This window comes from Larus michahellis, chromosome 3 (genome assembly GCF_964199755.1).
Source record: "Larus michahellis chromosome 3, bLarMic1.1, whole genome shotgun sequence".
NCBI lineage: Eukaryota > Metazoa > Chordata > Aves > Charadriiformes > Laridae > Larus > Larus michahellis.
Window position 1 is genome coordinate 67,610,916 of NC_133898.1, and position 71,438 is coordinate 67,682,353.

The 71,438-nt window shown below is 44.0% G+C and overlaps 2 protein-coding genes across 2 annotated transcripts; both read left to right on the forward strand.

Moving 5' to 3' along the window:
- Nucleotides 1-657: 657 nt before the first annotated feature.
- On the forward strand, nucleotides 658-11,826 carry PERP (p53 apoptosis effector related to PMP22). Its single transcript, XM_074580612.1, has 3 exons — nucleotides 658-1,010; nucleotides 8,575-8,718; nucleotides 9,375-11,826. Exons 1-3 carry the CDS (start codon nucleotides 800-802, stop codon nucleotides 9,608-9,610), a joined length of 591 nt encoding a protein of 196 aa, XP_074436713.1. The 5' UTR covers nucleotides 658-799; the 3' UTR covers nucleotides 9,611-11,826.
- A 7,522-nt stretch (nucleotides 11,827-19,348) lies between these two features.
- LOC141740077 (p53 apoptosis effector related to PMP-22-like) lies at nucleotides 19,349-35,959 on the forward strand. The gene is made up of 3 exons (XM_074578282.1): nucleotides 19,349-19,722; nucleotides 33,535-33,678; nucleotides 33,940-35,959. Exons 1-3 carry the CDS (start codon nucleotides 19,512-19,514, stop codon nucleotides 34,152-34,154), a joined length of 570 nt encoding a protein of 189 aa, XP_074434383.1. The 5' UTR covers nucleotides 19,349-19,511; the 3' UTR covers nucleotides 34,155-35,959.
- Nucleotides 35,960-71,438: the final 35,479 nt, after the last annotated feature.

Here is a 71,438-nt window from a genome sequence, read left to right on the forward strand (position 1 = left end):
GCACAATTGCAATCAAGCACTCATTAGCTGGCCATTAGGAAACGTGCATTTGCTTAATGCTGAGCTTGATGCCAGACAAGTGATGGCTTCCTTGTTAATAAAGTCACATTCCCATCCTCATATAACACCTTTCTTCTCACTTGCGTTAAAAATTGTCCAAAAACCGTGCAAGAAATTGACCGTTTCAGCTGCCAAGCAACTTGTTACAAGCTTTTGGTGCCTGAAGTGGCGAACACCGTTAGGATTATGAATGTTGGGTCAAGATGATCTGTCTCTATCGAACGCACAGAGAGGAGACAGATGAGCTCCAGCGCTCGGGAGAAGGCAGGGCTTGCGAAACCAAGCCAGACCCGAAAGTTCTTTGCCGTGGTCACATTTTGGCGGCGGCGGGGCCACGCTGGAGAAGCGGGTCGGGAGGCGGGAGGGTGGCAGCCAGCATGGGGTTAACCGAGCCCGGGTAGGACGAGTGAAGGGACGGGGGGTCCGCGGGGCTGGCGGGGGGCCGGGGCAGAGCCCGTTCCCTCCTCTCGCCTCCTCTCCGCCGCTCCCACCGGTTGCGGCCGCCGCCAGGCTTAGTCAGAGGAATGTGGGTGGGACTCTCCCTCCTCCCCCGGCGCCTTAAAAGCCCGCTCGGAGCGGCCGGCACGCAGTCGCGCGTCCCAGCGGAGCGTCCCCGCCGCGCCGCACCCGCCACTCTCGAGCTCGCCGGGTGTCCCGTCCCGTCCCGTCCCGTCCCGTCCCGTCCCGTCCCGTCCCGTCCCGTCCCGTCCCGTCCCCAACGCCTGGCCGGCCGGGCAGGATGGTGGTGTGCGGCCTCGCCTGCTGGAGGTGCAGGTGGCTCCTGCCCCTGCTGCTGGGGCTGGCCATCATCATGGGCATCATCGCCCTGGCGGGCAGGGGCTGGCTGGAGTCCGAGTCCGAGCCCTACGTGCACCAAGCGTCGCTGTGGGAGAGCTGCACCCGGACCCCGGACGCCCTCAACTGGAATTGCGAATCCCTCATGGACTACGGTAAGCACGGGGACACCGCCGGTGCTCCATGGGACTGCGGCCCCTGCCACCCGCTGCACCCAGGGTCGGCAGCTGTAAAGCAGCAGGTTCGCTGGTGGGGAGCAGTGGCTTTCTGGGATGAGGTTTCCCTTGCAGAACCAGGACTAATGCTGTTTCAGGGCTTAAACCAGCCAAGAATTACAGGTCTGGACTGCTTCAGAGCAATCTTCTCTTATTGATACAACACTGAGAAGTCAGGGCGTTTTGTGTTGTGTTTTTGTTTTTTTTTTTTAAAGTTATTTTACAATGAAACTAAGAGAGCCAACTGACCACAAGTCCCTTCAGCTCTCCAGTTTACTTCCTTGCAGTGACCTGCGGGCTGTTGTCCCAGCAGCCTGGCCCGGCACTTGCCAGCACTGGCGGCCTTACTGGTCGTATGGTGAACGTGGAAACCTTCATGAAGGGCCTCCTACACAGAGCCCCACCTGGATGGTAGCAAAGCTGCCTTCCCCCAGCCCTCTGGAGGGAGAGAGCGCCTTAATTTAATCCCTGCCTGGCCAAGGGAATTTAGATATTCAGTTCCCTCCCGACCTGTAGTTTAAAATGGCCTGATGTGGGTTTGCAGATGGAAAAAATGCTGTTTCCTGAATATACCTCTCTGTTGCACTGGGGCCTAAATCAGGGGATAATTTGGCTTCTGTTTTAACTTGCTGAACTGCTTCTGTATCTGGCATCACGAGCATAATATTCCTACTGCACACTCCCTGTTTCTGGGCTTTTGGGGGACTTTTTGGTGGTGTTTTTTTTTTTTTTTTTGCTAAAACATGTGGGTCTGCTTACATCTGCATTTCCCTCAAACAAAATACTTTTGGACAAATAAGGAGACCCGCCTTAAGATCCTGGACAAGGGTACTTTGGGGACTGGGAAGCTGGAAGGGCGTGTTTCAGCTGGGAGAGCTGGGACTGCTGCCCCAGGCAGATCCCTTGTCACTCAAGCGACTGATTTCCAGAAGTTTTCCATTGCAACACTTGTGTGTAAGCTAAACCTTCAATGCATTGCAAGAGCAGTGGCTTCATTTCTGAGCCAGGTGAGACTGCAGGTCTTACTGTAGGTGGAAGAAGTCTGGCTAGTGTGACAAAAATCTACATCTCCCCCATGAGACAAAGAAGAAAAGTTAATGCAGAGTTGCTGAAATTTGCATTGCACAGGGAAGAAGCGCTAATGTAGTAGAGCTGCTACAATTTGGTTTCTCCTGTAATGACACCGCTTCTCATGTCCCTGAGTACTGATGGGTGTGTGCTTTGTGTCAGCCTTGTGGGGCAACTTTCTGCTGTTTTTTCTAGTTAACAAGCTGTCAAAGAGGAACAGTATCCTTGACTTCGCTTACTTAAGCCTTGGTTTACTTAAACCAAAATTTATTTAAATCCTTGGCTTATTTAGACCAACTTGACTTTGTCTCTTCTCTAATTTTCATTACATCAATGCCAGTGTCTACTCAAGTACTATTTACATCTGCAGACAGGATGTAACATAGGGGTTCAGGTTTGATTTACTTTGTTTCCTTTTTCTATGCTAATGCAATTAGGCTCTGAATAAGTGAGGGCATTTACAAAAGAAAAAATGCCTAGCAGGCACTTACAGCACTGCTGCAGGAAAATAAAAGTTAATTAATTGAGATGCATAACTTGTGTTTTGCATACAATAACTACCATGCATTAACCATCCTGCCCCTCTCCTGATGAAATGAAAACTTCAGAGTGGAACCCCATTAATAGAAAGCCCCATTAGACAGCTTCTTAATTGAGCTGCGGCATATGTACTGAGAAGAGGAAGAGAAAAAGCAGCCGAGTCACTTATTTTAAATGGGGAGAAAGGGGCAGGAACAGACAAACAAAGATTTGCAAATAGGAGTGTCTCCTAAACTGCACTGCTTCTTAATGCACCCTTGCAAATGCCACATGAGAGGGAAGAAGTGGAAAGGGAAAAAGAAGAGAGGGATGTCATTTGGTAGGGAGGCGGGGAAGGGATTTTGTTTAGAGCTCTATACTGGTTTGCGTCTGGGAAGTACCTGGCTGGCAGCGTCTGTGTATTATCAAAATGTTGCAACATGGAGCTGCTGTACTGCGCTGTAACATGACTCAAGATGACTTAGTCTGGACCATTGCAAGATTAAACTGTTGACCGTGTGTTTAAAACATATCAGTAAACCATCAGATATGACAAGGATTGTTTGCAATGTGGTTACTTGGAGACGGTGGTTGTCTTTATAGTGATGAGGCTGTACGTTTAGGAGCAAGATTTGCGGGTGACTGTGTCCTCTCAGTTCTGAATGGCTCCTTCAAATTACCACTGTAAAAGATGGGCGTGTAGGTGTGAGGTAAAGGTGATCCCATGGAGGTTAACTCTTTCTTATATTCCTAACAGCCAGTTGGTATTCATTAAGAATACGACAGACAGCCGACCTAGAAAAAAGGAAGCATTCATCTGTATCCTTAGTAGGTGCCAAAGAAAAAAAAAAAGAAGGTGGAACCTGGGAGCCCAGCCTTTGTGAATCATGTTTCACTCTGGCGGTGCCACTGTACCTGTGTCCCCAGAGGCATGGACTTTGATACCACAGGCTATTGGTGAAGCTGAGTGCTTGTGCCGACTTCACTGAGGGGCCAGGTAAATAAAGGAGGAATGTTACAGGTACGCTTATCTTCTCAGTATGCCTCTCTTCAGGCATGCTTCCATCTGATTTATGATGCCAGGCTGTATTCGAGACAAACTAACTTAGCGTCGTCTGAGTGCAGGCACTTGGAAAATGCTAATGGCAGAGGTGTAGCCGTTGGTGTCCCTGTCTACACCTGGAAAACACTTACTGCTTCTCCCCAGTAAAAGATCCCAGTGAGCAGGTGAGGCTGGTGTCCCTGCCGGTGGGCTTTGCTGCCCCCCAGTCAGGCACGCTTCCACTGACAGCAACCCAGAGATGCTAAAAATTGGGAACTTATAGGTTTGTGCCTCTCCTGAACTCCTGGCAGAGCCAAGTGACTGAAGCCAAGTTTGTACTAGTGGGCTTTTATTTAATAGTTTGTTAATATAGCAGTTGATTTTCCTGCACTCCTAAAGCCAAAACAGAGCTGTGATTCCCAGTATTAAATCCCAACCAGCCCTCCCTGCAAAGCTTTGATTCTGGGCTGTCCTGTGCTTGTGGTGGGTATGCAGTCATGCTACCACGGAAGTTTGCGCATTATGGGAGTGAGAAAATATTACCGACAGTGCTCTCTTAAGAGTCCACTACTCCTTTGTTTCCTCCACAAAAGCAGATATTTTGGGGCATTCTATGTAATGGGCTCTCAAGGCCAAACAAGAATTGCTACTGCCATTTATATATAGAAAAATGTTATAACTACAGTGTAAAAATGTGCCTCATCTGTGCACGTCACGGTAAAAACTTCTACCTTAAGATTCCAGTTATTCACATGCTAACAAACTAGCTTCTGCTTTTGTAAGTAAGTGAACAAAGATGGGAAAGGTTTGTTACTTCAAATCCTGTAGCAGTTCTTTTTCCTGCTAGACTATTTTCCCAGTCCTTTTATTCATTTCTAAAGGGAAATCTAGATTTAAATATCCTACCCTGTAGAGCTTCCATCTCCTCCCTGCTGAGGATGAGGCATGGCCAAGTACAATCAGGAAATACACCTAACACTAAGGCTCTGTTGCCTTTTTTTTTTTAATTTCATCGTATTACTGGTGCTCATGATTAACTTCAAATAATCCCAACCCCTCCTAGTTATTTGCATGATAACATTTGCAGCTTAGTTCCTTTCCATAGACATCATTAATCAAGCTATGTAATAAAACTCTTAGTCCTTCCTAATAATTATAGACCTTCAGCCCCCAAACAGTTTGGTTTTTTTAATGTTCTTTCAACACCACCTAATTGATAAATACTTTCCTGCTGATTAGATGCAAAGAACTCTTCTTTGAGGCAAAAGAGACCTGCGGAATGCTAATACTTCCAATTGTTCTTCTGCTTTTCTGCTGTCTTATTTATGCAGCCCCAAATTACTGTGGCGTTATTGTTTGATTTCGTAAACAGACATCATATTTATGCCCATTTTGAGTAAGAAGTACTCTGTCTGCCAAATGAAGGGACCTGAGAATTTTCTGTTTTTATGGAAAATCTAAATTCTGGCTAAATGTCTTGTGATTACAAAGAACTTCTGAGCACAAACCAGCTAGAAACTGGGGCTAATCCGTCTTTCTCTGAGTGTGAGCTGGTCTTTCCAGCTGTTAAGGCAGCAAAGAGTGAGAGTGTAAACCCCCACCTCTTCCCTTCTGGCAGTCTGGAGCCGTAGGCAGAAGATCTTGCAGATGGAGACAGGAGAGCTGGGTGCCTGCGGGGGCTCAGTCAGCTTTCCAGAGTCTCTGAGCGGAAAAGGAGCTGGGAAAGCCTGACTTGATAGGTATGGGGATGAGGAGCATCCTGCATGGAGAAACATCCATTTCATCCCCGCTGCTGAAAGCTCTCCCTGTTGGCGGGGGTTGCGATGGTTTTTGTGGGAAAGGAGTGTGCCAGGGCTGCACCCTGTGCTTGGTGAGCGTGCAGCCTCCCACCCCAGCCTCTTCCATGAGTCACTTATTAAAAGGCTTGCGGTTAATTTTTTTGAGATTTGTCTCACATTGTGTATATATACACAAGTCCAGAGCTTTTTGATGCTCTTCCCATGACTCTCACCAGTGCTCCTGTGGCAGGCTGGCCACTCGATGACTGTTGTATAGTCCAGCCCAGAGTAAGAGCCATCCAGCGCTGTGGAGAGCAGCTATGATTCAGTCTTATCAGTATCAACCAACTGATAACTGCTGCTGGAGAAGATAATCCAGCAGGAGAAAAAGAGGAAGGTATGGGGTCACCAGCACTGATCTCTGTCACACATGAGCACAAACCCCACTGAATTTCATAATGGCGGTGCCTACTACTGCCCTGTTTCTGAAGACCTGAAACAAAGCTTGGCTTGATTATTAATCTTCCTGACAAAACATCTTACGGCTATATGTGTTGTCGTTTTCATGTTGCCTGAGACAAGAAAATAAATCACTGTGAGCAGAGCTGGGGCTGACCTGTATCCAAAAGCTTGTTACACTTTTGAAGTAGGCACAGAGGATATGGAAATAGCAGAGAGAGCACTGGGGGCTTTCCAACTCGTATCTCCTCCAGTCATGTTTGTGTTGCACCAAACCTCAGGGTGTCTAACCTGCAGGTGTATTTGAGTTTGCAACCTAAATTTTATCAGGCAGAGGCCAGACTTGGCTTCTTACACTGTGCCAGCATATGTGATGCATCTGAAAAGGAAGGTTCTTTGATAACTAAGTGTTTTTTCTTGTTGTTGTGCTTATTTTCTTAATAGGACAAATATCAATAAATAGCGTTCTTAAGTCATTTAGTCTGAATCACTTTTCCTGGGCTGGCTGTGTGTAATGGTTAAATAGCCCTTTATATGAGTTATCCCTAAATAAATCCTATTGTGGAGACAACATCCAGTACCCGCATTAGGGACGCAGATTTTATCAGACCACTGACGTAGCTTTAATCTCCAGACGCTCATCGTGTGTCCTCCCTCCCTCCTCACCCTGCAGCGCTCTCTTAGGGAAGGGGTACGAAACATGCCCAACTGGCTGAAGGAGAACTAGTTTGAAAAGTTTTTGCTGTCTTGAGTATCTCCAAGAAGGGAGAGGGGAAAGAAAACCCTTTTCTCTACCCTGTCTATGCCAGCATGACTGTCTTCAGGTGGTTGTGGTTGGGGATTTCAGGTTGCACAGGGAAGCTGTCAATGCCCCATCCCTGGAGGTGTTCAAGGCCAGGCTGGATGGGGCTTTGAGCAGCCTGGTCTAGTGGGAGGTGTCCCTGCCCATGGCAGGGGGGTTGGAACTAGATGATCTTTAAGGTCCCTTCCAGCCTGAACCATTCTGTGATTTTGGGCTGAGATCTGGCTGACAGATGGCTGCTGGACTTCACTTTTGCTATTGGAATACAGGGAGAAGAAACCAGTTCAGGTAGATCTAATGAAAATAGCTGTAAATCAGTGCTTTGCTTTCAGAGAGTAAATTGATGTACGTAGTAGAAGTGTCTGAGATAGTTTTACTGCCTTCTCTGTTTCAAATTACTAATTTTTCCCCATTTATGCAACTAGTAGAGTAGGTGGGTTAAGGTGGAGGATTTTAACTCTTTAGGAAAAGGTTCTCTGTCTCATCATCTTTTTCCTCTTAGTTTTTGTACAGAAAGAACAGAGGCTACTTTGAAAGGAGGGTGTCTCCAGGGTTGCTTCAGCTGTGTTGGAACAGACAGCTCTGATGAAAGTGAGACTTTTTGGGAAAATATTCTGACATAGATCTTGCCACTCCCTTTATTCCTACATTAGAGGGAGCTCGGGATCTGGCCCTACCTCTGTCTGAATGTGTGAAAGTGGAGACCCACGTTATGCAGACGTGGAAAGTGAGCTGTGATGACAGCTGACTGGAAAACAAAGCAGTAGCCGGTATGGTTTATCCCATGTGGGCAGGTATCCTGCCTTCAGGGCAGGAACGCCTTTGCTTGTTGTTGTTTGCATTGGGCTCACCTGAACTGCTTGCTTGGTCTCTAAAGAGGACAGGGTCTGGCCGTAATGAGGGCCTTTCCACGAGCCTGTGTTACTGTGAAAGCAGGATTGCCAGCTGTTTTTCTGGGAGGTTTCCTTACCTTTGTCACTCTGGGCCTGTCCTGTGGTGGGTGAGTTCTGTGCTCATGCTGCTGTGCTGGGATAAGGCCACTTGCTTCGTGCCTGAGCCTCTCTAGCCTGCAGTTGCTTGATGATGTTGCTTGAACCTAAGAGTCTGCACTACCCCGTCCCATCAAATGTCAAAGTAATGATTCAAAGAGGACTCTTCCACTCTACCTCTGACTCTGCTCTCTCTCCTCTACCTGCCACATTTTAGCTGTTTCTAAAATCTTTTCAGCTGTGAACAGATATTTATCTTCAACAGCTTTCTTTTTGTCATCTCTTGCTTCAGCTGTTCCAACTCTGTTTCTTTGTGGTCATGCTAATTTTGCTCCACATACTTTATTCTTGTCATAAACAAACAGGCAAGAAGCTGAATGCTGAGAGCACTATTACTTCCCAGCAGTTATCTCCTGTGGTGGGTACCCTCTTGTCTGCTCTCATACTTCCCCGTGCGTGGAAGTGGTTTTGCAAACTGGCATGTCAGACAGGAACGATAATGATAAAGTAGATTCTCAGAGGCTGTGTGCTCTATCTGCTTAGATGTCTGTGGGTCTCTTACAGATAAGGAGTTTGGAGGTGTTACCTCCATTACCATGCTGCGCTGTATCCCTCTCTTCAGCCGGAGAAGTTAGCAGGCAGGGAGTTCTGTGCTGCTCTGCCAACGACGGTGCCTCTCCGCTCTGCAGCTGTGCGCTTTGGAGACACCCAGTATTGCTTTGACATAGGGCATACTTCTTGCAGTAAAGGATTTCAACAAAAAATGATTCAAGGAACCCAAAGACCTGCAATGACCTATGGTTCGGTGCACTGCTGTGTGTAACATCTTTCTTGTTTTCTCTTCAAGGATGGGGGAGAGCAGCAGCTGCCACATACCTCGTTGGCTTTGTGATCCTGGTCATCTGTTTCGCCCTCGCAGTCATCGCGTTCTCGATTGAGATACTCCGCTTCAACTTTGTGCGAGGAATTGGAGGCTTGCTCTTTGTTGTTGGTAAGGCTGGGCACAAAGACAAGGTTATTTTAGATGTAAAACAAGCATCAGCAGGAAAACATGCTAGATGGAGCCTCCCTTATGAAATAATCTCTCTTTTGTCTGGTTTATGACTCATTCTCATGGGGAACAAGGGAAGGTTCATTTACTCTCTGAGAGGATAATGGTTAGGGAAGCTCCAGTGGCCTTTGTCAGTTAGCACTTCCCAAAAGCAAAGTACAGGGGCAACCAACACCTTTGGATGTGCATGTCACATACTGAGGCTCAGGAGCTGAGAGCCCCAGGTGCTTCCCACCTTCCCGAGGGCAGGAGGAGCGGTGGGGCTATGATACAAGCGGGAGGTAACCGGCTCCGCAGGGATCACAGTGCCTGGCGGTAGGACAGGACTGGTCACGGCATGCAGGTATGTGCCTTAGCAGCCTGGCAATGTCAGCTGTACCTGCCGTAGCCAGATAGGCGTGGGAATCTGCCTTGGCCAGAAGTCATGTACCTCTGTAAGAATGCACATTTGATTGTAGGACTGAAACTAATCTTTACATATCTTAAAAGGATATGCAGTTAACTCCAGGTATTTTTTTTTTTTTTTTGGTGGGAAATGTAATACATTAATGGTCATTTACTCCTGGTTTTCTTTTTTTCTGTCTTTCCCTCTCTAGCTGCATTCCAGATCATAGGCTTGGTCATCTACCCAGTCAAATTCACGGAAGACATTCTACTGATGGGAGATAACATGTTCAGCTGGGCCTATGGCTTTGGTTGGGCCAGCACTGTTGTTGTCATAGGTTGTGCTTTCTTCTTCTGCTGCCTCCCCAACTGGGAAGATGAAGTCCTGGGAAATATCAAGCCTACCTATTACTACTCCTCCCCAGAGAGAGCACCATACTTAAATTGAAAGATTGAATCCAAGTACAGTCAACTGTCAAAACAACAGAGGAGCACCTCTGATGTAAATTCGGTGCAATTATAGGAGACTGAAAAAAACCACCTTATTTCTCCAGACTATTTCTTACTAACCCTGGTGATAAATTAGTAAAAACATTGGCATCTTTAAGCAAATAGCTTTTACCTAAAGTATTATTTACATATTCTCATGTCGATTCTCTTTAGGTGGTTTACTTGCTCGTTCCCCTCCCAACTAATTGAGTCATCCTTATTTTATTCAAACATTTGCTTATGAATAAAGATGTAGTGTTTCAAGTGTAGAAAGGAAGAGGATAGATTTTAAACAACCCATTAGAGGGACCTGCAAGTTATTTTGTTTTCACCTCTGACAAAAGTGCCTTAAATGGACCTAGAAAAAACCCGACCTTCCAAAGAATGCTTTGTCTTCCACCAAAGTCAGTCCCAAGGAAGGAGCTTCCCTGAGACTATTGCAGTCACCTGCTGCCTAAGAATCTCTTCTCATTCCTGTTACTGGACTATTGTTGACTATTAGCTATTTGAATTAAGAGGAAAATAAAACTTTATTTTCCACCAATTGTTGCTGTTGGACGGAGATTTCCTCTAAAGCATGGAGCTGCTGTGTGTAACAGTGGCTAATGTAACGCTTACTGGTGTTTTTGTGTCCACTGCAGGACTTGCGATGGAGCCCCATGTAATTTAATATCCATTGTCACAGAGAGAATCAATAAACTTTCAGATGTTAAACTACATACACTTTTACATGGTGTTTGAGGGATGCTGATTTAGAAAATACCTTTGAGTAGAAACATACACCGTTCTTTATGTCTACCTTTTTAAAACTGCAGTGTTTTAATTAACAGCTGTGCTTTGGAGGGAAATCTTAGCATAAGGTGTTGAAAACCTCCAAAAGTTTCTAAAGCACACTGTAGGTACTCCAAAGTTTAGTAAACTTGGTGATGCTTTGTGAGTCACTGGAATAACAGGTAAAAATAGAAAAGCAGTTCTGTGAGCAATTTATGTATGCAAACTTCATACAGACACCTGTCTCAGGGAGTCATCTGGCCGGCTCCTTGCTTGTGTTTCTGGAGCCAGCAATTCCAAATAAGTATTCCAGTGAGGCAGAGCCTGTCTCTTTTGGTCATGGACCTGCAGCAGCTTACAGCAGATTTAATTATGGTCTATAAACTTTGTCAGAGCTTTCTTCAGCTGGGGAAGAAGGAGGAAGAGGCTCATTTGAGGAGCTCCTCTTCCAGGTGTAGGGGAAGTAGCTCTAGTGACTTTTTAGCTTCAGATTTCTGGGCAGGGTACAGGCAGGGTGGAAAGCAAATGCTATGCATTACTCTATATAACGAGCAGCTGGGGACTTATTTCTCACTATTGTGAGCCCAGTACTTGGGAAAGTGTAAGTGTGTGAGTATATGTATTCATGCACATGTACAAAACAGAATATATAAAGCATTAACCAGCGTACTGTAAAGCTAAACTCCTTCAGAACTAAGCTTTTCCAATGCCCGCTATTTCTTGTGTTGTATATTGTATAGCTTTCTGTTTTGTAACACCTTTTTAAATTTGATAATTCTGTATATTGCATGTGATCCTGTTTTGGAATGGCCAGGTGACTTCTGAAGGTCCCCTCCGGGCCTCTATTTTATACACCTGCAGACTTCAGAACTGTGTTACAAGCTCAGTCGTGGCACATACAATCAACTGTATTTATGATTCTTGCTGAAGAAGAGAATTTTTTTTTCTTCTTCTTTTCTGTACAGTACCGTCTGGTGGGGAATACTGTGTAGACTTATCTGTATCATGAGTAATGATAGTACCTAACTTTCTAGTGAATTCAAAACACGGCGGAGAATCCCAAGTCTGAGAAATCCTTGCACAGCTAAAGCTGAGGAGAGAAGATGTAAGAAAATGGACACCCTTCCTAATGAAAGGAAGGATGGTTTGGTAATAGTTTACCATAACTTAAGTCTTTTGTATGGTTTTTTTATAAGCATTGTCATAACTTGTCAAAAAAGCACAAATGTAAAATAAACTTGGCTCTGAATATACTGGGAGGGGTGGAAGCAAACCCAGCATGTTACACAATTAAGATGTTCGGGAGAAAGCTATTGCAAATAGTCATCAATTACTCTCAAGTGATACTAATGTATGTGGCACTCCTTTCAAATGTGGTGGCTTAATTAAAACTGTTTTAACTGACGGTTGTAGAAACTTGGTGGTGTTTGTGGTTCGCTGATTCATTTCATAAACTCAAGCAAATAGCCATTCTTTACTTCTCTTAACGTGAACGTCACTATCCATGAAGTGCTGGGTTAATAAAATGAAGTTAAAGACCTCATCTGTCCAGGAGGCAACAGCTTCATTTTCCAGTCAAATCAGGCTGGGTATACACTGCAAAACACGGCTGTGTGCTTTCATCAGAAGTGCCAGACATAGAAAGGTCTTTACTAAGCCAAAACCTCTTAAATGCATGACAACTTGAGGGGGAACCCTAAACATTTTAAGGCCATTATAGTCTACAGGAGGTCTCAGAGGCGAGAAGCCTGTTCTTTCTTTATCAAAACTGTGCCAGGTAGCTTTCATATACTGATCATGAACTTTAAATATAGAGAAAAGGATGAAGTACTCATCTGCTATTTTCAGTTGAAGACTGCACTTCTCCTGTGATTAGAAACCTTCCCATTTCTAACCTCAGGTTATGGATGGCCCGCATACAGCTAGTGGCATCCTCTATCCTGAACAACCCTTTCTCCCTCCGAGAGAGCAAATCTGTCAGCCACCACTGTCTTAAACCAGCCTGTGGCTTCTGATTTATGGAAAGACAGGTTCACCATTCTCCTGATTTTTTAGCTGTCCCCTTCCTTAGATGTCTTACTTTTAAAACACATTTACCACCCTGGATTCTGGCAGCTTGCTTTTTTTTCTTTTTCTTTTTTTTTTTTTTGCTTGTTTTTCACTCTCCCCCCTTTAATTACTCTTATTTTTATATACACAGGCAGGGAATATATTTTTGTTCTTTTTAGATTTTCCTAAGTGCTTTGAAGATAATTGGAGGGTTTGTATAATGCCCGTTTTTTTGACACAAAGAGCATTTTTACTCTTGTTTACCTACCAGTCTGTATTCAGCTGCCGCCTAATTCTGTGCTCGCTAAAATCCCCTGAACAACTCTTGTGAGCTTCAGGCTGCAGGGGAGCTCCTTCCAACCCAGGAGGTCGGGAGAGAGAGGAGGTCGGGAGAATCCGAGCACACTTGGCTCTCATCTCAGGGGGAGTTATGAGCAATCAAAACCATGTATGGCTGGGTGATAGGGAAGGCCAAATGACCTGAATGGGATGATTAATGGTTAAATCTCATGGATATGGGAAACAACTGACACGCCCCACTGGGATTTCGTATTTTTAGTTGATGTAACAAGTGACTCATTTTTTAGACAATTCCTTGACAAGGTAGAATTCTTAAGAGGTGTTCACCTGACCTTTGCATCTAAGGACTTTTGGACCTAGAATACATACATAAATCAAGACAAGTCTAGTAAGAGATCATTCAAGCCAATTTTTTTAGGGGGAGTAGGGTTGGTATGGGGATAAGGACTATAGAAACAAAACCACCAATGTACTAAAAGAAAAGGTTACACACACACAAAAAGAGTTGCTGAGATCATTGAGCCCTTTTGAATTAACGATGAACCAAGCACATAATCAATGAAAAACAAAATGCTTCAGGAGATTCACAACAGCCAAGAAAGCTGAGGTACTGGTCCCACAACGCAAAGCAGCGGACGTTACTGGCAATATGGAACAGCACCCTGAAAAAACAGGGAGTTGTCAGAATAATCCAAAGGGTATTTTTTGCTGTGATTTTTGAGTACCAAAATTTAATAAGGCTTTATTTATAATAAAGACTGTAGTGGCAATCATGCAGGCATATCTAGAACTTTGTAATATAAATAATACAACTATAAATAATAAGCAATGTGCATTGTATAATAAAATAATAAATATACATGTTTCCATGAATTATATTCCTTATGGGTTCATCTTTGCAGGATTGGATAACACTTACTAGAAGAATTGGTATGACTTGCTTTTTATTTATTTATAGGACTTTGGGGACACATACTATTTCCCACAGAGATCTTTACGAATACAGAATATTTTATAGGTATTAAAAATTGGTAAGCATCAAAGGGACATATTGAAAATCAGGATTCACTGGGTTTGAGTGGGCCCAGAAAGGTTTGGAGTGGGCACTCACATGAAACTGTGAACCTAAGAGCCTGCTAACTCCTGTCCTCCAGTGTGCTGCCCCGGGAAATTATCACGGATTAAAGTACCTTAGTCGACTGTCACAGTCTTGAGGACACATGGAGGCATATAATTGGGGCAGGAGCTGATGTGTGGCCGCTACAGTCCCTTTTCATTAAATAGCCTATTTTTAAGCTCTCTGTGTGTTGGCAATCCCATAGGACAAGAAATAAGCAAAACTTATTGTGAAAAAGGAATTTAGATGAATCATAATACTTGAACATTAATTTCTGTTCTGATTTGCAATAGAAAGACAAAACAACTTGCAAAGAAAAACTTGGGAAAATCGTAATAGGGATTTTGTATTAAGACAATAGGAAAAGTTGACAATGTTGATAGGAGACCACGATTTTCATTTCAGCACACTTCCCAAACCAATTCCATATCCAACATTTAAAACTGAAGAGATCATTTCAATATGACATTTTCAGCGTAACAGGTTTCAACAAAACCCTGCGTTTGGCTGGAGAATCTCAAAGTGAAAATTCATGGCTGAAACTCTTAAAGATATGCTTGGTATGCATGTCTTTTATCTGTAAATCTCAAAGTGCTTAAAGAAGTAGCTGCTGCTGTTCCCAACTGACCCATAAGGCACAATAAATGAAAGCCATTTCTCTGACAGAAAAATGTAACTAGCAGAGGTGTGGCACCTGGGAATTACCTACATAAGGCTGATTTTATTCCTCTCCTAAGGCAGTTGAGCTATATGTTTTACAAGCAGTTACTGCTGTGATCCACCGCGATAGGACAACTATCAAGTTAGCCTAGCTATGCCACAGAGAAGTCGCAGGGACCAAAGCAAGCAGTTTAAGTAAAATTATCCCGTATGTAGAGCAGGGCTGCGCTGCACTACTCTAACTGCTTACACAGAATTTCATAAAAACCCTGTATGCAACATGCTTCATGCATGCCCACCACAGAGCTTGTGCTCCTGGCAGCCACTCGGGGAAGATGCAGACCCCCACAATGGTTACAAATGGCCAGAAGCCATCTCAGCTGGTAACTGTGTAGTGGGTCCACAGGACACCCTTGATTTCAGCTGTTTGCCTGAAGGGAGAGGGGTTGACTGAAGTCATCAAACTTCTACAGGGCATCTGTAAGAAATAACTGGGGATTAAACCTTGTTACAGTATAGACCCTACCCTGAAGAAACCATGTCCTTTATCAAAAATCAGGTGAAAATGAAACCCATGCTCAGTGACACGGACACTTCTGTGTTTTCCTAATTTTCTGTTTCCCTAATTTGTGTTTTCCTAATACAGTCTTGAATTGCTCACATAAATAACAATCCTGGATGCAGCCTTGTGTTTGCAAGTCTGCTGTTAAAACTTGCCCTTGTGACAATTTTCTGGTTTTGCACATGTAGCCTGGCTAAAGAGAGGAAGAAAGTGCCTTTTAAGCTGAAGCGTTTGTCTTGTCAAGGCAGGTCTGCTTTACTGACAAGAGTGAGGGAGTGCTGTGCATGGGGCAGGCTTTGGAGGCCTGACAGCAAGCCAGTCCTGGATGGCTCTTGCTAAAAGTCTTAACAAGACCCTGTGGAAATTTTCCTCCATGATCAACAGCCAGGTCTCAAACTTCTGCAGAGCTTTCCTGCACTGTGCGACGCAGCTAGAGGAAGGCTTTCCCAGATGCATGGCAGTAGGACCGAGCACCAACCACTCCTGGGTCACCACAACACCGCGGATGAGCCTCGGCATCCAGCCACCATGGGAGAGTCCCTCAGAAACGCTCGGTGTGTGGGAAACTACAAGATCTCAACTGGGTTCATTTTTTTAGGAGGGAGTTCTTATTTTGCAATGAAGTAAAGTCAGGTCCGGTTCAAAACGCATTTCCAGTATCCTTCTAATTAACGTAAAGGAATTGCACCTTGGATTACCCTGGGGACGCTTTTGGTGTCTAAAGGTATTTTTCTACACGTGCTTACTATGGATGAAATATTAGTCATACTGAGAACGCTATTGCCTGGTGCCCAGGTGATGCAGGGTGCAGAGAGTGACCAGAAGGTACAATTTAGCCCAAGTAGGATTTGGCTGACTGAGTTGTATCCCTCTATAGGCTGTGGTTATAACCATATCTGTGGTGCAATATTCCAGTTGCAAGGCAAGGTTCAGACCTCTCCAAAAGGAAATGGGAAATGGCAGATTGGCATTGTCAGAAAAAAAAAGGACCTATGGTTGTAAATGGGTTAATAAAGATAATAATAATAATAGTTGTAAGATTTATGATGGCTCATGCACAAAATGTTTCTCAGTTCCTCAGGGTGACTTGTTACATGTAAGATAGCACACAAGAGAACAGGAAATAACCTTAGCAAAGCTTTTAAAAAAAATAATCTGGGGATTTCTTGTTTGTAAGTGGTGCAAATATTAGAGAATGAAAATGGGCTTGCCACAAAAGTCATGGACGTGCACCACAGCTGGTCAGCCCACGTCAATCCAGTCGTTCATACAGACCAGCTGACCAGGTCGGCAGACTAAAAGTGCATGAAAACGTGCTGCCAAACATTTGTTATCTTCTTCCACTGAGAAAACCATTTGTGTCATGACTGAAAAGGGCATCTTTTTATTTTTAGCTCTAATGCTGTAGAATTACTTGTTTTATCCATATCTTACTCTTTACTTGATTACTTCAAGTAGCAATGAAGATTCACTAGGAATATTTTCAGATGCAGAAAGTGCACTACAGTCTAACAGTTGATAACATTGATAGTGTATCTTCATTTTCAACAGATGATGCTGGTATTAACCACAGACAGTGAAAAGGAGAAAACATTTGCTTTCACCTAAATCCCCAGCTTGTATGCTGCAAAATACAAAGCACACTGTGGGTAAGTCATCACTTCAAATCACAGACTCCTTAACAAAAGTTTTCAATCATTTTTTCCTGTTTGCCATAGGAGTATCAGAATTACACGAAATACTTCATTTTGTCGCCTTTGAATATATCTACCTCTGTGCTGTTCCAGATATCACAAATTACCCTTGTATTGAATGTGACGATTGCTTGTAGTTTTAAGTTACTTAAGGCTGACAAAGATGGGCAAGATGCAGAAACACCCGCAATGACTGAACGCTATTCATCTTTCTTTCCCAGCGTGATAAATATGTGGTATCGTCTTGCAAATGCTAACGTTTGTGACAATATCCATTTGTCCACAGGTGAGTTATAACAAAAACTGATGACAAATCCTTCGGTCATAAATGTCTATCTGAAACATGCTTGAGCGTTCAAAAAACAGGGAAGAAAGAGGATTTTATTCTTCAGCAAACACTGGCTCTCAAATACCTGACAGTGCCTGGCTTCATGGTGGATTTCAGCTACAAAATTGCTTTAACTTGATTTGACTATTTTCTCTGGAAAAAAAAAAAAAGGCTGAGTTTTTAGAAAGCTGTAGCTACTGAAGGATTGAAACTTCGCAAGAGACTGCATATAGACAGCTGAGTGAGGGCTCAGCGACAGTCTACTGCCACATGCATGAGTGTTTCTGAAGCTATCTTTTAAAAACTGTTTAATATCCAAATCCAAATTCATGTTCTTTTGGAGTTTATTGTGCCCATTTCTATCTCAGCTGTGGCAACAGAAAGAACACATGTAAACAGACCTGGACAGCTTGCAGGTTCCAGCATATTGCACTAAGGGTCAGTTTCAAATGATATTTGTTTTAAAAAATCATGAAAAAAGATATGATATATAGCAGTGTTATAGAACTGGTAAATGGCATTTTAAACATTATATTTAGGTTAACGATAACTGAATTTGTGGATAGTACAAATGTGGACTACAAGGGAAGATATATAATATTCTAAGGAAATGGTGGTTCCCTAAAATGTCCTTTACAAAAAACACTTGAGGCTTTCCCTAATTTCCACCCCAAAACAACAGCTGAGGTGTCTTCATAGTTGGCTTGTGCTTTAAGTGACATTCAGAGTCGAGAAGGTCAAATCTGTAAGAATGTCTCCTGCTCAAGCAGAGAGCTGTTGAACGCCCCTGAGGGACCTCTCACGGCAGCAGGGATATTGGGCCGTGTCCGTACACGGGGGAGACGCTGGCAGGACGCTTCAGCTAGCCAGAATTGCACACAGCCACACCACTGCTAATCTACCACCAGGCTAATGAGGTACCTCTGATTAGAGATAAGGCACAGCGTCACATTAACCTGTTCAAATTGCTTTCATGATAGAGCTACTACCTCTTCACGGCGCTGCAGCTCATATTGCTGTAGATGTTCCAGTGTGGGTCTATGCACGCTCAGTGCCTCTTTGTGCACTCCCCTGTACAGTGTATAACTTCAACAGAAATTATTAATTTATTTTATTTAGTCCCTTTTTGATTTATGAATATTAATTCAGCAAAATGCCATGAAGTTTGCAGTTCAGTACGGATGTCACATTTCACTGTGGAAGCTGCAATACAGTAGCATACCTTTGTGAGTAGATGAGGTCTGTACTTGGATGCAGACCCCTTTTGACAAAACCCACCATGGGGAGCAAAGGATACTTTGCATCCTCGGTGCTTAAACGCGTTTCACAGAAACCAGCTTCAGTCTGTCAGGGGTGCAGCTGCTTCCAGATATACACATGCCTGAGTCCTACCAAAATACTAGCTTGTAGCGTGTGTTAGTTCAAAGGGAGAGTGCTACGAACGTGGCTACATCGCTACTGAGCTGAGAGACAGAAATGTCTGCCTGCGCTGGGCTGGGTGGCCTCTCGGGGCAGGGCGAGATGATGGTTGTCTCTGCACGGCACTCGCAGCGTGCTGCGGGCAGGCTCTGACAGGCCCCGGGCACTGCATGGACAGCCAGAGAGTGTTCGTAGGGCACGGTCAAATCGAAGCTCTGTTTTTGTTCTCCCGATGAGGCTATACCCAGACCATACTCTATTTTTAATGGTAAACCTTGTAGTTTATTTTCCCCTGCAGCTATGTCCCAAAAGCGGGGGGGGGAGGGAGGGCAGTCACACGTTCTTTATTGTCTTAGCTGCGTAGCAGCTAGAGGAATTTTTTTTTAATTGTAAAAAAATAAGGTATCATTTTATTTTTAAATGGAGACCAAGAAAAGCAGCCTTCAACCTCCAGGTGGCAAGTTTCAGAAGCAACCACCTTCTAATGCAAATAGTTCGCTGGCTTGTCTCCTGTGTTCGCCTGCAGTAACGCAAATCCCTTAGGAGACAGAAAGGCGTAAACACAGCTGTGAGATGCTCCTGCTGGTGGGGAGTGGCAGGAAGGAAAGTGTTAAATGCCGAGGGTAAACAGCACCTGATTTGTTACCTAGTCATCAGGGCAGAGAGGATCCCACAGATAAACCCAGCCTTGCAGCTTCTCCCCAGCTCAACTGGTTATTGCTCAGTGGCAGCTCTTACTCATCTGAATCTAGGTGGAGCTCCCTCCCTCTCTCCATCCCTCCCTCTCTCCCTGCCGTCTCTCTCCTGATTAAAAAGCTTTTCTCAGACATCTGCACACGCGCTCCTAGGTACTGGCGCTCACTTTCCAGGAGCTTTGCAGAAGCACCCGTTGCCTGCTGTCGCTGAATCCGTGGCAGAGGCGGCTGTCCTCGTCCCACCAGCCTCCCCCTGCCCTACAAGATGGTGAAGTACGGCCTCGACTACACGCGGTGCAGATGGATCCTACCCCTGCTCCTGGGCATAGGCGTCATCTTCGGTATCATTGCGCTGGCGGGCAGGGGCTGGCTGGAGTCGCAGACCTTGCCCTACGTGCACCAAGCGTCGTTATGGCAGAGCTGCACCAGGCCTGGTCAGGGTGGGCCGTGGACCTGCGAGTCCCTCATGGGTTACGGTAAGTACCTGCAAGGATGGCTGGGAAACAGTCTCTGAAGCAGTGGGTCACATCTCTGAGCTCATCTGCCCCCAGCTCTCCTAACCATATCGCCTAATATCTGGCATTTATACATGAAATTATGGGTAATAGGGAATGTCACTGAAATATATCAAGGTTTTTGACTAACAGGATGAAGAAGAAAAATACCCTCACCCCTGTTTTTTGTGCAGGAAAAAAACTGGTTGCTTTAAATGGTGAGCTGAATAGTACAAAAAACTACAAGTGGTAATGTACCAGTACATAAATATTACAGCATTTAAGGTTTTCTTCCTCTTTTAGAAGAAGCTAGTAACCTCTTCTCACTAATCGCTGCCTTTCAACACTTAACATCTTCTGCTGATCAAATGTCCAAACTGCAAGTTGTGTCGGTAAGCCTGGCATTAGTGTGATAAGCCAGTCCTGAGTGCCAGCAAGAAATGTGGGGGCAAAAATGTAAGATGGTAGGAAGATATCCCCAGGGAGTGTCAGGCTGCAGAATGCTGCCCTGAAACTGCTCTGGTAGGTGGGTCGTGTGAAAGAGTCTCCTTGTGATTATGAAAGAAAGCTTTAAAAGATGAAAGGATTTCTTGTTTGTACTGAGTTTTGGTTAAGCATGCTATTAAAGGTGTTGACCCAGGTGCAACCTTCAGCTTGAAAAGATGTAAAGCACTGAGTCTGGGAGACTAGGCCAAGAGAAAGATCACTCTAGATGTGCCCTGTTTCTTTTTTTCTTTCTTTTTCTCCACCCCCCCCCCCCGGCCCCGCCCTGCCCTGTATACCTGCTATTAGCCACAGTCTAAAACAAGTTATTGTGAGTGATGGGGTGTTCGCCTGAGCCAGGAGGAAAATTCAAGCAATCTTACAATTCATGCTAATCCAAATCAAAAGGAAGAACATTTTCTCTAAGGCTCAGAATCTCAGCTGCTCTTGTTGAAAACGAGCATAAAAACACTTGCAGAAGCAATCTCAGGGATCATTTATTATGGCTTTTAAAAAATTGTTCCTGAAAGCTTATTGTCTACAGTCAAACTCTACCTTCTATGCACAAAATTCAGCTGTAACGAGTTCATTGTAGCAGGCCTCTGCGAACATAGGGCTGCAGGACAAGACTGGCTCCATTCAGCATCATGCCCAGTCCTGGTCTCGGAGCTCCTGCGGCAGCTGCGTGGCTGGGCATAGATCAAGCCAGTAAATTGGCCTCTGGTACATGGCACTAGAGAGCAGGAGGGAGGCAATGATTCTTAGAGAAGGGCTTCTCAGTTCTGAGTTTCCGTGAAAAGTGAGCCCTCCTGATCTCCAGGTTAGGCCCTATCTGTGTCATGAATGTCAACTTTAACTGGTCAGAAAGCACTAAGAAGTTTTACCTTGCTTCTCTTGATAATACCAGAGAAGTTTCACCTTACTTCCAGAGCCTACACAGTTGTTTGTCATTTCACTTCCTTCCTTATCCTGCCTTACTCTCACGTGCTTAAATTCTGCAGTCGTACGCAGACAAAAATTCCCAGGTGGAAAGGAAATTATGCCCGGGACAATGAAGTCATTTAGCCAATGGGAGAATATGTAAAGTCTGTATGTAAAAAATGTGTGCATAGGCCAAGTGACAGTGGATTACACTGCCAGGCTTCTGCCTCTGCAAGATTATGCCATTACAATGTAGATCTCAGCCATTGCAAGGATGGGTTACCCCTAACTGGGCTGTAGACCTGACCGTTAAGGATGCAAACTCATGTCGCTGTTCTGATCCTTCCCAGGCCCTTCCTTCAGACACCTTCTCTCCAGAGCTGGGACGTGTTCGGATCCAATCCTATCCTCTCGTTTTCCTATCAATCTGTCCTTGCTCAGCTGGTGTGGGGTTGGAATTTTTCTTCTGGGGCTCCTGCTTTTCCTCATGCAGGGTGCAGGTGCCTGATGATGGTCTTGGATTCCACCCAAAAGACCAGGTCATGATACAGCATCTCACTTGAGAGCATCCAGGTCTTGTGTTAAGCCTGATTCTACCTGCCTCAGTGCTGAAACATAGGATTTTAATAATTCTGGGATTACATTTGTCCACACTGCTCCAGAAAGGTCATAGAAAACAAGCATTTGACACCATGTTCTGTGGGATCTCTAACTTCATATTGTGCCAAGTTAAACGTGGTCCTGGATAAACAAAGTGTAATTACACGCCTTCCCGAGCACAGAGACAAAAGACGTGATGTAAACAGAAACGACAGAAGTGTTTTACATCTTTCCTGAGATGAACTCTCTCCTTCCCCCCTGTATTCCACAGTTCCCATCTCTTTTCCTCTGGGCTTTACTCTCAGCTTCCCTGCTTAATCTGCCCCTGGCTGGGTAGGTTCTGAAATTCGGTCTTCCTGTAGGGATGGTTTCACTGACATATGTGATACGCATGTGTACCCCAGCAGCTGCCAGCAAATATTCTCAACATGACTTGGACAGTATAACTGTGTTAATCCACTGCAGACATCTTCAAACTATCATAATTAGATATAATTGTAACGTTCTTGCAAGTTGTTCAACATGAAGTGCAAATTGAAATCGAATTCTCCACCTACAATGTTTGTAATTCCCCTTGAATCTCTGCTGTTTGGCTTAACATATGTATATACATAGATAGAAGACAAAAACCCAACATCATTGTGGTTGGTCATATTAGAAGGGAAGAAGGATGAATGTTTCATTGGTTGCACGAGTGGAGTTTGGAGTCTCCAAATAGTTGCTTAAACTGGCAGAATTAAAACCTCACAGAGAAGACAAGAAGCCTGTAGAATTTTTTTTTTTTTTTTTTTTTTGGAAAGCCAGTAGAGTAACTCCACTGGTGCAGTTATCTTCTGTGAAAATATCCGCACACGCTTGGTCTTTTGTAAAGTTTATGAACTCTGTGGGAAGTGAGAACATGAAGAGCTTATACACTCTGTTATCTTCTCCAAGAGTTCAGATCTTCTACTTTAACCATATGACACTCACCTAGACTTTATCAGAAGTCTTTTGCTTTTCAAGCATATTTAGCTCAAATAAATAGAATTTTATAGGAAAAAAAAAATCTCTGTTGCATTAGGACACTTACCAGAAAAGCATGGAGTTTAGGACGAGGAACTGAGAGATGTAAACTGTAGCTCTGAAATGTTCTGGCACTTGGAACAAATAAAAGGTCTTAAGCTTATAACGTGCTTGGACGTTTATGAAGACAGAGACAAAGAGACAAAGACTTTTTTGATAGATGATGAGCACAATATGGAATGTATCTGGCTGGGACATGGCTGAGCTTGCAAAGAAAACGAGGAGGTTAAATCCCTTCATGAAGCTGGCACGGCACTCCTTTGTTTTTCTTGATTTTTGGCTATATAACCTCTCTTGAACAAGGTGTGTCTTGCAGACCTGAGACTGTTTTTCAGTATGTAATTTATTCTACTGCATGCTTTGAAGATGTTTAAACATGTGTGGGTTTGGTTGGGGGAAAATAACTGATTTTATTTTATTAGTCCCAATGTGATGCACAATAGGATGAAAATCTTATGGCTACACTTGTCCCATCTGATGTTCCACCCAGCCCTGCAGCTCTTCCACACGCAGAGGCTGCTATCAAAATAACTGCAAGCTTAAAGCTCTAAATTTAGGTTGAAGTGGTCAGCTCATTTTCACGGTGAAAACAGAGATTTTGGGGGGGTCGGGGGGGGAGAAATCAGCAAAAGGCATTTCCACATGACAAGTGGAATCCAGATCTTCAGTTATTTTTGCATCATAGTATTCAATTATAGCCTTTTCCTAGGTTTTGTGAAAATTTAGTGGCTGTGGAGATTAGTGGAGGGATGAATGATTTTGCCATCTGGAAAGGACACCTTCCTGCCTCTTTTCTAACAGGCAAATTTGCCTAAATCAGGCTCTTGGGTCTGGGGAATCTTTTGCCATGATGAAGCACCATTTATTATTCTGGAGGAATAACAAAATAGTAATCACTTGCTAAAAATCCCCAGCTAATGATACAACAGCAAGGTACCCGGTGTGGTCAGGAGCAGTCTCTGAGCAGCAAAGGACCTTTCTTGGCGCTACACCAAGAAAGCCAGCTACACTGCTGGCCCCACAGCTCTCCCTCTGGAAAACTAACTTCTCCAGCAGACCAGTGACTCATCACACCTGGGGCACAGGGCAGACCAGACACCAAGTTTCCCAGTTGCCACACTGCCTACGTAAAACTGTTTTGCCTTCCCCCATGTTCCCATCACGTCTGTCAGCCAGCACTTAATCCCAGGCGCGGGGAAGCCCTGAGGAGCGTGACACGAGGATATTTCCAGAGGGATGGGCTGGGAGACAGCCCCTCTCAGCAGGGCCTGGGAGGAGAAGCAGGCTGTCTCGGCTGCTCTTTGGCATCCCAGGGTGTCTGCACGTAGAAATAGAAATGAAGCAAGCAAGTAACTGTGCTTTTGAAGCAGGAACAAGCTCATGTCACGGGGCCTTTGTTGAAGACTTTCCCTGAAGTCAAGGTTCTGCACCTAAAGGCTTTCAGGATTTGGGAAAATTCAAGTAGATTTGGAAAAGTGTCCTTGCAACTGGGAAAGGTAGGCTGGGGAGGTTTCTGACCAGTCCAGGGAAGCCCATGGGAGAGCCCAGGATGGGGTCCAGCCTGTGCATTGCCTGGATTAGAGGGCAAACCTTGGCTCCTTTGACACAGGGTGAAATGAAAATGAAAGCTTTTTGCTGTTCCTGCTGTATCGTAGCATGAAACAGTTATATTTATATACGGTGATTGCCGGTGGTTTTAATGACAGCGTATCGAGGAGCACATAATTTTCTAAGTCATCAGCCTCCTAAAAGTGTAACGTTACCTGGGACCAACTAGTGAGAAGTGAGATTACAAGATTAGTTACTGAATAACATAGAATATTCAATCTTTATTCAACACTTAAAATGCTAGAAAATACAGGGTGTTAATTGTATAAGGTAATGAAAATATCACGACGACAGTATATTTAAGGAGCTATAAAGCAAGAAAGAAAGAACAAATTTGATTTTTTCCCCAGCTTGTAAGAGACACTCTGGTGTTACTAAAGAGGTGTAAGAGAAGGGAATCAAGCCCAGAGCACTTAATTACCATGGCAGTTTTCATTCCTCATCTGCAATTGCTAACATGCTGTCCCTTGTAATTTTAGGGTTTGTCCTTTTATATCTTTAGTGGCAGATTCATTTAATCAGACTCTTTTCTAAATAATGGTTATGCTCTTCAGCAATTAACTCCACAGAGAGCAATTGCAGATGGCATCCCACTGTTTATTATCCAACCTCCTTCTAATACTTACAGTTAAATTGGGTGGAAAAATAGCAATTGTGTGGAGGGTTCTCATCTCCCCATCAGGAGATATGATCTGCTCGTGTTGAGGACTTCGTGAAGATCCTCAACACTTTGCGTTGTCAGGACCTTAAGTCCTTGAGAGGATACCATTCAGCGCCCCGCCCCCCCCCCCCACAGGAGACATCTCTGCTGAAAATGCATGGAAGCTTGTGGCTAAACTCTCATTTCTCTTTACCTCATCTCTTCCTCTGGTTTATTGAGGTAATCTGATACAGCGGGGCTGTAATAACTTCTCCATAGTCTGAATGGTGATAAGGGTTGCAAGGTAGATTTCGAATTCCACTGTAGGGTTAAACAGTCAGGTTACTCCAGGCAGGAAAAGAGTCAGGCAGGAAAAGAATCTAAACTCTCAAAACACTGTTTTTTCACATTTCCATGTCACTTCTCACTGTCGGCTTGCATTGTTCAGAGCAACCTTGAACACGTTGAGTCAGTGAGTATTGTAATGCCGTGTTTCTTCTTTGTCAAGCACCATTACGAAATCTCTCATCGGTCAAAAATTCCCTGGAACTCAAGGCAGTTTGTGGAGTGTTGATGTTAGCCTATGTCCCAGAGGTTTCTGGCTTCCTTCTACTGGCACTGAATAACACTTCAGATCACACACAGTCCTGCTGAAGCGCTAATCTACAATTGAATACATCTAATGTCACCTATTATGTTGAACATGCACACTGTGCCCTAATCAGGCCCTAAATGTGGGAAGTCTCTGTGCGGTTCACTAACTACCCCGTCAGCAATGAGTGGCAAGTGATGAAGACTTTCAGGATGCATTGTAAAAGCTGTTTCATTCACAAGAAGGGTAAATAGAGTTTATGATGTATTTTATGAGCGCAACATACCATTTCTGCTTATATGTTGGGGTTTTTCTTTTGCAAATGGTAAAATTTTGCTTCTGACAGAAAATTAGATCCAGATTCACAGCTGCTCTCTATCAGAGAGAAACTCCCTAGAGCAAAAAGCGACTTTCAGCAAGGTTTCAGAACAAAGTTTGCTCACAGCATGAAAACTGCGGATCAAGAGTGAGAACAATACTTGGTGCATATGGAAATGAGATGTAAATTCCGTGTTCTTCAGTCTCAAATGGCCCTGGGAATATAAAACTTAAAAGAGCTTTTTGGAAAGGTTCCACTCTGCTGTTTCGATTAAAACTCCTAGTTCATAGCCTGCGTTATAATGGAAATTGATTCTGTTTAATTCATATTAAATATTTTAACCCATCTTTAACTCAGGGGTAGTTTGGGAGCAAGTACATCTTGGTACCCCGATTAACTGAGCTTATCTATTCTTACTGATTAATCAGTACCCTACCTGCTTTATTTGCCCGTCCCTCCCAACCCCCATATACATTGGGTGCTGCACCTGGGGAGGAATAACCCCATGCACCAGTACAGGTTGGGGGTTGACCTGCTGGAGGGCAGCTCAGCTGAAAGAGACCTGGGAGTCCTGGTGGACAACAGGATGAGCATGAGCCAGCAATGTGCCCTTGTGGCCAAAAAGGCCAATGGCATCCTGGGGTGCATCAGGAAGAGTGTGGCCAGCAGGTCAAGGGAGGTCATCCTCCCCCTCTACTCTGCCTTGGTGAGGCCGCACCTGGAGTACTGTGTCCAGTTCTGGGCTCACCGGTTCAAGAGGGACAGGGAACTGCTGGAGAAGGTGCAGCAGAGAGATACCAAGATGATCAGGGAACGGGAACACCTCTCTTATGAAGAAAGACTGAGGGATTTGGGTCTCTTCAGTCTGGAAAAAAGACGACTGAGGGGGGATCTTATCAACACTTATAAATACTTAAAGGGTGGCTGTCAGGAGGATGGGGCCAGGCTCTTTTCAGTGGTGCCCAGTGACAGGACAAGAGGTAACGGGCACAAACTTGAGCATAGGAAGTTCAACCTGAACAAGAGGAGGGACTTCTTTCCTTTGAGGGTGGCAGAGCACTGGAACAGGCTGCCCAGAGAGGTGGTGGAGTCTCCAACTCTGGAGACATTCAAAACCCACCTGGACGCGTTCCTGTGCAACCTGCTCTAGGGGACCCTGCTCTGGCAGGGGGGCTGGACTAGATGATCTCCAGAGGTCCCTTCCAACCCTATGATTCTATATGCAAGTGTAAGTAATCCTGCTTTAATTTAAAATAAATAGGAAAAAATAGAAGGAAAAAATGTTGCAGAATTAAAGAGTATGAGACTGAGCTTGAATCCCAAGATGTTCTCAAAGTATGAAACTGCTTCTGAAGGCAATGTGAGATAGGGGTACTCCCCGACTCTCTCGTGAACAAACCTTTAATTTTGAGGCACTGCGTGCACATTATTTTTAATAACTGACTTACTCCCTCGGTGCTCCCTTTGATGATGGCTCTACGCCCTCTGCCACTTCTGCCTCCCTAGCGCTAAGTAAGCATCAGGGAGCAGCCCTCATTAATACAAGATTTGCAGAAGCCAGCTTCTAAGTCAAGCTTGTACATGCCTGGGCTTATGATGAGATGAATTTGAACCACTCCCTCAAGATGTAACTGCTCCTCCCTTCAACTTCAAGTCAGAATGGCTTCTAAGTTGAATTACTTACCTCAGTAAGAGGAGAGGTTTGCAGAATTACATAAAGGCTCGGATGCAGGCTTTGCCTGTATACATTTGTGAGTGAAGTCAGTGGTTTTTGCTTTTTAATAGGTTTTTGCTTTAAAGTGATTAAAGTCTACTTTAACTGAGCTATCAATTTAGCAGTAAGCTATGGTCAAGACACTGCTTTCTGTTAATATATACTGTGTTTTACTGATAGACGGGCTATGCATAAAGGGTCTTTTCCTGACTGTTGTTATTTAAAATCATTATGGAGTAATTGTCCTAAGGTCCTAATCCTTTCTCATTTGTATGGGACCCACTTCTAATCACCAAGAAACTTTTGCAATGAAATTATCTTAGTGTGAACCTAAATAGGTCATTCCCTGCTTCTACGGTTGTCTCTTAAGTAGAGGCAACCTAAAAGCTGGTTCCTGCTCACATAAAAACGGCTTGCATGTTCTGAGATAGTGCTCTGTTATTAAATGAGGAATCCATATTAACTGCCAATGAATTATAAAGAAGTAACGCTTGGGGAAAAAGAACGGAGTTACCAAAAAGAATGCCAAACAGAAGGACCGAAAATTTTGTATTCTGCTCTAAATGACATAAAATCACACAAAAAAAACCTAAACAAAAACATCCAGTATTGACTGCCCATGGGAAAGATATTCAGAGAATGCAGTTTAAAGAATGATCCAGATGCAATATAGAAGCTCAGAGAATAATACACATCCAATCATGCCTTTAATATTTTTTTCCTCATTTCATTCTATTCATAAATTATCCATGATGAACATGTGATTTTCTTCATTTGTATAGCTTCCTTTGAAAGTATTTTCAGTCAATAGCTTTCAGTCCACAACATAGAGTTTATTTGTAAGAAGCTGCTCCTAATAGCGACTGATTTATCTTGGCTGTATACAAACTCATGCACACTGCTATTTCAATGCGAGCTCATGTGATCAGCAAACACTTGCGGAGGTTTCAGTGTTCACTTGTTTTCAAAAAGAGCACATAAATTTTCTGTAGCTGGCATGTTAAGAGTTGTGATTTCCAGAAGACACTGCCCAGTGTCCAGCGTTGCACTGTCCAGTGTTGCACAGATAACACGGGGAATCCAGAGTCCTGGATAACAGTGGCTTGCCTATACATTAACAGCTCGCAACCCTTCAGCTGGTAAATTGTGATGTGGATTAATGAGTTTGATGGGCCATCTTAAGATTCAAGCTAAGGAGAAAACACGTTCTGCTGAAGACACGCTCACTTTCACATGTAAACTGTCTTGAGGAGAACAAACCAAAATGAAATGGATAAAACCCTGCCAAAGCAGTTCCTTTTCTAAGTGAAGCATTTGCTCTGCAGAGTTCGCCACACCCTGATGAAGAACGTCAGGTTGAGAAACCCAAGTGAGTTCATCTTTGTTTCCAAAATAATGCTCTTTCCCTTTAATCAGAGAGACGTAGAACAGGTTGAGCTCTGCAAACTCAGCCTTGAAACATTCTCATTACGTACAACACAGAGATGAATCACTGCCACGGCAGATTTTACTTCTTGTAAGAATTGCTTTGCAAGACTGGAGCTAGAACTGCAGGGTGTGTGTGTGTTTCTTTCCCCCAGTGGTGTGAAGGATAACAGAGCAGAATATTAGTCTGTTAACATTTTCTTTGCCCCCCTCCCTGTTTCTTTTGAATTGAAACTATCCTTCCTAAAATTGCTGCACTATTCACTGCAGTGGCTGATGTGTTAAAACAGTCAGTCAGCAAGAACCTGTAGATAATTATTGGTGTCTCTGGCGGGCAATAAACATTTGTTTTTCTTTCCAGTGCTAGTTGTGTATTTAGCTTCCAGCCAGGAGGAAAATTTGGAGAAGTATGTTCTTATTGATTAGACCAGGAGAAGTACTTCTGAACTCCCTGGGGTTGCTTTCAGAAAACGTCACCCAAAGAGAGAGACTCATTAGTTCCTGTGGTTTGGGGGTACCAGATCAAGAAAAACATGAGAATGGCATTGTGAATATTTTCCCATGTTTTGAACCACATACAGCAGAAACAGAGAAATTTGTATTTGTCGTGAGGGAAGCAGACTTCACATGCTATTTTCAAGGCACGACAGCTCTTTTTGAAGGCACCGTTTGGAGCATGGAGCACAGCAGGCTAAGGAAAGACTAGATCTGGTGGTTCAAAGTTTTGGCTCAACTTACTGCTGAGCAAGGAAGTTTACTTCCTTATGTGTGAAGCACAGACAGTGTTTACACTTTTGCAAACTGGAAAACGCATGAGGGAGTAAAACCAGGAAGGCAGGAAACTGGAGACACTCTTAGCCCTGGATCTCTGATGAAGTCTACCAGCTTCCCTGTGGCTGCAGTCAGCAATAGGATATTCAGAACATGTGTAGATGGTGCAATACAAGAGGTAGTGATGCTACCTCTAAACTGAGTTAGTTTTAATAGCAGAATAATAAGGCTGCGTTGTTATTGTATACTCTCTCAGCTAATGACCTTGCTCATACGCTACAGGGAGCTCTGTACTGACATGGGTGGGCTCTTTCTGGTCTCTAAATTAGCTCAGGGATCTTCTCACACAGCAGGGAGTTTTAGAAGGTGGGCACTTATTTTCATTTTCCAGTCATCACATATGACTGCGTTCACCTGCGGGTAGTCTGGACTCTTGTGAGAGTCCATTGCTGATTGACTTAGAAGAGACTGTAAATAGAAGCACTTTCCTTCCTGTGCTTGAGGTATGCATCAAAACGTGGGTTCCTTTTGCCTGTTTGGGGTAGCAGGGTCTTGTTTTAAGACAAAATTGCTCAGAAAATTGCCAGCTAGAAGGCATTTTCAAGAGCAGACTGTGTGTAGCTTCCTACAAACCCTTTCATAGTGTTCATTGGTGTTCTTTCAGCTGATAAAGGAGCTGGAAAAGGGAGAAATAGGACTGGCATGCAAGTGTTACAGGATCCTGCTGCTATTCAAGGACACTCTTGCATAAACACACATTTCTTTTCTAACAGGCACGTTTTAACTCTTAAACAGCCAAAACATCACTGACATTTTTGAGGGCTGAGAAAACAGATCTCACAAATTGCCGAATATTTTCACAGACTCAGCTTGATGTCGTGTAACCTGCTGCTCCCTCTGTTTCTATTTTTGATTTGACGCCAGGTGGACTAGATCCTTCCAGCTTTCAACTGCCCTCTCTCTAGAGTCTAGTGTACTTTGAGTTGGTGTTGCACCTGTGATGATTCTTTGGCCTGGAGTTCACATTTTTAAGGGAAAGCTTTGCAGTTAGAGCAATTTATTTATGCTTTTACTTTATGTTAAAGCAAAAAACAACCCATGACGTTGGAAGAGAAGAAAATATTTGGGACCACATTAGCCCCTCGCTTGTCAGTTTTTCTGACCAATTTAATTCTTCCAAGTCTGGCATTTTAAAGGAATTGTAAGTCTTAGTTCTATTGGTAGAGACCCTAAGCTACTCTAGTACTCCTGGCTAGCACAAGGGAAAATAAACATCTCAGATACAGAAACAGTTGCAATTATTCCTACACAAAGCTTTTGCTACCTTTTAGCCTAGAAAGGTAAGATGCTTGCACATTGTGGTCTTAGAGTACTGACAACTGCTACTTTTTGTAAAGGACAGATGAAGTCAGGGTACTGTTCCTCAAAAAACTCCCGTAGTGACTCTACCATGCAATCCTATTGCTTTACTTGGACCCGTGTATTGGTTTTCTTCAAATGTTAGTTCTTTTTCTCTTTTGCAGAAGTGAGAGCCACGAAATTGGCTGTTAGGTGATTAAGCAATGCCTCCTAAAGATGTAAGCATCCTGCAACAAGCATGTCTGTTCTTGCCATATAGCCAGTGCCTGGCGGGCTGGGCGTGCACCCCATCTGCTTTCATACAGTCAGAGCATTTGTAACACTACTTCAGGAAAAACACCTGGGCGATCCCGGTGGAGGAGGGAGACGATGGCAAGGTGCCACCATATATGGCTGTGGCCACCAGGCACCTCCCCTTGAGTCTCCAGCTCAGGTGATGCTCCCACCTTAGGGGACACTGCTCTGCCATCAGCTGCTCGTGGGAAGCGAGGCTGAGCTTTGGCAGATGGTCTGCTGCCCACAGCAGAGGTGGTGGCAGCAGGTGAGATGAAACCCTCAGTTCTCATGGTACCTCGGCACTTCCTGGGTGGGCAGCTGCGCTCTGAGACTGCTCTGGGGAAGGACACCCCTTTGCCCAGGAGTTTTGCACCTATCACAAGCAGTTGTGCACATAACAAAAAACATCACCTCTAGATGTCCTTCTCATTTCACCCTCCTGCCCAAAGTTATAGGTCTTGTATCCAAGAGCAATGAGGTCACTGCTGCTGAGCAACTTCTCTTATGGCCAGGTGCCCCTCTTTTTGCTCTGTTAGAGGGGTGGCAGAGAGGTTGGGAGCAGGAGTATCCTCAACAGGGTAAATTGAGCCGTGGCAGTATGAGAAATTCCTCTTCCTGGAATTTTCTTCTCTTCCTTCCCTTTGATACTCTGCCTGAGGTGCTGCCCTCCCACCTGCACCTCCACAGGGGCAGGGATCACAAAGGGAGGGTGGGGTGGTGAAAAGCAAACAAAAAGGGAAATTGGTTTGGATGGGCTGATAGGAGGAAAAGTAGAGCTGGAAAATCCCGATCCATTTTTCTAGTCTTATAGCAGAGGTGGCGTGGGGCCTAGGGGAAGAGAGTTTGAGCACCAAGGTGTCACTCACCAGGGACAGGATGGTGGCTTTCATGCCTACCTGACACTGGCCAGGGGGAAGGTGGGACACTTTGCGTTCTACTACTTGCTTGCTCAGAGCAAACAAATCAACAATCTTAACTTAGTCAGTTCCAGAGGGAACTTTTACTGAGCAGCGTGCACTACGTTTAAGTTGAGTTATAATTATTGTCAGGGTTGTTTGGGCTGTGATAATTTTTCGGCACTGTTGCTTTATATATTTGGTTAGAAGCTGACACCTTACAAACGCATCGTGTAGGCGAGGGGGTGAAGTCTGTAGATGCCCAGCAGACTTTAACTGCCTAGTCCATCTACATACACAATTTAAGAGTTGTCAGTGGGCTTTTTACATTCATAAGAGGAGACACTTTGATCTCTTTGAGCAGTAGTTGCCCCTCAAGACTTAAAATATTGAATAAATATTACCTTTTTTCAGTTGTTATGCCAACGCAATATGCTTAGATCTGACATGTTACAACATAAAAGTTATATAATTTGAAAATGAAAGTATTAATATCCTGAACAAGCTTTTAAAAACGAAGTGGTTCGCACTTTGGATCAAAAGCAGAGTTCTAATTTCCCTACAAAACAGATTCCAAATCTTTAGCTCCATTTAGGACGCAGAGCTAAACAAAGGCTGAAAAGGCAGAAACCACTGAATTTTGACATTTATGGACTACTGCCATACTTTAAAATTTGCATCCCGGAGTGGTAGTGCTTGTATAAACACTTTTTTTTAAAGGAAGAATTTAATTAGTTTCAGGAACAATCTAATTCTCTTTGTCCATGCAAAATGCTGCTGGTTTTATGACATCTGCTGAGGCAACGACATTTCTTATTGAAGGAGAGTGTCCATTCTTACATCTTTATAGTAATTTTTATCTATCATCTCAGTTATTAACTGCTAAATTTAAAGAGGAAGCTTGCACGCAAGGCCCATTGCGTTTTCTATGAGAGGTCAAAGCCAGTGTTTTTATGGATTCTGCACTTAGTGAATGATTTCTTGTGGAAGTAAAATGTTCACCTACGAAAGGAGAGAGCTGATCTTCTTTTCACATTTATTTAAAATCAGCCTTTCATTATAAACCAGAGAAAAATACCGCAAGGCATTATTTTGTTCCTTTCTAATGTATGTTCCTTCTGATTTCAGCTTGGGGAAGAGCTGCGGCTGCCACATACCTGGTCGGCTTTATACTTCTAGTCATCTGCTTTGCTCTGGCCATCATAGCATTTGCCATTGACACGCTTCGGTTCAACTTCATACGCGGGATCGGAGGCTTGCTTTTTGTCGCTGGTAAGGCAGTATGTGAAGTCAAGTTTAGATTGCGCAGATATATCCATACTAAAACCGGTATTTCCCTCAGCTGATTCCATACCCAGGTCTTTGCCTGTGTGCACTTGAAGTCTCAGTAAAAAGTAATATAAAGTCTGTCATGGCAGTGGATCGATTTTCAAATCCTCCAAAATATGGGTGGGTTTAGTTACAGGTATTATGGAGGCAGGCAACGTGATGTGTATTAGCTTAAGTATTTTTTGTTTTCTCCTGTTTCTTCAGCTGTGTTCTCCATCATGGGCCTGGTCATTTATCCAGTAAAGTTCTCGAGTGAAATTGAAATGACAGGAATCAATATGTTCAGCTGGGCCTACGGCTTTGGCTGGACCACTGCCATTATGGAAATATGCTTGGGATTCTTCTTCTGCTGCCTTCCTAACTACGAAGATCAGATCTTGGGTAATGTGAAGCCCACATATTTTTACTCTTCCCCATAAGCACCAGGAAAAATGTCTTCATACTCCAGAGATATCTGACGGACCAGCTACGTTTTCCAGAATATCATCATCGGATGTCAGTAGAAAAGGCTGGAAACTTTTCAAATGCGTGTAGAAAAACGGTACTGGCATTCTGCAATAAAGTTATCATCTACTCTATTTTGGACCTTCATATCTGATGTGGGTTCATTAGATAAAGTCTAAACATTAAAAAACCTTGTGTTTCCTCATTCATTCCCATAAGTATGGTGTATGTGGATTCCATTGCATCTTAAATGCACTTATATTTTTAATTAAATTCAGAAAAGCTTTTTAAACTGCCGGTAAACAAAGCAACATATATCATCCTCCTGAAGGAAAGCAGCTCGCAAAAATCCCATTTTGTATGTATCATCTTACTTTACCCTGAAGATTTTGCATGTTTTTCAAGAAGCCAAATGCCCTTATCCACTGACTGCCAAAGCAGCCAATTAATCAGTCAACACTTCATAGCTCTGCTTCCATTTTTCATTCATTCACTTAAGCTGTAGGGGCAGGGTAAGAAAAAGACAAGAGAAAGCCCCCTACCAAAGCCAGCATCTTGTCTATTACCCATCCATGTGGAATTTAAGTATATTGAATATTTGTAAGAGTAAGCAAAGACCATCAGTAAACCCATAAATGCTGGGTTGGGACATGCTGTTGTTGGGGCCAGCACAGGGCGGGCAAAGGCAGAGGGGATTTCAAGCCACCCCTGCAACTACAGACCTGGTTCAAAGTGGCTCCTGGTGTGTCTTTCTTCATGGGTATCTGCCTCTTTTATCTGCTGTATCAAAATCTATGGCTTTAAAAAGCTCTGTTATACTGGTCCAGCTCTTTTATCCAGCATAGAAGGGCCAGGAAGGACTTTAGCAGAGTTATGGTTCCCCTCAGCAGACTAGGTACACACCAGGAGTGGAGCTGCAGCCGCAGGAAAGCAGGTATCAAACATTTGTTAAAAGGCCCCTTTTTTCATTGGTTTGATGTTCATGAGTATTTTAAAAGTGGGAAGTGTACACCGTCATACGCAACTGTAAAATGCATCAATACCCCTTACCATCTCATACTAAGGCTCTCATACAGAAAACTCAGATCACAAAACACCTTTCAGTATCTTACACTCCACAGTGCTGCAAACCTGGATACAGTGCAAGCAACAAAGTGTACTCAAGACTCTGCTGGTTTCTGCCTTGTTAATCCTGAATTGATAATGCTCCCTTTCTCCTCTTAAGTCAAAAAATGGATAATTCTGCTATGTTGAAAAAGAAGTCTCATCAAAATCCTTAGCTAGAGAGGATTATTACCTGTAACACATTACAATTTTGTAACTATCTGTACTTTATGAAAAGTGCCCCACCAAATGTTCTTTACTGCAAAGAATGAGAGGTAGAAAATTTTTTTTGTAAAACCTCTGGATAGCTAAAATTAATAAAGGCACAGGATTTAATAATGTCTTTTCTTTTCTTTTTTTCTTTTTTTTTTTTTTTAAAGCTATTAACTCCATTCGCTTTTATGGAGTGACTTTAAACTTTGATCAATAAACATGAGAGGTGTATCAAACCAATGGGGAGAGTATATTCAACAGGGAATAATTAGACAAGAACTTGCAAATACATTAAATGTTTCCTAGTTGGGTGGAAGTTAAAATGAAAAGGAGTTGAGAAAACAGTTTGCATAAAATGGATTGCAATACTTTATGTAATGTTATCTGATCAGGAAAAAAATTATCATAAAGCTTTTCATTATGCTTATCATACCTAATAAATGATGGGATCTGTGTATTGTTTCAAAAGTGAGTCTTAGCTTTTGTTGCCTACTAAGAACAGGGAAGCGTGGAAGTCCCCAAAATCTCCTCTTCTTGGGCACCACCTTGGACCACTTGCTACACTGGCTGGGTTTTAAGGGGAGAGTAACTAACAAATCTAGCATCACAACAGCTTGTATTGTTCTTCAGTCCTATTCTGGCTGTCTCCTGAGGCCTTATTCACAAATACATGAGAATAGTGGGCTTGCTCTGTTTGCTTATGGGCTGTGTGGAGCCGAGTAACTGTACGCACGGTTCTGGGCTATAGTGTGCTACAGCTCGTTTTGGCAAGGAGGGCAACGCACTTGTGTTCACCTATAGGAAGCCAATGTGGTCCCGCTTGATGTTTTTGCCCCAGTGGATGTGGCAATCCCCTGAGGAAGCAAAAGGGAACTTGAGCAACCACTGATTGTATTTACAGGTTCTTTAACATTAGCTGGACACTGACCCAACGTCTGGAGGTGGAGAAAGGTGTACAAAACAAGGTTTAGGAGTGTGACTCCAACCTTGATGAGAAAGCAGAGCATAATTAAAAGGCAAAGAAAATCTCTAGTGACAGATCATCCCCCCCTCCTCCCTCCTCTCCCTTGCTGCTCTCAGCAGCTTCACCACCTCCTCGTCCTCCTCTTCTCCTCCTCCCTAAGGGTGACAGAGCAGTCTCAGGGCTGGTGGCAGTGGCTCTGTGGGACACAGCCCCAGTCCCCATTCCCCACTGCCACCTTCCCCTCCCTGGGATGGAGGAGGAATGAAGCAACTTTGCTGATCCCAGCACAGCTGCAGGGACGCAAGCTCCCTGCTCCAGCCCCCACAGGGAAAGGCTTTCTCTAAGAAAAAGGAGTGGGTCAGGTGGGTATCCAAAAAGCAGAAGCATCACAGGGGCTAGAGATCAAGCGCCTGCCTTTAGGGTAGTTTGCCTGCAGTCACGCCAGGCCAGTTCACCACACATCCCTAGAAAAACACATCCTAAACTCCGCAGCAGAAAAACTGAGAAAAAGTAAAAAGCTGTTGTACTGATCCCAGTGCTGTTTCTTGTGACCGCCGCAACAGGGGAGCATGGCAAAAGCAGCATGCAAACGGCAACTGCTTCTGACAGAAAAGGAAGTTGAATCCAGAAGCCAAGGATGTGCCCCAACTAGATTATTAACTAACTAGGTTATCAACTAGCTAGGTTATAAACGAAATTGTTAAATTAGTCTACAGCCAGGTCAACTAGATAATTAACTAACCACATTTTTAGATTAACTTGAGCTAAATCAGCATAAGAAAGTTTGGATTTTCAAGCAAAGGAGAAATCAGAGGAAGAGAAGACATCCCTGTAGTCTGCATCTCTGTTTGTCAGGGCTCTTGCTCCGAGTCTTGCCTGTAAGAGAAAAGGGCACTTAATCACTAAAAGCAGCACAATAAAAGTCTTAAAGTTTCTTTCTGCCCAATGGCAATGCTAAAGAGAGATCAGGAAAGAACTGATGTCTGCAAGATTTGGCTTTCAAGAATATCAGGTCTCCTACAACAACAGAAGTAAAGACTTGACTGCCAAAGGCATTGCTGCTGTTCCTGTCAAATTAAGAATTAGGGAAACATCAACAAACACATTTTATTTCATTCAACTATATTACTGAAAAACAAAGGAAAAACTGTGCTGAAAACAAGTGGAATGTCAAGCAGCCCTACAGGTACAAATTGAAGCAAAAGAAATAAGGAAAACTTTCTATTGATAAGTTAATATGTTCAATTTAATTTCTGGTGTTTCTGCCAGAGCTTGTGTAACATGTGGCACCTTGGTCTTTTCAATTACCTCTGCAAATATATCCATACGTTTTCAGGCACCTGCCATTTGGTCTTAAAATACAGCTTGCCTAATCAATAACTTAAATGCAATCTACTTTGCAACTGTATTAAAGTTGGGCATATTTTGTTGAATGAACTAATGGTCTGAGTGAAGTTTTGACCCCATTGACATCACTTGCAAAACATTTATTGATTTTCTTGAGGCTGACATTTAATCCTCGAAGCACAGGCCCTTTTTTAACATGGGCTCAGAATCAATAGCATCTCTAGGGGTTCCTCTGCTGATTTCAGCAGCTCTCTTTGCTTCTGGAGTAGGACACTGGTCTGTGCAAGATACGGAGCCAGAGGTACAGCAGACAGGATCATTCCCAGAATAAAGGACAATTCAATGTCTGCAAGATTAGCAGAATCTGGGTCATAATTAAGTCACATTTTGTTAGGTTCATCTTTCCTTTTTGACACATCTCAGTTGTGCAACAGTTATTACTTCTTATAATTCAGTTTCATGGAATACTTCCTTGCACATTTCTATATTCAGTGGATTTTGGTGTGCTCTGAAGATGAGTAGATTTAATAGAAGCATGAAACAGTCAAGCATGGGATAAGGGAAAACAAAATTGGCCCATTTGTACACTCTGTTGGAAAGCAGGAATCAAACCATCTTACTAGAAGGATAGTGAACTGAACAGCCAAACAGTTACTTCAGAGTAGTATCAGAAATTCAAATAAGAAAACTGAGAATTTGAAGACTACTATGCAGTTAATACTGGGGGGAGAGAGAGGAAGTCACATAGATCTTCCTTTATCTTTTTCCTCACTGTCAAAATATTGCTATTGCTAGAAATTTTGGTTTCAAGAAAAAATTGCTACTATGGTGTAGCTACATAATAATGTCTAGACATAAATTTTACCTGCAAAGTTTTTCAGTGCTAAGTGCCAAAATCCAGGAAAATCACCTGGATAACCTTAATCTTGCAGATGGTTCTGATGGGGTCATCAGAGCTGTTTACCTGGATGATTCCTTAAGTGACTTACAGATTTGGGCCCATACGCCTGTCTACACACACTGTTCCATATTGATGTTACACATTAGTTGCACAGATTTCCTGCATATGAAATTATGTGGTACATTTTTTCAATTTTCCTTTTAATCTTTTACGATCAGAGTGAAAATGTGGATGCATCGCAGAATTTTGCATGTGTCTGCTGTGTGTGAGGAGAATTTATAAAAAAAACTTTCAAAACAGTTTTACTGTTTATGATAAATGTGGTGAGAGTAGATCGAACTGCCCTCTCTTGGATAGTTTTTATGACACATCCTTTTTCCTTGTGCCACTGTTTGCCTAAGCCATCTGTTTTTCTGTAAAAACAGTTTTGTGAAAACCTACTCTAATGATTGTATCATACTGAAAAGAAATTATATTAGGTATCCATGGAGAGCCCATCATCAAGCACTTTAAATAGCCCTTGAGTGTTCAAATGCAGTTCAGAGAGAGAGAGATGTTGCCTGTAGGATTTTTCCACAGAATAGTGTAAACCCAAGAGAGGCAGACTCACTCATCTATTGACTGTAGGCCTGGGTTACACACCCAACTCCCCGTTTCTTACAAAGTAACTAGTTCCCTAGAGCCTTGTCCTTAGCAAAACATCAAACGAATAAATAAAATGCAAACCAGAAAAATAATGAAGGAAAAATATTACATAAAGGCATATACATATACACATTGTATCACCGATTAGTCTATAGTTGGCCTCAATGTGAGCGAGGATGGACCAAAGTTATGTAAAACACGTTTGTGTTTGCACTGTTATTTCCAATTTTTCATTCTTTTTTTTTTTTTTTCTGCCATATGGAAATTCTCTCACCTCAACTTCTGTAAAGTGTTACTGCTTTTTGGTAAGCTGTCCCAGTTTTACCACACCCTGTCCTGACAAGCATACCCATGCTTGCCTCACTCTTATCTGAAGCTTATTCAAAGTATTAATACAACTAGGCTTTTATCCCTTAACCCTCTCTCTTTGCTTCTCAAATAAAAGGGTTTGAAGTCATAAAATCTTGCTGACATTGGGGAAATTAGAAGAAGGGAAGATTTTCTCAGGCTGCTTTAGAATTATCCCTCAAAAGAAGAAAGCAAAAAGAATGGAGTTTCAAGAGAAAAACCCAGTCTAGTCCAAAAATGGTATCCCGAAATCTGCTTGCAGTCCTGATGGTAAAATGATTTGAGGCGATTAGCAGCCAGATTACCTTTGCAGCTCCCTCCCTTCATGTGAGTGTGTACTCTCTGCTGCCTTGCAGTTTTTCACTAACATCAACAAATCTTCTGGGCACTGGTTTCCGAGTCCTGCAGTGTGCAGAAGGAGGAGCTGCCCAGCGCCCAGGAAAGGGAGTTTGGGGGGGAACCCGAAGGAGTCATTTGGCCTTTGTGTGATATGGCTGGTGCCTTCACGGCAGGACGGGATTGTTACCCACCTGAGCTGAAAGTTTCCCTCAGTTTTAGCCTACAGTCCCAAATGAGTTACTAGCAAGTTGAAATTGGCATTTTATTCAGATGAGAGGGTTGTGTGTGTGGGCTGTTGGAGGTTAGAGACTTGGTGACTCACAGTGGTTAGCCCAAGACAGAAAAATATTCTTGTAAAATAAAAAATTCACCGTGTCAAGATTTACAACCTTCTGTAAGGTACTCCCATGCATAATACACAGAAAAAGGGAGGGAACTGAGGCGCCTATTTATCTTCATAATTGTTAGGCCTGGTGCTTTGACACCAAGAAATGCTCCTTGGATTAATAACAGGAGGATGAGTACAAAGAGCTGAACCTTTACACTTTGCCCTGAGTCACGGCATGGGTGAGGACCTCCTGAGTCACTGACTGCTGTCCCTGGCTATCAGAGAAAATTTCTTATCATCTCGTTCATTATCTGATCCCAGCTCTGCTTTGCCATCCGTCTTCCATAGGAGGCTGAACTGATATATCATCTGAGAGTCGGCCTCTGATTTCCATCCAACACGTATCCCTAGCCAGATGACAAGAAGTACCTCTCCCTCTGGTACTGCCTACAGCAATAATCAGACCTCTCCCTGGGGCAGCATCGCTGCCTCAGAGCTTTGCTCCAGCACAGCTTCTTATTTCAACTGCAAGAACTTGCATTTTCTCTGCTCCATCCCCTTGAACGCATCCTTTCCCAAGCAGCACACTGACTTCCAAATCTGTGCTCCTGTCCCGACTCCTGCCTCACTTCCCACAACTGATGCTCTGGATAATTACTGCCATCCCCAGCAGTGTCCTGGACATCCTTCAGGTCCCTCCTTTCCCTTACCCAGCCTAGAGCACAATTATTCTGAGCTGGCCAAGCAGCAGCCAGTTGGGGAGCACTCCTCACCCTGCCTGTGTGAGCAGGCTGGAGGGGAGCTTTGGTCATCTCTGCAGCAGCGCAGGCTTAAACAGCATCTAGGCCATCAAGAGGGAGCATTGACAGAAAAAAAAAAAAGTAAAAAAAGTGAAGAATGAGGTGAAAGCAATCTTCAGTTCTCCATTTGCGCAGTTAAGACAAATAAGGGCACAAGAATTGTTTGCTAAAACACTTTTTGTAGTGGTGGACTTGAAATGACATGTTCTGCCTTCACCTCCCAAACTCCTGAGGGCACTTGGGAACCGTGGTGCTCACTGGATGAGTCCTCTAATGGCTCAAAGAAAGTGTGAGGGTTTCTTCTCCACATACATTCCCACCTTCTCCTAGCAATACAACCCAAAGATGGCTCTGGAAGCTGCAATGGGAGTATAACTAACACGAAGCAATCAAACCAAAATAGCTCCAAGGAGGAAAGATGGCTTCAGGCATCATAGTGGGTTATCACCTCCTGTGTATAATATTAGTTTACATAGAATATTATACAGATCATATACATTGCATGTATTGGAAAAGGATGCTTTCTTCTAATGTATTAAACATCAGTACATGTTGGGTATTAGCTTGGATTAATATTGGAAATGAGGATTGATATTCAGCAGCCCTGTGTCACCAAAAGAGCTCCAATCTGAGCAGTGTTTATTTGCAGCTTACTGTGTAAAATCCATAAGTTTGATATTAAGTTTGCCTAAGTGATTGATTCGTTAGGGCATTTTTGGTTTCTTTTTATTTGGCTACTTTCATGATATTCATTTCAGCTTCCTTTTCCCACTATACTTTTTTCCAGATTTTAGAGTAATAAAATTTTGAAATGAAATATTTAAACTTTATTTCAAAGGTATGCAGGTACATCACTTTAGTTGGTTCATTTTTATTTTATAGTACATGAAAATATTCACAAATGACAATCTGAGAGTTTTAAGTCAAGCTGAGATCTGATTTGCTTTTTAGTGAATAATCTATTTGCCCCATAACTGGTCTGGTTCTGCTGTTGTAAATGTAGTAGTTGTTTTGATATTACAAAGAGCAGCACAGCTAATGTAAAGCTAATGTAATCTGAAGAGATTCTTTCTTCCAAGTCGCTGGTGATAAAGTACAAACCGCCAGCGAAATGCAGGGAAAGGCATGGCTTTGCAGGTTATCAGCTGAGAGATCGCAGAAGACTAAGCCAAGTTACAGATGACTGGGCTTGTACATGGGCTCCTCCTCACTTACTCGCCTGGTTTTGAGAGTCCCTGCCAAGTCAAACACAAACATAAAGACTTGTTGACAGCCTGTGAGCAGCATTTTGAAGGCAGGGAGGCACTGCCGACAAATGCCAAATAATTACAGTGCTGCCGCTGTATGCTCTGACACTGAAAATGTGATCTGTGCCTCACTACAGCTCTACAGATGTTTTTGTTTCCCTACATTAGGAAGCTTCATGTAGTCTGAGTTAATAAAAGGAAGATGTGGGTTGACCTAGCGATAAGGAAATGAATTAACTAATGTGCAGGAGTTGTTTGAAAAGGGAGCACTTGTGTCCACCGTACAGAGCTTTACCATCGCGCTTCCTTCTTCCCTCATGGCCATGGTAAGTGGTGGTATAATCCACCTCTTCTAAGCAAAAAATATGAATTGATACTCCTCAAATACCAATTCCCATCAGGCTTTGGGACTGCCAAGCTACTGCATAGATGTAAATAGCAGGCATCTAGCATATCCACTCACATGAAAATCAGGCTTAGCATGAAACAGTTGATCTGGGCAACAGAAAACCTCCGTTCCAGCTCTAGGGCAGGCAGTGTATTTCTACTGTCACAACAGATTAAGAAATGCACCGCGCAGTCCCGAGGAGCTGAATCGGCAGAAAACCCCGGGCCGAGACGCTGGTGATGAGACATTCAGTATCAGTATCTTGGGCAGAAAATGCCCCTCGGGCTGGGGCTGGGCTGCTCCAAAGCTCCTCGGCCCAGAAGCAGGAGGCGCAGGCGGTGCAGCCACCTCCCGCCTGGTGCTGGGGATCGGCTCCTCTGCGATGGCTCCGGGGCAGCGAGGCAGCTGGCAGAGAAGCCACCACAGCACCAAAATTAAGAGTTACAAGCTGCTTTCCCATGGCAGAGCCGGGACATAGCACGGTGCTTTATAATTATGTTTAGGAGCCTCCGCCTTCTTGCCCTAATTTCCAATTAACAGTTGTACCCTTCCCAATAGCGATTGCAAACATCCCGCAAGCAGGGGCAGGAGGCCAGGAAGGAACACTCTGCGTAGGTCAGTAGCAGGTGGCAATCTGGAGAAATTACTTTATGTCACCACCAGCAGCTTGTCAGCCCTGGCACCTAATTATTTATCTCTTGTAGACTTGCTGACAGTGTATTTAAAGCCACATGGAAAAATGGACAGCGAATGGAATGGAGATGTGGTGGGAATGCAAGGAGCGGGAAAACTGAGAGGAGGCTGCAAGGCAGCGGGATGCAACCTCTGCAATGCCTCAGCCTGGATGTTATGTCTATTGTCAGCCAACTGTGACTTATCTAGAGTGAAATGCTAGGCAAAACGTGTCAGCAAGGGATGTCCTTTTCTCTAGTTTGTTTCCCTAACCGTATGTAGATGTTAGATGCTGTCTTCTCCAGTAGGGCTCCTCTGTTTACCCCTACCTCATCCGAGGTGTCCTCCAAAAATTGCACTGAGAAACCAATGCTGGTCAGTAATCTCACGATCTTTTGAAAGGTGGAACATCAAAACTGTACAACTAACAGTATTTTAAAATATTTTCTTGCTTAAGATTTGTAAACCGTTTCATAGCTTTCATAAGCCAGTGCAGGTTTATATACAGATCTTTAAGATGTTTGCAACTCCTGATTCAAATTTAAAATGTGTAAGTCCCACATTTTCATGTCTGAATGTTTGCCAATTGAAATTTCCCGGTGGCTTTAAACAACCGGTAAACTGCTCTGAATGCCAAATGGCACAGACAAAACCATGATATTTGATTTGTGATGGAGGCCAGCAGCACCTACTTTAATGAGGAAGAAAGGTGTAGTTAGCTGCTGAAAATACTCTGGTTTACCACGTCTGAATAGGTAGTCCTTCCCTGATGGGTTATGGCACTTGGTCAGTAGGTTGCACCCGTGAAGGAAACGTCACTTGCCCATCACACAGATCCTCCTCTGACACTCTCTCCTCCTCCTCGTTCACTGGTGGAAGGAGGAGGGTTTCCCAACTCTGCAGCCATCCACTCTTTTCATGTGGGTGTAAATTAAGGAAAGAACATAACCTCATGAGGCTAATTTAAAGCAACAACTTTGCCCATCGTAATGATAATAATTGAATATCTCCAATAGGACGTTAAATGGCTGTTTCTCCCTCCACCTGTGCAATAAAGAGTCTCCTTTTAACTTTAATAATCTTTGTTCTATCATCTGTGACTAGCAGAATGCATTATTAGCAACAAATATAATTTATACAATTAGAGATTTACGCACTTATACTGAACACTTCGCCAGCCTGTTTCTGTTTCTATACACCGCAGTTTTCTTGTTTGTTTTTGCAGCTGGTAAGAGCCTGGGTGGCCATTAAAATGGAAATTGCAAAAAGTTTTCATACAGAAACCTTTCCCGCTGGAAACAGCAGATTTGGATAAAAAAATCAAAGCGAGTTTTATGAACCAGTTTTGTTTAATAAGGATTTTCACCCAAAAATGTTTAGAACAGACTGTAACACTTTCATTTGCAGACTTAGGCACTTTATTTTGATATTACTTTTATTCATGTGAAACAACAAAAACAGTGTTTAATGGGATGCATTTTTTAATTTTATCAAAACAAAAGGACTTTGATGTATGAAAATAACTTTAGTAAATCCTTAGTTTATGTTTTTAAATAACTTTTCATTTTGATTTTTTAAATCTATCTCACAACAGGTGGAAATATCAAAATATTAAAACATAAATTGCAGAAAAGAAATTTCAGCCTTGACCACTGTCAATAAATGGAATTTTTGTCGATGAGCTTTATGAAAGTTTTGATTCTGGTGAAATGATTGGGACCGGTGGTATAAACCAGTAGTTATTTTTCATTAAAGAACTTTTTTACAGGGGGAAAATAAAAGTGAATAAATGTGGAAAAGAGGAATACTCCTGCAGTTAGATGTAATGAAATCAAAAGGTAGAAGAAATGTCCATTCTGGTGGGAATGCTGAACATCTTGTCCATTTGAAGAGTGAGTACCAAACCTCAAGCTCTGCAACTGGGGCTTCACCTGTTTGGCTGGGTCAGATGCTGCCTTAAAGTTCAAACTGAGACCCCGACACTGGCTGCACCGCTTGCCTTGAGCCATCGAGCACCCGGCACATCTGTCTCCTTAGACCTACCTGAGGAAAAATGTCAGGACAAGGCTGCAGGGGAAGCACAGTCGGAGCCGGGGACACAGCTGAATAAGACCTTGCCTCTGTCTTCACGATGGGAGAAGTTGCAACACCACCAGCTTATGACCAACGCGGTTGCTATTGCTGAGGATAATGCGTTATAAAGTATTGGCTTCTATTTCAATCCAAGGTGGCATCCATGACATTTCCTTCGCTCCCTGTGTAGTACAAGGTGGATTACAAGCAAAGGGAAGAGTAGTAATTGTATAATTAGCAAATGATTTAAGCTGAAATGTTACCCATTTAGTAAGAGCTTTTATTGCAGCGCAAACAAGTAGCCATGTCTCACATAAAAGGCACACAGCTTTTTAGTCATAGCTCTTCGGGAGTTATTAGTGTTAAAGCTTTTTCAAGCTAGCCAGGACTAGAAGGTTGACTGAGTGATCAGCAGCTGCACTAATTGGAAATCTTTCAGCCATCAATCAAGGAGGAGGCAGGGGCAAAGGACAAATGCACATGTTCAAGACAAGAGTCTTCATTCCAGTTCAACAAGTTAATATTAACCCATGTTTTTATCCACTCTTGTCTGATTACACTTGAAGTCTTCTGTAGCAGAAATTAAGGTCAGCTTTTCTCTCTATAGCCTGAAGAAGGCTTTCCCTAAGTATCCTAGGGAAAGAAAACCCTGAATCCACATAGAAATTATAAAAAGGATCAGGGGTTACCTTTTTTTCTTCTTTTTTTCCAGGAAATGCAGAGTGACCATGACTGGTCGGGTTAGTAAGTGAACTACAGAAGGAGTGAGTGGTGTGGAGGAGGGGGGTGTGTGTACTATTCTGAGAGACTTTCTTAATGAAGATGTGACAATGAGGAAGCAGCTCCAGGAGAGCTTGAAATGGCTGCTAATCCTGATGTGAAACACCAGTATTTGAAGTACCGCAGTGGGTCGCTTTCAGTGTTACTTTTCAATTCCACCTTGTTACTGCTGCAGCTCGTGGTCCATGTGGGAGTACTGTGGGGAAAGATTTTAGCGAGCTGCATGTACAAACTGGACTTCCAATGATAAAATTTGCTTCAGGAAAGTCGTCATCTTTCAGCAGTTTGTTCTGTGTGAGGGTTTGGGAGGAATGAGAACCTACAGGGTGTTGAGCTTAGCTGTGATTTATTGAGTGGGAACCTCAGTTTTGCCTATACGTGTGGATGTAAAGGATGAACAGAAAAGCATGGCCAATAATCTGGTGAGTGCAGGAACAGAGCGCTGTAATCCTCCAGTGACACTTTCCTCCTCTGAGCATCTGTTTCCACGTAAAATCGGCATAACAGCATCTTGTAGAGTTGTTAGGAGGATGCGTATTTGAAAGGTACACTGAAACTGTGGATGTTTTTGCATTTAGCTGTAACTGATTGCTAAAGCTGGCAAACAATCTGAGCCTGCTGCTCCTCAGGATGCCAACGCAGCCACTCCTCAAAGGCACCACCCAAGGCAACACCACCACCACCCTGATCTGAAAAGAAATGAAGAAGCTGCTTTTCTTCCTCTTACTCCTCTCTGTCCCAAGATCCCAATTTGCTCACGTCGACGCTGCGGTGATTGAAGCAGGTGAAGCAATTCTGCCCTTTGTGTCCTTTCCCATGTTTTAGAGAAAGGGCAACAGTGACAGCACAAAATTAGAAGCACATTCGAAATACTCAATATTTTCAGTAACCTTTGTTGCTGATTCAGAGCAGCCTGCAAACTGCTTGGGAGTTGTATGTGTTCTAGAAGAAATCAGCATCGTTGTTTTTTTTTTATTATTATTTTTTTCAGGCCTGGTTGAAAGTTCAAGCCTTGTATGTTAGAGAGGTCGAAGCCCACTGACCCCTCTGTCACCTGCAGCAGTGGCGCTGGTACTGGGGTTACTGCCGTGCACCAAGGACACCAGCATGACTATCATCGTGGCGCTAGCAGCGCTAGCATTGTCACTCTCCCCCCTGTTTATGGCACGGCGGCGATTCCCTCAGGTCTCTTGGAAGCTGCCGCGCAGCAGAAGTCGGTTTGTTCTTGTAACTGAGCAACGCATTGCTGTTGCACGAGGGGATGATGAATCACGAGGGTGTTGGCTGGGCAGGGTTTGGCTCGGAGAAAGGGCTAAACAAAAGAGCCTAACAAATCTTGCACAAAGCCAGGAAAACACTAACGTTGTCATTGTCCAGGACAGGGACCGGCCCGTGCAACCGATGGCAGTGTATGCACGGGAAAACTCCTTCCCTATGCAGCCGGAGGTGCCAGGGAGCAGAGGCAGCCTCATCAAGTGACCGAAAAGAAATTGTATTTACTCTGATTTTTTTTTTCCTCAGGGATTACACTGTAACAAAAGCAAGGAGCTAAACTTTGTGTGTGTGAGCGTGAACACAGAGACCAACAGCATCCAGCAAACAGCTTTTGGAAGAACAGCGGCTTTAATGGATTTTAGGGCTTCTGGCAGAACTAGAAGCTTTGAAATTTGGTACCAAATTTAGAAACATATGCAGACTTGTCGTCTCTCAACGGAGCAAGGTGGAATCCGAACTATTCGGGCAATCTGTCAGAGTCCTGGTCAAGCCCCGGTCGAGCCCCATGTTGGGCGCCAATAAATCTGTCTGTCTGGGCTGTGCTGGGCTGGACTGGGCTGGCCACTAAAACAAATTACAGATGCTCTCTCCAGCCTCTCCCTTCAGGGAGAGAAGGATGAGAGAGAAAGAGATTTATGAGTTGAAAAGAAACTAAACTACTTTAATGAAATATTAATAGTAAAAAGAAAAGATAATAATATCAAAAAAGAAAACAATTAAATATATACAATATATACAACCCCCCGAATCGAGGTCCCAGGATGACAATCATGTCACCGGCAGCCACTGGGAAAGTCCCACGCTGGACTCAGCGATGGGTGGGAACTGAACTCAGGAACTGGATTCAGGAACACGCGGGTTGGGATCAAAGGCAGATGAACACACAGAGCCCTCCTCGGACACCAGCCACTAAAGAAAGAGGCTGACCCTTGGATCCCTCAGCTTTTATACTGAGGATGATGCAGATGGGGTGGAATATCCTGTTGGTCAGTTTTGGGTCACCTGTGCTGTCCCCTCCTCCCCACAGGTGTGACACCCCCCCCCCCCCCCCCGCTTTTCTGCTTCTGACCCTCCGATGGGGCAAATACCAACTTTAGCTGACCTTGGTTGTTACAGCAGTAAGTATAAGCAAGAGCCTCTCCGCATACCGTTCCTTGGTTTTAATTATAAATATCAGACCTTATCTCTGCTAGAAGTCGACACTGTCTGAAAAATACGCTGTTAATTTCAGAGTTAGAAGAGGCTTAACTGAAAAGTAAAATTACTGAAAAGAAAATTGGTTCTGTTTTACCTCAAACCAGGATGAGACTTAAGGTATGGATTCCTTTAATCAATTTTTCTTGATTTTAATCTCCTATAGCGAGTGTTATGCAAATTTTCCTATTCCCTGCTAATCAAACAGGCAATAATGAATGGTGGGGCGTTATCAATTACACAGCTTGATAAGACTGGTAAATAAACAAGCAGACCAACCCATGAAATGCAGTTCTTAAGTGAGTATGTGTGTAAATCTATAATTTCACTAATAAGAGGCTGTGCAAATAGCGATACATTTAGTTTAGGTTGTATGTGAGCTGTGGCACAGATTAGCCTTTACGTCCTTATCAAGGACCCTCCAGGTGGGAATATAAAGGTAACGAACCAAAAGCTTGTCCTTTACCCCAGGTATCATGGGGCTATATCTTGAACTGCTAATTTTCTGGTTTTTTTTTTTAAACATAAATCAAAGTCGATTGAGTTTCAGCCCAGACATTTAGAAATCCCTGTTCTAAATTGAGATTTCTTGAGCCATAAGGATTTTTGTCCATAGTAGAAGCTGTCTGACTCTCAAGTCTTCTCCTTTGTCAATATTGGAAAGATCAATTTTGTCTCATAAAAATGAGACATAACTAGAGCTCTGGCTTTCCCAAAACCTGGCAATGGCTGTGACAGTCTTTCAAAGCTGCAGAGAAGTATCCTCTTCATTTTAATTTCTTACTACTCCCTTTGTTAGTCTTATGACCTCCTGCCTTAGGTTATACCTCACTGATCTGCCTGCTGAGCGACTTATGTTAATGCTCCCTAACTTGTTTCAAGCACAGGCAGTTGGATTATTTCAAAACTTTTTTTCCACCAAGTCTCTACTTTCCTCTGATTTACATTATGTAGCCTTGCTGATTAACAGTGACATGAATTAGAAAATGCTTCTGCCATTGTGTTGCTGACAGAAGAGCTGTGGAAGAATAATGCACCTGGGAATCACTTTTTCTGCTGTCATTGGACCTAGAAGATGGCCCCTGTCCTTGCAATATGAGGTGCATCTCTGAGAGCTTTTCTAGCTGGGCCAAACTGTTTTCATCAAGGTCTTTAGCAAGCCCTTCTTTAGGAGTAGGTGGATGTGATTTATTTTTTCAAACTACACTTAATTCTCTGCCTGCTTCCTTCAAAATCCCACAGACCTCCTTTAGAAACACCCATATAAAGTGACAATATAAAGCACTTCTGTGTAGTCCAAATGTACAGCCAATTCTCCATTGATGCCTTCTCTGGTTTCAAAGGAAAAATCCATTGCACCCTGGGGAAAAATAAAGATACAACAGCACATCAAAGGTCAAAATATTTTCAAGTGGACATGTGAGATATCTACAGGAGCTCAGATCTTCTGGCTTTCTCAGTACACACAACAGATAACCTAAACTGATTATCTGTTATGTGTAAAAACCAAGCAAAACCAAGACCATTTGTCTATATTAATATTCCAAATCATACGTTGAGTACAACAAATCTGTATTTAGTTTTGGGATTCTATAATTTTAAGAAAAATTCTCCTTTGAAACAGAGAGTCAAAATTAAAATTATTTTCTACTAGTCCCTAAAAGGAATTGGAGTTAGCTGATTGGCACCATCAGCAGGAAGGATTGATTGAACTGAACTACTCTTTCTCCTTTCTTAAATCAAGAGTTGAAACACATTAATAAGGCAGGGTTGGAGAAGCTTGAATTGTCACTTTGTACGCTATACCTGTTGGTAAATGAAGGCAGGATTGCGTCTTCCACCACAACTGACAGTGCATTTCATGTGAAATAAGTGTACAGGAAACGTGAAAATAAGGGAAGTTAAGAACAGAACTTTGAAAAAGACCTGAAGCAAAATTTAGACAGCTGCAGTACAGCCTCCTTTGACAGTCAATACTTTTATAGTCAGCAGAGACTATGAGGAAAATCATCTCATGTGCTCCTCCGCTGAGGAGAAGGTGATCTCAGCCTGAGCAACTTTGATGTATTCATCTAAGAGAGGTTAACCCATCTACATGTCCATCTCACTGTCTCTATTTGTTTATCAATTTCAATAATCTCAGATTTTGAGTCTGTAAGGGATGTGTCACTACAGTCTTGCCTCTTGCATGACACAACCATAAATGTTATTTTTTAATGAATAAAATGTCAATACTGACAAACTCGGCCTTGAGTTTCTGTCAGAAGTGAGAGATCACTTTTTCGACTTTTTAAATGCTTACTGTTTTGAAGGATTAATAGAAAATAAATTCAAAATCCAAGCAAACCCCCTTTGCCTGTACTAATCCCTGGATCGTCTTAAAGGTGGGAAGAAAACAGTCCTCAGAATTTACATTTTTTGTACATATTTTCCATACTGCAGAGTTGTGGTGAGCTGTCGTACAGTTCTGGGCCTGTATGACCCAATGCTTTGCTGGTGTGACTGGACACCTGTGAGACACCTTACAAGCTTACCTTCTGCAGCTCTAATAAAGTACCTACATGCCTGTTCCACTTTGCATAGATTTTCCTTTTATGCACAACATAGTCAAAAGACAATCTTTAGGAGCAATGCCTTTTCACCAGGAAGACTGTCAAAAGTTCAACTGCAGCTTATCATGCTCTGGAGTTCTTTGAAGTTTATCCTAAACAAATCCAAGTAAACAATAATTAGCTGTGGATGGGTGTGGGTCTTAATCAGAAAGCACAAAGGATTCATATTTACTAATCCTCTTGTACCAGCCAAGTTTATCTCCCAGGCGGAAAAATGTTAGGACCTTCAATGACTCTCTTAATATCTCACAAGGATCTCAAGGATGTTACCCTTTTCAAACTGCCCTAGAAAAGGCAGTCTTTTTCCTCAGATTGAATACAACAGCCAGAACAGTAGCTTCTAAAGTAAACCTTGAGGTATTGATGATCTGCTTTGGGTGTTTCACTCAGGTTTTTTTACATCTCGATTTTCTTGTTCAAGACATGAGAGCAGCCTGAACCTTTCTGTGTCTGTGGTGAGATGGAATGACCTTACCCTTTTAATAGCATTTTGCAAATAAAAAGTTATTTGTCACGTAGGAAAAATAATAATTTATTATGTAAGGCTATAATAACTTTAACAGTTGATCAGTGTGCCCTCTCTTGTAAAACCTAATTGCTGACCACAACTTAGTTTTTGATGTGGTGGCTGGTTAATTTTTGAAGTTGTGCTTTTCTCGGTTGTTTTACTTAGACAGCAACCTCAGCTTTCTGTATTATTAGTAGCTCCATTGACATCTCTTTATTTCATTTTTAGAGACTTAGTTTTTGGAGTAAGAAGGTCGTAATCCCTGCTGGGGATTACCTGGCACATGCTCCCGGTTGGTTTCCTCAGTGGGCAGAGCTGGCTGAACCTTGTGGCTATAAAGGTGTGCTGCTTTTCAGAAGGAAGAGCTGTCAACATCACTACAAATGGTCTGATGGTTTTAGAGAGCGTTTTAACACCTCCCTGCCCCCGCAATTATGAAATGTCGTTGAAAATCTGGAAAATTGCGTAGAAGTTTCCAGTAGCCAGCCATTATCGAACTGTCTCATGTCCCTTTTGGTATTAAATCAAAGCAATGTTGGGTCAAGAATTTGAAGTGAGGGCATGGCATTTCACATGGATAAGGCTGAAATTCAGTCTCACAAACATTTGCATGTGTCTTGTTCATTTGTTTGTTTTGGAACTGATCTAATTTATCATTTACATAACATGAAAAATTATTTATTTGAAAATAGAGAAAAGGTGGATTTTTAAGAAGACATTTGTAAGGATCCCCATTCTTACTCATTTTTATGACAATTGAGCACCCAGTTCCCTTCTGATCCTTTGAGAAACTCAGCTCCGTTGACAAACTTTATGTGGGCCATATATATACTCTGCAACGGCCACCTGCACTTTAGCTATCTCGAATGCTCTAAATATTACATTCAGCTACTCTAATGGGGAGTTTGAACCTTTTCCCATGGACATATGCCCAAAACAGCTCACAGTGAGTTTTTAATAAGGGACCTAGAAGACTCAGTGGTACGATAAGTTTGAACTTAAGGAGTGAATTTGGTAAATAGTTCAGACTTCATAGCTCTGTAACATAGATTTGATTCCTTGTATGTAAACAAGATTGATCACTTCTTCCCCTATACAGGAAGAGGTGGAGAAAAAGTAGTAGCGACAGTATTGGCCTTTCTGCCTTCCGTGGTAGCAGGTAGTTTTTGCTGTCCGTGTCTAGGCTGCAGGTCCCATAACCTGAGGGTTTTTTGAATGAGAACATGGTGAGTGAGGAGGCTGAAAGTTCCCAGAGGGCTAAAAACTGCAAACAGAGCTATTGTGAGTAGTATGTCTAAATTGGGTCTCTTATTGTCCACACTCAAGCCCACGGCAAAACCTCAGCAGATTCAGCCCAGAAGCAGACCACTCATACAGAGCTTTGATACATAGGCTTATGTTTAGACAGAGAAACATATAGAAATTCCCTCTTTCATATATTCTCTGAAACATTTTCCAGTGTGGTATCCTGCTCAAAAGAGCTAGATCCTCAGACTGAAACCAAAGCTCAGTTTCTCAATTCTGGTTTCAAGTTGTTGATGGGGAATCATTTAATGGACTGGCCAAGTCCTGCCATCATATGCCACTTGGTGGGCATGTGCCCACATTGCTTACAAGGTTTGCACGTCTGCCACAGATGAAGTCATCGTTTCCCTGTTTTGTGTCACATTGCGATGACACTGTCTGCACATTTAGAGCTATTAAATATCTTGGGGGTAGGGGAAGCTACAGAGCCATTCAGCAACCCACTTTTATCCAGCGGATTAGAGAAGGGAAGGTTCAATTTTCCAAACTTGCTGATGCAGAACATGCTGCATGTGAGTGCGTGGGCAAGAGTGACCTGTAAGGGAACAAACACACAAAGAGTGACGTGGCCAGAGTGGTGCTGCTAATGAGCAGGATGGTATTAGGTGCTGGCAGGGTGTTGTGCTCCATAGGAGTGCTGGCTGCACTAATTACCAGAGGAAGAAAAGTGGCTAATGTAATTCAGTGTCACTAAGGTGAAATAACAACAGTAAAAACCAAAATACTTAGTCTAGAAGTGAGCGCAGTCCGAAGAGACTAAGCTACCCCGTGCACCCAAGCTCCTTGCTGGGCATGTGGACAACAAGGTGCTCCCCGTGCTTGTTCCTCAGTGCCTGGTGCTTCCTGACTGCAGTGCAGCACCATCCCAACCCCACAGCAATGCCCTGAGCAAGAGGCCTCACGGCCTTGAATCATAGAATCATAACGTTGTCTGGGTTGGAAAAGACCTTGAATTACATATTGTTCTGTCCTCAGAAAATTACGAGAAGAGCGGTATAGTCAGCCAGCCAGGCTAGGTCTCAGGAGACCTAGATAAAGAAAAGTTCATTGTTTTGCCTGCCACGCATACCCTGCGTCACTCTGGGTAAAGCAGTAAAGGGCAGCTATGCTTTTAAGGGTGCAAGATAGGAAATGTTTGAAGGCAAGAACAGTTATTGGAAACTACCTTAGTTGGAGTGTTATATACTCTACAGGACAGAGAAAGGCATTTTCCTCCATGTGGGACCTATAATTTGGCATCTCCATTAACACAGACACCAAGAGCTTCCTAAACTAAGCAGACAGTGGAGGGATCTGGTAACCCCCTTATATTTATTAATTCAGCAGGGGGACATGCTGCCAGCTCTGGAGGTGGGAAGCTACATGCCATTGCCCCTGCAGCCTGGCGTAACTCAAACCCACTGCTCCCCTCTGCCAAGTGGCACTCATTCTCCCTCCTGAGGTGGGGACACTGCAGAGGAAAAGGTAAAAGAGCAAAGCAGGAAGATGGAAGGGATCACTGCCTTGAGTTCAGAGATTAGACCTAAGATTCTGCCTTTTCTTAAAGTACTCGTTATACATCGTACTGTTAACTGTATATATATATATATAATATATATATAACTGTTAACAAGAACTGTTATACAGTCACGAATATGTATGTATGCTTATGCCTGTGGACAGGGGTGGCTATAATCCAGTTCCCCGCATCTTCTCCCTTCTCTGCCACGTGAGCATCTCCATCACTGTGCTGCAGAACTGTGCTACCTCTGCAGCCCGGTGGGATGTGAAGTCATGAGACAACATGAGGGAAGGGGCTATAGCCATGTTTTTATGGGAAGCTGCTGAACCTAGGGCTCCCATGGCCTTGTGACTGCTCTACTCGCTGGTGCCTGTCAAAAAGCCAGGCACCTGTGGTGTTCAGAAACCTCCAGGAATAGACAGCAGCCAAACAGGAGTTAGCAGATCCGAATCTGTGCACTTCGTTCTGACCATGCACCATTTCGTTACCAATGCCTTTTCAAGTACTCTGTCTTTCTGCCCAATATTGAAGAGTGAGAGTATTTATGAGCAAACTGCAGGCATAAACATACTGAAAGGTTCTGAAATTACAGATACTGGAATAATGAGCAAAAATACTTGACATGTCATGGCCTCTGAGTTACAGATAAAGTAGTTACCTAAGTGATTCCTTTCCAACTGATGCAAGACCAACATTAATCACGTCTAACTATATAATTTCAGCTTGTACAGATACATTCTGGCTCCCGTCCAGCTACTGAAAAGCTTAACCACATTATAACCACATTTTGATTATCTGTTGCTTAGGGAATCAGCTTGAGGCCTACTGAAGGCAGAAAGGAAACGTGAACAAATGCCGTCAGTACCCTGTCAGGCACCGTCTTTCTTCTCAAAGCATTTTAAGAACCGTGGCAGAGATCTCCATCTCTCTTGGACGCATCCTTTCTCCTGGAGCAGGCATCTTCTCCCACTGCTGCCTCTGTCCCAGTCCGCTCTGCGCTAGCCCTGGGGTGAGGAGATGGCACAATCTCTGCCAAGCCCATAACAAAAGCTGTTGATTTGGGAAGAAGAGTCACTGCTCGCGTGCTCTCAGGAGGGGCAGTAAGCTGTTAGAGATTCGTGTTTATGAATGAGTAACAAATTGTTCGGCAGGCAGTGCGGCATTAAGGAGTTAATCACCGGCAAGGCAGAGATTAATGTCTAATTGTAGCAACTCCGGGCAGTTTGATTTGCTTCCCTTGGCCTAGTGACAGAGTGAAACAATCAGCTGGAACCATGTGAAGCCTCCTCCACCCAAATCGGGGTAGTTTCAGCCAGAAAGTGCCTGACAATCTGCCCGTCCTGCCTCCCCACGTGCACAGAAAAGCAGAAATCATGCACCACACTCTCCAACTCCTAATCACCAACCCCTAAGCCCCTCTGCACCGAGGGAATTACCCATGATTAAATCCTTGATGGAAGCTGCTGCCTCCTCAAATTGGTTAGGCACGTTCACGCGCTGAAGAAAAGATAAAGTGGCTGAACAATTTGAGATTAGTTTCTCTCTCCTTTTGTTGGTGCCGTATTCACAGCGCATGGCCTCGGCCCCTGCACAGGAGGGGAGAATGGGATCAAAGGAATTATTACAAAAAGTTGCAACTCTGCAACTCTGCACTGTTTCCTTATGGCACTTTTCTGTCAGTCACACCCCACTGCCCTGACTCCGGAGTTAGAGCAGGCTCAGGGAAAGAACAGGGTGGCCTGTGTTTGGCTCTGGACATTGATTTTGTATCTGCACACCTCTTGGGAAAAGACTTGCAGAAATGTGTCCGCTGTAGCAGCTTTCTTTCAAAAAGAATCCGATGTCACCACTTTGTACAGTAATTTATTTCTCACCTCTCCACGCTGCCCAAGTCCTAATAAAGGAGCTGATTTACAGCATACCACAGCAGTGGAGAACTACTGGGAAAGTACCTATATGTTGCATTAGCAGCAACAGCGGTTGAACCTGCAGGGGAACTTCCAGTAGGCTGGATTAAGACACCCAGATCGGAATTTGGCAAAAAATCTGGATTATTTCCTTTCCCTTAAGAAACATATGATGGAGACCCTAAGGGCTTACACTGCATGGTAAAATCACTCATGCACCAAAGTAATTTGAATTACTTTTCCCCATGCAAGGTCTTGTCTGCTTTAGGAGAGTGTCCCTGCCAGCCTTAATTCTGATAATTATGTTTGCTAGAGAAATAATTACTTTGGGCTACCAGCTCAGAGCCTTTGACATTACTTCTCATGCAAAAGCGCAGAGAATATTTATGAGCAAACTGCAGGCATAAATATACTGAAAGGCTGCGAACTTCTGTGCCCGTTGGCATGCACATGGTGATCCCAAGCCACTGCGGTGAGGCACGTAGGTGGTGAGCTGCTCTGCGAAGGTGTCACGGACTGCAGCAAGTGCCACTTTTGGCCTTTGATGAAATAGTTACTGAATTCCTAGCGATACCATGGGGATATTTGCCATATAACATGGTGTGCTTTTTCAGTTTGAGATAATTACACTTGTTTTTTGCCAGTTTTGGTTTGTTTGTTCGTTTGGGTTTTTTTTAAGTGATAACGACAGGCTGCTTCTGTTGAAACAGTGAGACCCCAGAGATTAAAAATATCATGAGCGACTGCTCACAAAAATCAGAAAATGCCTGAGCTGACCGGGTGTCTTTGTTACTAAATGGTGCCATAGCGGAAAGGAGGCAATTTCTTTTCCTGTCTCAGGCCTCGGATTTGACAGCTTATTCTGCCCAGTGCTGTGACAGTCAGCAAACCTTCACTTCCAGACCCAAGAAAGCTGCCACAAAACGGCGGGATGGGCTGGGCAGAGCCTGGGAGAAAATGTTTCCGTGTCCCAGGGGAAGAAGGGAAGCAGGAGCCTGGCTCCATCGGTCCTGCCAGGCAGGAGCCTGGTGCTGTCGGCTCTCTGTAGTTTATCGGTCCGCAGAGATGCTGGCAGGCCCCTGCTCACCCTCGCTCTTGGCACCCACCCGGAACTGGGAGCTCCGCCTCGTTTTCTGTGAATAACAAAATAGCTAAACGTTGACTTTCCCGCCGGGGCTCCATCTGAGGTGAATGCCACCACTCCCCAGAAACTGCTGGCTGCCGCCTCCCTGCCTACAGCGCCGCCGCGCTCTGACCCGGGGCTGTTTACCGGGGGAGAAGAGAAGAGGGTCTGTCTCTGCAGGGAGGACAGGGCGCCGTTTTCCTACAGCCACTCAGCAGGGAGTGAAACGGCTCCTCAGGCTAATGCTGCTGCAGCCTCTCCGCGGGAGCTGCCCCCTCCACCCCCCCGCCGGGTCTCCTCCTCCCCCCCACCCCACGCCCGGCGCTGCCTCCACCCCCCCGCCGCGCCACCCCACCCCGCTCCCGCCTCCGCGGCGCTGCCCGCGCCCGCCCCCTACCGGCCACCCGTCGGACCTGCCGGGCCGCGGGACCCGGGGAGGCGGAGCGGGGGGGACCGGCACCGGCGCCGGGCCAGGCGACCCCCGGCAGCGGGCGGGGCAGGGCAGGGCGGCGGCAGCCGGTCCGGTCTCAGAGGCAAGGCACGTACAGAGCACAGGCTGGTGGGCGGTCAGTGTTTGCTCTGTACGTACCCTGCTTCTGAGACTGATGGAGCGGGTCCAGCGGAGGGCCACGAACGTGAGAGGGCTGGAGCACCTCTCCTATGAGGACAGGCTGAGAGAGCTGGGGTTGTTCAGCCTGAGGAAGAGAAGGCTCCGGGGAGACCTTGTAGCAGCCTTCCAGTACCTGAAGGGGGCCTACAGGAAAGACAGGGAGGGACTCTTCATCAGGGGGTGGAGCGGTAGGACGAGGGGTAACGGTTTTAAACTGCAAAAGAGGAGATTTAGATTAGATATAAGGAAGGAATTCTTTACTGTGAGGGTGGTGAGACACTGGAACAGGTTGCCCAGAGAAGCTGTGTATGGCCCATCCCTGGAGGTGTTCAAGGCCAGGCTGGATGGGGCTTTGAGCAGCCTGGTCTAGTGGGGGGTGTCCCTGCCCATGGCAGGGGGGCTGGAACGGGATGATCTTCAAGGTCCCTTCTAACTCTAACCATTCTATGATTCTATGATTCTGTGATTCTGTCACCTGATGACCCCTCCCCACCCGGGTAGAGGAATCAGTGAAAAAACAAGGAAACCTGAGGGCTGAAATATAAACAGGTTTAATAGAACAAGACTAGATAATTAACAACACTAAAGAACCAATATTGATCCCAGTACTAATATAAAATATACAAGGATTATACTCAGCCAATTCTATCAGCAGGAAGCTGTGCGCTCCCAGCAGGGGACAGCAAATGTCGGACACCGGGAGCCCAATGGCTTCGGGAAGAAGGGAAGGGATCAGGGGTCCAGCACTGGGGCAAGAAGTTCTCTGGACAGCCACCATCAAGGGAGAGAGAGAACTTTGCAGCCAACTTTCTAATTTATACTGAAAGTGACATTCATGGCATGAAATAATCCTCTTGGCCAGCTTGGGTCAAGTGCCCAGGTCTCTCTCCTCCTCATCTCTGCACCTGGCTAACTCAAAAATACTGAGACTTTGAATCCCGCATACCATAGCTGGCTATAAAGTCAATATTTTCACAAATTCAGACACTAGGGTCTTCTAAAAGCGCAGTTTCCCCAAGCATTAGAAGAGAAATTTGTCCTGTGTCGCTCAAACCGGGACAAAGAACTTGTCCCAGGCTGGGGATTTCTCACAGCCATAAGAAAGCCAGCAGAAATTTTAATTTTTCTGTGAAACGTTTAACTGCAGGAGGGGATAGGCCAGGAACCTCCTGTTGCAGAGCTGCGTGGTGGCTGGGGTGGCTGGCCATTGTCTCTGACCCGGCAGCGGTCAGGCTCCCTGTGCCCGGTGCAGAAGGAGCTCCTGTGCCCGTGGTACAAGGTGTGCAGGTGGAGCAGTCCTCCTCTGTGGCATCTTGAATGACTGTCGGCAAGCCCAGCTTCACCCTCTTCATCTTCTTAAGAGAAGGAATTAGCAGCAGCCTAGCAATGGCTTAGGCCACTTTCTTGCCTCAAGCAGCTTGGAAACTGCCTTCTCCCGTTGCAACATGCCACCCAGCTAAAAAAACTCATCTGAAAACTGGGACAGGCTCACAGAAGTACCCTGGATTTAAAGCTAGGTCTTCCCCAGATGGGGACAGGCAGAAGGATCGGTGACCTCTGTCCAAGAGGAGGAAGGTGCCACAGTCTGGCTGCATGGGAAGAGCTCGGCCGGATCAAGGAAAACCCAGCAAGCCCACCCCAGCTGAACCTCGTCCACGGAGGAGCTGTGGGCTGTGACACCGCCAGCTGCTTTGGGGTGTAGCTTTTTTTTGGGTGCTGAGCACTCAGAGAGTTCTGTGGCATCAGGTCCCAGCCAGCCCTATAACACTCCAAAGCTCAGTGACACTAAATATCACTTAAAAAAAAGAACTTGCAGCAGAAGTGCCCTAAACCTTTTCTTCTCCCTGGAAATCCCTCAGTATTATGTTCTTAGTAGGATGGCAGGACGTTCTCAGCACAGTAAGATTTGTAACCACCCCTTCACTGGTTTGCTTTTGCTCAGGCATCTCTTGTTGTGCGTGAAGGTTGTGCAAGCAGAATATGCACAACTTTATGAGCACACAGCAATAATCGGTTGACTAAAATGGGACTAATGTGCTACTGAACTGCATTTTGGCATGCAGAGATGTGATGTGTCCCACCTGGCCTGCCAGCTCTCAGTGCCGAGGGGAAGCAGCAGCCTCCATTGGTCCTTGGAACAGGCTTGGTCTTATTGAGCCATTTTGACTCTACTTTATTCCTCAGGGGTTTATACCGCTTCACGTTGGCATTTGTTGCTTGAGTCCTCTCATTAGGAATTAATCCTGCCAGAGCATCTTTACCCTTGTCTTTGCTTTTCCTTCTGTTAGGTTGCATGGCTTTAGCCTAAGTATTCCCACACAGCTCATCACGGTGTTCTCACGAAAGCTGCACCAAGGTCATGCAACCATTCCCTGCAAACATGGGCCTTGGCTTGCAGGCACCCGAGTCCCTGGGCTGTGAGGTTATGCGCAGCAGAAACGTGCCCGACCTGTGAGCGTGGGAGCTTGAAGGGGGAGCTCAGCAGGACCAGCCCATTGCCTTCCTGCAAGGAGGAGTAACATTCGCGCCCAAATGCAGTCGATGCACAGGCTACCAGTGAAACATACTGCTGACGTGATACAGGAGCTAAAACCAGGGAACTGGAATGCTTCCTCTGGCCCTAGATTTCTACATTTTTCTCACAAACCTGCATGAATTCACATATTCTCCTATGTTAATAACTTCTGTCTGATGCGGCTTGTCTTCATAATGTGGCTATAACGTGCTAAAATAGGATTTGGCTCATTTGTATACATTTCATGCTAAAATGCTGGTTTGCTTCTGTAGGCGGGTTGCCACACAAAGTAGAGCAAGCCGTATTGGTATGAGAACACAAACATCGATGCTGAGGGTCATACTGTTTCATTTTATTTTTGGCAATTTAAGGGCTAGACTGTGATGCGTGTCCCTGGTTAAAGCAAGCACTATCAAGAGATGGAGGGTGGAGTCCTGTCTTCTTTCACGCTTTGCTCTGAGGTGGTACAGCTACGTGGGACCCCTAAATAGCTCAAACGGCACATTGTCAGCATAGCACTGGAGGACCTGCGGCTGGGTCTAAATGACCAAAACTTCTTTTTCTTTCCTCCTGCTGCAATAAACCCATTCCTCGCACGGCCATCCTCTGCGTGGTCCATGGGCAGCTGCTTCCTCAGTGCAGGGGAGAGAGGGTGGTGTGTGTGGTGGTACCTGTCCCACACCAGGGATCAGCTGGCATCCTCTTGGAAGGCAAAGGGAGAAGATATGACAGAAATATGAAACTAATTGAATTCTGTTATGTTGTGACAGTAATTTAACAGGAAATAGAAGCTGCTACTCAGGCCTACCAGCAAGCTTTTCTAGTATTCTTATGTTGATATGAATTATATCAATTGTTAGACATTTCTGCAGTTTCTTCTGCAATTCCTTTTTATTATTTGAATATTAGCTAAATAGTAAGTATTCCCACACAACCTGTTTAGGATGTGTAAACCAATTTATATGAAATAAACCTGTTACACACTTGTGCTCTTCTTTTTTATTTCAGTTTTCATGCATTTCTGTAAGGCTCCTGAATCAGCATTTCTCTGACCCAAAGTAGAAATGCTAAAGTAGCCTAAGATTTTTTAAGAAAATAAGTAACACAATATTTTATTTTGGAAATGATTAATTAATTCAAGATTAATTAAAAGGATCAAAAAAGGACCAAAGGTACACCAGGAAGTTAAGTGTTTGGGTATGGGATTTTTACAGATATGTAACCACATAAACACTGAATTAATACAAGAAGTAATAGAACTGTTGCCATTTCTGTCAGGAATTGTCCATCCGGTATTGGTGGGCATTCGGTGCCCAGACCTTACTGTGGCTCCTGTTTAGAAAGTCTACCCATAGCCACAAGTTGAGATGGCCAAGTGGCCTCTTCAAGTCAGACCTCAAGGATAACCCTTACGTGCTGTACAAGGAGGAAAGGGATTTTCTTTCTTGCGCACTCTCATTCTTTTGGCCTCTCTCTGTCTGTCAGCACTTTTCTCTTTTGAAAACTGTAGGGAATAAACAAGAATTAACCACTAGATGGCTGTATTCAGTAACAAAAGGCCACACACATGTTCTTATTCTGCCGTAATCCACACTAAACGCGCGTTATTATTTTTATAAACTCAATCAGTCTTTTCATGGACGAATTCATGTGGACAGGCCAAAGAGGCAGGACAACGCACTCTGACAAGATTATTGGTGATATGAGCAATCTTGATTAGTCTGTGTATTGGTAGTTGGGCTGCTCCAGATGAGGAGGGCTGTAGGGCACAGAGTTCTGTGCAGTAGCTCTTCACAAAACCAGCCAGGAACAGGACAGCTCGGTCAGCACTGAGCCTGAGCATGTAGGTCCTGAGCTGTCCTCTAGTGCCAGACCCAGCCTAATTCTAATGGAGGCCAGGGATGGCATTTGCTGGGACTACGGGGAGGCGCTCCTGCCTCAATTTGAGATGCTGCTGGAAGTTGCAGATACGGAATACTTGTCAGTCTATGGCTGTGCCAGCCATGCTTTTGTGTGGCAGAGGAAGGGTAAGGCAAATGTAGCACGTCTGCCCCTTGCCACAAAGGAGAAGTCCACAGATGCCAAAAGAGGGCTGTGGTGGGTTAATCTTGGCTAACAGCCAAATTCCCACCCAGCTGCTCACTCCCTCCTCCCTCCCCTTCTCTTCCAGTAGGACAGAGGCAAAGGTCAGGTGCCAGGATAAAGACAGGGACATTTCTTGCCAATTACTGTTGCGAGGAAAACAGACTCAATGGGATAAAATCAATGTAATTTATTTCCAATTAAAATAGATTTGAGTAGTGAGAAACAAAAAGAAGAGCATTAAAACAATACCCTTCCTTCCCCCTTTCTCAGGTTCAACTTCACTTCTTCAATCCAGACTCTTCTACCCACCCCAAGTGGTGCAAAATGGTAGGGGTGGGTATGGTCAGTACATAGTGGTTTTTCTCTGCTACTCCTTCCTCCTCACACTTTTCCTCTCCTCCAGTGTGAATTACCCATGGGCTGCAGTTCCTGTCAGGAAAAATGTGCTCTCGTGTAGGCTCTCCACAAGCTACAGTCCTTCAGTAATATCCGTCTGCTCCAGTGTGGGTCCTCCATTGGTCACAGGGAAAATCTGCTCCTCTGTGGAGCACCCCCTCCTCTTTCTCCTTTCTCTCACCTTGGTGTTTCCTCTGCTGCTTCTCACTCTCTTTTTCCTCCTCCTGAGTCTCAGAGGACCCTCTAGAAATCACGGAAAAGAAATAATTAGTGTGCTTACTTGGCTTTGAGCCTTCTTTCAATGATCAACTGTGAAGAGCTTGCCCTTCGGTGCACTGAGAAGGGCTCCCAGCATTTCTGCTACCATGGGAGCAGCTTGGGCACATCTGGCCTTTCTTCAGTGCCCCTAGAGGATGCGCAGAAGTGTTAGTCTGCCAGCCCCAGGCTCTTGTGAAAGTCTGGCAAAGCCATGGCACACAGAGCAGGAGCTCCAAGCATCATGTCATCAGGAGCTAGATGAGGAGCTTGTGGGAGGCCTGGTCCAGGACAGGGGGAAGGTTGCCTACGGCTGCTGGTTGACTTACTGGTGATGGTCCTGAGCTGATGGGGTGTTCATCCGTTTTTGCCAACAGGGCAAGGGCACTGTGGGACATGACACCTGTTAGTGAGGCATCACTGATCAAGTGATGGCTATGAGGTGCATTTTTTTTGGTCTTTCATGGGACGCCCTGTGCATATGCTTTAGCAAACAATGACCAAGGACACTTTGTAATGCATGGCTTTACAATGCACAAGCCGGGCTTGTGTCCTGAAACATAGGTCAAAGAGGGCTAGTTGTCCATGTCTGTTTATTGCGCTTCTGTGGACATGAATGAACCAAAAAGGTATCTTTTTTGTGCTTTATCTCAGTAATCTTATGTTGACCATTTACCAATCTGCCACGTATCAAGGGGTGGCTGACGTATCTTTTGCTATCTCTAGTCATAGATTCACAGCCCTAGTTATAAACGGCAGGCCAGCCTTGTGAAGTTCTCTTTACCTCTACAGACAGCTCTGTAGATCTGGCTGTTTCTTTGCTGCCTGTTCCTCAGTTTTGTACATGACAGAAAAGGCAGCTGTGGGTAAGGCCAGTTGTCTGAGTGGGACTTCAAGAGCCACAGGATGCATCTGATGAGGACATTATGGGGTCACTTAGTGTGATGGAGGGGTCTTGTTTTTGTACTGGGTATCAATTCAGACAGGACCTCGAGTGGATGCTTAGGCAAAGAAGGGAAGGACTTGCAACGTGGATGTAGCTGTTGCATCCATACTAGCTCCTGTGAAATCTGGGAATGCAGTATTATTTCACTGGCCACGTCTGCATTGCTGTTGAAACACTTCTTCCCCAAAACTGAGCATGGCTTGTCTCACTATTGCCGAATCAAGGTAAAGATAGCTTAGGGGTGCTTCCAAAAGCTTCAGTGGTGTACTATCTCTTCTCCACGGGATATCTCGTGACTCAGAGAATCACAGCAAACTTTTATTCTTGGAGAAAAGAAAATATTAGTTCTGTCAACAGCAAAGGTATTGCTGTGGTCAGTTAGACTTACAGTGAAAGTCAGAAACAAGAGATCTCTGCTCACTGCAACCTAGAAAGTAAAACTTTAATCCAGTTTTGTTGTCCATACTTAGCAAGCCTTTTAAATGCTTTTGAATGTTAATTATACTGTGACAATTGTGTCAGGCCCTGGGTTCTAGATGGCATCTAAATTAATAAACCTGAAACCTCTGCTATGATACTTGACATGATGCAATGATTTCAGTGGATCAGGCAGATAGAAAGTTAAGACCAATGAAAATGAAATCTTGTGCCTACTACATAGGTGTTACCTACAGGTGAGTTGTTTCAGTGGCTCCCAATGGCCTGGCAGCATGTCCGCACTGCTCTGAGCCTACCACAAGCACAGCATGGGGCACAGCACCCCAGGGCAGAGGAGATGACCATCAGGTAGGGATCATGCCTCCCAGGCAGGGTCATAAATCACAACAGTCCCATTCAACTGTAACACAGTCTGAGCAGAATGGCCCTGGACAACAGGGTGAGGATAAAAACCCCAATATACTATTAGACTGCAGCAAGGTGCTGCCATCTAGCATCGTCTGAAAGTTTTTTCCTGTGCCATTTAGTTCGTCAGGAATTAACAGGAAATATTCTCCTCTCTTTAAAGTGCTTTTCCAGCTCCTGATACCTACTGGGGGTGTGTGAAAGCAGAGGTGCCCATGTCTTAGACAGTGTGGAATTCCGTGCCCTCTAACATCCACTTTTACCCCTTTACATTAATGCGGTCATCTTCCTTGAGGGAAATAAATGCTAATTTTGCATTTTCAGAGGTGGTCTATGCATGGATATAGGTACTTAATTTTAGTCTGCCATATTTGAAAATATTCCTGTGAAGGAAACGTTAACACTCATGGAGTAAGAAACATTGTTTATTAAACATTGTACTGTTTCTTTCACCATTTAGGAATAAAGATGTTGTGCCAAAAATCCATAAGAAAGCAAACTAAAAATTATTAAAAAGGGCTGAAAATTTTCTTTCATAAAGGATTTTGAAATTTTTGAAACCTGAGTGTTGAACTTGTCACCAAAGAAAGCTAGACAAGTGACAACTATTCGGCAATTTGTCTAACTTGGACTTGCACAGGAATTTCACTTTAACAAAAACCTGTAGTTTCAGTGTTATTTTTTTTTTTTAATGAGAAATTTAAGCAGATCATCTGACTATGTCAGGAATTACTCATTTCCTCTGAAATAGTATTTTGGCAGAATTGATGTGATATTGTGAAATATCACTTTGATAGCACTGCTTTTTTTTTAATTCAGAAGCGTTCCATCAGGTTTTTTTTCAACCACTTTGGATGTGACTAACCTGTATAACGCATTTTCTTCCTGACCACCTGCTTTTTATAATCATTAAGATATCCAGGCTGATTTCACAGGCAGAATGTGGAAAACTGGCCTCACAGACAAGCAAGAGGAAAATCAGCCACTGTCCTCAGTGTGGCAAGTCTTTTCCCCCTACAGTTCCTGGAGCTGTTTCATTCTTGGCCAGGCAATTAAATTACTTGTTTTAATGACTTTTTTTTCCCTGTAGAGCAGCTTTTTTTTTGTTTCTACATAGATTAGAAAGAGAAGAGTAATTTTTAAAAGTAGAAAGGTTTTAATAGTTTCTTGCTCACTTAAAATGTGAAAATTGTGGGTTCATCTTGAGAGACGAGCAGAAGTTCAAGGCAGTTCTGCCTGATCTGAAGCGATGCTGCATCCCAGTTACCAAGCATTACCATGAGTGCCCAGTGATAGGAAATCTTGGCTTCTGTATCCATATCTGACAAAATCTTTTAAATAGATTCCTATTTCTTGACATAAACCGGCGATATGTAAGCACTTGATAAAGCACTGGGTTAATCTCTGGGGTGTCCTGACAGTTCTCTGCCCAACAAGGCTGAGCTCCTGGTCGCTGCCACTCGTGGGGACTCTGATACGTGCTGCCAGGGATTAAGAAGAAGCAGCGATGGAGAATGGTAGGCAGGTCAAGCAACAGCTACCGAAACAACTGGCCCACAAGGAGGGATTGGTGTATCTTGTTGAACATGTCAATTGCCTTCAAAATCTTGTAGCAAATTCCCAGGCGAAGAGTATAGGTGTTTTTTCTACACCTTTTCACTGCTCCTGCAGTGAGATTTAAATTTAGATTATTAGCTACTATATTAAAACTGGGGTCATCTGAGAGTGTCTGAGATGAGATTTAGCTGAGGCTAAAATAGTTTAATCAAATTTTTACCTCCTTCTTAGTGTTTCGGTAAAAGGGAGGTTCTTTCTCCAGAGTATATCATGTCAAACTGCTGACTGCAAATTTATTTACAAGACTTCATAACAATTGTGCAAATCCCTTTCTAAAAATTTTTTATTAATGTCATGGCAATAGAAATCAGTATAAATTTCAGATGATGCAAATAAGTAGTTACACAAGCGTACTCTAGAGACTTTTCTTACGCTGAGTGGTGATTTATTTATTAACTTTTTGTCCATTTGTGTCAATTGCCAGTAAGTCTCCGGAGTTCTGTCTGTTGTTTCTAATAACAGGACCAGGACCTATGCAAATTTGGAGAAAACACATGGTTGCAGCTTTCTAAAATGGGGAAATGAGGGATTTCTTAAGAGACCTGAAAGCTAATCTTGCATCCCTGGTTAGTCAGTCCTTGATGAAATTGCCCGTTGTGATGCCAAAAAGAAAGTGAGTTGTGATAATGAACCTTTCTTTAGAGCTTGCCGGCTATGAGCCTAGCTCTGACCATCATCTCCTCTTACAGAAATGTTGCACCTTCAGAGATGATGGAGTCTTCTGTTTGCTGCACCAGCACTAGAAGGCAGGATTAGGTATGTATATATAACATGTATTTTTATAGAATATCTCAAACACCTGATCTAGTATATGAAAATCTTGTGCAGAGCAGTGTTACTAGGAATTTTTAAAAAATCCAACAACTGAAGCATTGATAAGTTAAACTATTTGTCTAGGTTATATAGGGAAATTGTGGGAGACTCCAGAACAGCCTTGAATCACCCCAAACCCACAGAATTATGTTATGCACAGACAGGCCTCTAGAAAGGATCCACCTACATTCGAGGTAGTGGAAACTGAACTCCAATGCTCTTGTTTCCTCTCTCCATGTAATGAATCCTTTGTTCACCTTTTCCTTCTTTCTCTACATGACTGAAAGTAGTGCACATTAAATGTGCTGCAGGGCCTGTACCGTGCTCCTCACGGCTACATACTGTTTGTTCTGCATACCTTCAGCAGCTATCCTGAATGTCCGTCAGCAAACATTTATATGAAGTCATTATTATTATTTAGTTAAAGACGTGACACATAACATCAAAGATGAACACTGACGAAAGGGCAAGCTGTCAGATACTGATTCAAAAGTCTCAGGACTGCTCATCTGGAACCCAGTGCACCACGAGGTCAAGTACTTCCCCTTATTCAACCACACACAATACCCCTGGCTGCTCTATATTTTTAGTTTCAAGTGTTTTCTATCTTTGGTATCGGATTGTTCCACCAACAATCAAGGTACAAGAAAAGTTCTGAAGCTGCCAGGAAGCTTTGTTGGAAAGCTTGTGGTGTTAACCCAGGCGCTGGCGTACTTCTTGCTCTCGGATTTGAAGGGATGGCAATGGAAGGCTTCAAGCCGCAGGCAAAACCATGGCAGTTCTGTACGGTTTTCTGTAAGTGGGTGGAGGTGACACCTTCCTCAGGAAAAGGATGTCAAGTAGAAAAAACACAGGTAGAGAGACAGCGTGTAGCAGTGGGATTTTCTAGGGCCTCCTTTATGGGAGAATTGTGTTGTTGATGAGCAGCATCTTGCATGGCTGGTGGTGCCCCTTGGGACAGTAAGAATAGTAATGGCTGTTCGGGTCACTTTCAGTCTCAACATTGAAATTTGCATGAAGTTCAATTTTCTTCTCTGATCTTCTCCTTTTGCAGTTTTAATCAATGAATGAGCATGCTTAGCTAGACAGGCCTTCCTCTGCTGTGTGTGTAACCCAGCCCTCAGAGTGATGGGTTTGAACCTGAGAACCTCCAAGTGACACTGACTCTCTGCCTCCTTCAAGCCGAGAGCAATACAATCCATAAATAAAGTGCTCAGGCAAGTACAAGTTGTTTACCTGATTCATCTAAAGTGCATCATCCCTCTTTTTTGCTTTTAGAAAGAAACATGCGTCAAATTTCTCACGAAGCTCCAAAGGGAGAGCTATAGCCCACATAGCTATATCTTGCTCATTACTGCGATATTTGAATATTTTATTGGGCTCTATAATGCATGACTGTCAGCTACTGAGGCTTGTGGTGTTTTTCTCTACCTTCAACAGGCCCTGGAAAGACCAGAAGACATCTGGATTCCCTTTTATAAAGTGGAGGTGACATGAAGAAAATTATTGAAGAGGGAGGAAATATTTACAAATAGCAGCTATGCGGCTTCTCAAGCCAAAAAAAAAAAAAAAGAAAAAAGGGCAAAAAACCTGCATAGTTTAATGGCAGGAAGTTGTTCTTCAGGGAACAATTCTCCCAAGTTCTTGTGCCATTTTTAGCCTTGATCACCTAAGCTGAACACAGCAGCTCTCAAAGGACCCATGTGGGCTGCTGGCTCCACAGGACACGTGCAGGCACACTGCTGGTCAGTCTGAGTGAGGAGGGAAAGAGAGCACTTGTGTGCCTCTGGGGAGGTGATGCCTCAGAAAATCTAGGTGTAGAAGATGTCCATAGAGAATTACAGATGACAGCTAGATTGTTTCTCTGGGAAGTATAGAGAATATTTTTTCTTTCACTGCCCATTAGGTAGCATCGTCCCGTGCTTTTGTTATGGTTAGAAATGAAACCTCATCTTGCGCTAGGGTGGCTGCAGCACTGGCTGTTCTGTCTTGCAAGAGGCAAGGTGAGGTTGCACACCTACATTGCGTTCTCCGAAACGTGGAGGGTGCAGTCAGACAATGCAAGAGCCAGCCCTGCCTTACCCTCTTTGGTCTGTCCCACATGGGATGAGGGGATGGACACAGCTCGCCCTGGGGCCAGCCGTTCCTGGGGCTTTCCCACGGCTCTCCCCAGAAGCCCTTCTTCAGCCCTTTCCACTGAAAACAACTGTGGCGAAAAAAGTGCAAACAGCTCCGCACAAAGCCCAAAGCCTGGGTGTGCTCCCAAGCGCAGGGTGAATAAAAGATACTCACAGCTGGGTAGGCTGCTAATCACTTGGTGGAAACATTTCTCAGTTATGCAACTGGCGGCCTTAAATAACCTCCTCGAAAAAAAACATACACTTCTTCCCTCTTGATGCAATACCTTCTTAAAGAGGCAGAGAAGCACCAAGAGGGCACCAGAGACAGGTGGCCACCGTGAAGTCCTGTGGGCTTCACAGGGCGGCTGTGGTGCGAGGGGTCAGCCAGCAAGAATCCTGCGCGGGAAAGCTGGGTGTGTGGGGCAGAACAGGATGGTTGCTGGTCCCGGAGCGACGTGCTTGTTGGCAGAGGGGAAGACGAAATGCAGCAGGCAGGCAGCTGGCCAAGCAGGCAGGAGGAGGCTGTGACAAGCAAGGGGAACGCAAAAATGGCTAAAAGAGGAACTGGGAAGGAGAATCTACCCACAAGGAAACTTTTCTTAGCCGGCAGCGTGACAGCACTCTCACTGCACGAGGGCAGCTGTGTCGACCATGGGTGCTGCCCCGATGCCCTGGCTGGCTCAGGGTCCTCCAGCCCCATGCCGGCATGGGCAGGCAGCAACGAGCCTCTGCAATTGGAAAGCACAGAGGGGGAGATGTCGGGACGCCAAAGCAGATGGGAGACCATGCACGCAGTGAAGGTGTGGAGATCCACCAGCCCTTGGAAGACAGTGGAATGGTGGGAACTGAAGGCATCATCAGACGAGTGCGCATGATGTGCTGCTCCAGCCAAAGGCCCACTTCCCATCTGACGTCTTCTGGCAGCAATCACTTTTGAGATGGTTGGAAGTACCTGAGACACTTTGGAAAAATATGGCAATATTTTCATGTTGCTTGGAGAGATGTGGCTGAAGATAAGAGCTGTGTCTAAAACATCCTGAACTGAAATGAAGAAAAACTGAGTCTAATGTACAAGCATTTGCAACTAAGGTACATATATATGTGTGAAAAGCATGTAGATAAAGTGTCTGAGGAAGAAGAACTATTTTCACGTGGGAAAGGAAGAGGTTGCATGAATCATGGTATACTTCCAACTTAGATTTTACAGCAGTGAGGTTTTAGGGAGGAGAGATACCATCTAAAAGTTGACAGAATTTGTTTTTAAAACACCTATCTGTGGAAATCCGATACTTCAAACAAACAAAAAAACCATTAAGTCAGAATAAACCACTTTGTTTAGCAAAAGAGCTGTACGATCTACCAAACCCTGTCTTGCGATGACAAGCCACACGAAATCTGTGCAGATAAGCCATTACCAGTGGCTAGCTTCCCCTGTGTCTCACTGACAAGGGGTGGGGAGGAGTATGCGTAATTAATACCCCGGGG

What these genes read in the sequence shown, in the direction of transcription:
- PERP (XM_074580612.1), top strand. Translation starts at nt 800, where the DNA reads ATGGTGGTGTGCGGCCTCGCCTGCTGGAGGTGCAGGTGGCTCCTGCCC. An exon ending in CGAATCCCTCATGGACTACG is followed by an intron (nt 1,011 to 8,574) that starts GTAAGCACGGGG and finishes TTTCTCTTCAAG; the next exon opens with GATGGGGGAGAGCAGCAGCT. An exon ending in AGGCTTGCTCTTTGTTGTTG is followed by an intron (nt 8,719 to 9,374) that starts GTAAGGCTGGGC and finishes TTCCCTCTCTAG; the next exon opens with CTGCATTCCAGATCATAGGC.
- LOC141740077 (XM_074578282.1), top strand. Translation starts at nt 19,512, where the DNA reads ATGGTGAAGTACGGCCTCGACTACACGCGGTGCAGATGGATCCTACCC. An exon ending in CGAGTCCCTCATGGGTTACG is followed by an intron (nt 19,723 to 33,534) that starts GTAAGTACCTGC and finishes TTCTGATTTCAG; the next exon opens with CTTGGGGAAGAGCTGCGGCT. An exon ending in AGGCTTGCTTTTTGTCGCTG is followed by an intron (nt 33,679 to 33,939) that starts GTAAGGCAGTAT and finishes CTGTTTCTTCAG; the next exon opens with CTGTGTTCTCCATCATGGGC.